This window comes from Silene latifolia, chromosome 1 (assembly GCF_048544455.1).
Source record: "Silene latifolia isolate original U9 population chromosome 1, ASM4854445v1, whole genome shotgun sequence".
NCBI lineage: Eukaryota > Viridiplantae > Streptophyta > Magnoliopsida > Caryophyllales > Caryophyllaceae > Silene > Silene latifolia.
In genome coordinates, this window is record NC_133526.1 from 116,277,880 (window position 1) to 116,349,968 (window position 72,089).

The window sequence follows — 72,089 nt, forward strand, 5'->3', positions numbered from 1 at the left end:
TTACAGTTAGTGCAAGGACTTATAAATCTCTAAAAGGATCAAAGGGTATACTTTTGTATCATAATCAGTTGGTCCACGTTTATCAATAACGGTTGGCTTGCTAGATAAGTTTGACGTTATTGTCATACAGATGGCGGTGATCAACTGGTCCCTAAAGGTCACACCTATAGGATACGTTTGAGAGATGTGACAGTATGAAAATACAGTCATGTAGATGCCAAATTTGACTAACCAGTTAGTCCGAGTTATTTGACTAGTAATTAGTCAAAAAATGTGATGTTGAGATATTTTATTTAATACGGATTAAATAAAAATGGCTAAGACGAATTAAACGATTAATTCGTAAAATTGAATATAAACGATTTATATTTGATTAATGTATATTGAATAAATTAATTATGCGATATTGTCTTTGTCGGACATGTATTAATAATTCAACTAACCCGTCTTATTAGTTGATGCTTTAATAACCGATAACCGATGACGATTTATAATTAGACCGTGTCATATACATTTAGTAATTTGGATTCGGACCACGAGTTTATATGAAGAGGAAATGGAAAAGCCCATGAGGCTCCCTCTCACTCGGTTTGGCCGAGCCAAACATAGACAAAAGGAGCCATCTCCTCTTTTGTTAACCTAAGCATTTTCATTTGTATGAAAACTAGGGTTTTGAGAAAAATTGCCTCTCAAAATTCGGATCTCACATCCAACCAAAACTCACAAAACAATCCTCTCTATATTGCAAGGCAATTAGAGGATTCATTCTAGCACAAGGGCATTTCTCGGACGATCTTGGGTGCAACAATTAGGAGGAGGTCTACTTTGATCTCTCATTGCCGAATTGCACTAGGACCGAAGGTTATTCCTTAATCTTTATCGTTTCATTGTTAATTTCGTTTATGACAATAAATTGCATATAAAATTTGCGTTATAATCCTATAAAGAAAGGGTTTTATACGGATATTACCCCACAAGTGGTATCAGAGCGAGGCCACGTAAATTTTCTATGTGTTTTTCATCAAACGAAATGGATCGATTAATTTTTTTTTATGCAAAATTCCACACGGCAGAATTTTTTTGATTGCACGATTGTTTTTTTTTTTTCTTTTTGAAAACCGTGTCCTTTTGTTTACACGGCTGATTTTCTTGGAATTCGTGCCATGTTCTTGTTTTTGTTGTCGATTTGATCTTTGCATATTATTTTGTAATCGATATTCATTGTAATATGTTAGAGATCTATCAATTGCTATTTCATTTCTATACGGATTAGGTGATATCGCAATTGGTTTTTATCAAATCGATAATTTTTGTATAAAATTTTTTGATAAACCGTGTGGCATGTTGGTCTCGGCATTTTTTTTTGTGCCACGGCCTGTTTTTGCATAGGAAACCGTGTCCAGTTTACACGGTTGTATCCTTGTCGATTTTCTGATTTGTATTCCTTTTGTTCTTTGCGAATTGTTGTTTTAAACGATAATTACAACAATATGTGAAGATCATGTCAATTGTAATTTTGTTTTAATCCGGATTAGATTAAATTGCAATTGAGTTTTTACAAGATCACTTGTTTGATCTCGTTTTGAGCGGTTGTTTTTTTTTTCCTTCTTTTTGCTCACGGCAATGAGCAATTTTATAAAAAAAAAAAAAAAAAAAAAAAAAAAAAAAATTTACGGGTACTGTTCACGCCCTACAGTAAAAGAAAAAAAAATTGTTTTGTTTTTTTTTCTCGGCCAATTTTGCATAATACGAATTATGCACTCGCTTGATAGTGAAACGGTTCACCCACGAACAATCAAATTACTTTAAAACGATTTAAAGTAACGGATTATCACGAATTAAAATTAAGTTGATGAAGCGTTTTTGTCACATAATTTTAATTATCTTTGGTGGTTTGGATAAATTTAACATAATTACGGAATTATGTCACGAATAAATTTATTTTTTTAGTTGATGCATTTTATTCATCGTTATTGTTAATTGTTTTGAATGCTTTTAATTACGTATTTATTTATTTTTGCAAACGGTTGTAACTTAGTGTGGCCTTAGTAGAACGTGTTACCGTAATGATGGAACACGGTCTTGGTTGTATTTTGAGATCTCGTATATCCCTTTATTTCTTTTAATTACAGTTTTTATTTAGAATGTAAATAGGTTTATATTTTGTAAATTTTAATTGTAATTTTGAGAAGACTAAAGAAGGAGACCGGATGCTCACTCCCGCTACATGGACAAAGATGGAACATCAAGACAAGCTTTTCGGGTCCAACGGTGGATTCCAAAGTTGTATTATGTTCTTTTTACTAGGATAGGCCACACTAGGAATTTTTATTTACGTATTGCATTCATTTATTTATTTTTTTTTCGTAACGATAATATGCATCATATTCCGCCTAAAAACCAAACCACCTAATTATTGCATGAAAACTGACACATATAGAGGTCACGAGTTAGTTTTCTTTGACATTCTTATGTCACATGATTTAAGCCATCACCCAAATTAATTCATTCACGCAGACGCTAGTTATTCGTTCACTTAATATGAATTATAATTTAGTTGATGGGATCTTCCTCGTATAAACAAAAATTGAGAATAGTCTTTATAGGTCAAACTCCAATGAGTCCCTTCTTCGTCAGTAGGCATAATATGACCCCTTCTACGTCGGGTAAGTTGGAACCGATTGACCTGTTTTATCTCAACACTATGGTCACTCGTACGATCCTGTGATCATGGTGGACTATAGATAGGATTTACGGAAATCTATCGACCAAGAGTTCTTACGGAAGAATTAGCTAAACAGTTGGCTTATCAATTTACGGAAATTGAGTCTTGGGATCACTTGTATTATTCTTGAGGGAGATCAATTATGCAAGTGCGAGAGTCTACACGTTAAAATAAATTTTTAAATAGACTTAAATCACCTCGATGAGTTGCTTATTTCGTTTTTGTTTTTCTTTCTTTTTCAGTGTAGATCACGAACTTTTAAACTGCTAATAACAAATGGCTGGTCACTTGAACGACCCAATGCCAAGTGCCACATTGGACCGTGAGTCCTGGCTTCGGATCTTCATGAATCAGATGAATCAGTCAACTCGACTGAAGAATGATGGATCAAACTTCATGGGGATCGGGAGGCAAGATTACGGAATGCTTTGCGCGCAGCTGACGGAAAGCTCAAATTTCTACTTGAGCCCATGCCGTCAAACCCAGGCCCCACGGCTGGAATTAACGAGATCGACAAGTATAACGATTTCGCCTTGGAAGCGGGTGCGATTAAAAACGTAATCATTTTTGCAATGGAACCCAAATTGCAGAAACGCTTCATAGCCCAAGGTGCAAACAAGATTTTCACCACGCTCACCAAGGAATTCTCGAAAGCACCGAGAATCGTGACCTATGAGCATACCACTCGCTTCTTTGATGCGAGACTCCAGAAGGGCCAACCGGTTAGCCCACACATTCTCAGCATGATTGAGAATGTCGAGAACCAGGAGACGCTTGATTGTAAAATCAGCGAGAACATCGTGATTGACCGCATGCTTCATTCACTCCACGATGGTTTTTCGCAATTTAGAGCGAATTACTATATGAATGATTTGAAGAAAAGTCCCCACGAACTGCACTCCCTTCTCGTACAGACCGAGAAGGACATGAAGTTCAGTGGGAGCATGAAACAAGATGTTCTCGTTGTGTCAAACAAGGGCAAGGGTAAGGGCAAGGTTCACCAGGCCTAGCGAGGCAAACCGAAGTTTAAGAAGTCGGGTTCGGGTAAGAGTGGGCCTGGTGAGTCGAGCACCTCATCAGGCGCGACAAAGAGCAAAACCGAAAACATGGAATGCCATCACCGCCACAAGATCGGGCATTGGAGGCGTACATGTCCTGTTTATCATGAGGACATAAAAGCGGGTCGCGTTAAACCTGTTGGTATGTCTTCTCTCTCTTCTACTTTAATTCATATGATTGAGATTAACCACGCAAGTTACGGAACTTGGGTACTAGATACTTGGTTGTGGTTCTCATCTGTGTAATCATGTGCGGGGCTCAAAACATCGAACCCCTCGTAAAGGGTGAGGTGGAACTGCGTGTTGGGAATGGAGCAAGAGTGGCTGCCATCTCAAAGGGGACATATGTGATCCAGACTTCCTAGCGGATTTGAGTTGTCATTATATGACTTGCTATTATGTACCCATCTTTCGAAAAACATTATTTCGGTTTACGCACTTGACAAACTTGGTTTTTCATTTGTAATAGAGAATAATACTTGCATTTTCTCTTTACACGATATGATTTATGGCAAGGCAATCTCCATGAACGGAATTTATGTTTTAGATCAGACCACCGAAATATTACACGTAATGAATAAAAAGTTAAAGGTTGGTGATAAAGATCAAACGTATCTATGGCACTCGCCGTATATGGGACACATTAATGAGAAACGCGTAAAACGACTCATTAAAAATGAAGCTATCTCGGCCTTTGATTTTCAATCATTTGGCACGTGTGAATCATGTCTCATCGGTAAGATGACTCGAATTTCCTTCAAAGGTGTTGGAATGCGCGGTGCTGACCTATTAGGACTCATACATACGGATGTGTGTGGACCTATGTCAATCACCGCACGAGAAGGCTATAGGTATTTCATCACTTTCACGGACGATTTAAGTAGATATGGCTATGTCTACTTAATGAAGCATAAAAGTGAATCCTTTGAGAAATTCAAAGAATACCGAATAGGGTACATGAACCTCTTGGGTAGAAAGATTAAAACACTGCGTTCGGATCGTGGTGGCGAGTATCTTTCTCACGAGTTTGATCAACACCTTAAAGACCGTGGGATTGCCTTACGCTTAACTCCACCGGAACACCTCAATTTGAATGGTGTGTTCGAACGGAGAAATCGAACACTACTTGATATGGTTCGATCCATGATGAGTCACACCGTGTTGCCCGACTCATTGTGGGGTTATGCTCTTTTGTCGGCCGCTCTAATACTTAACAAGTCCGTCTAAAGTCATGTTGACAAGACTCCATATGAACTATGGAAAGGAACGGTCCCTAACTTGTCCTTTATACGGGTTTGGGGCTGCGAGGCTTATGTCAAGTGGAGACACGAGGATAAGCTCGGCCCGCGATCGGTCAAGACATACTTTATAGGTTATCCTAAAGGAACACTTGGTCATTACTTTTATTCGCCAACCGAACAACGTGTTTTTGTTGCGGCTAGTGCGACATTCTTAGAGAAGGAATTTCTCGAGAATGCAAAGAGTGATAGAACCTTCGACCCGTCGGAGATTCCAGAACCAAATACCGAGCAACCATTGGAGGAACCAATTCCTTCAATCCCGGCTGCGGTGAATATTCCCGAGGAACCTAGGAGGTCGGGAAGAGTCTCTATTCCTCCGGACAGATACATTGGTATGGTCGAGGAACATGACATAGATGACATTCTACTCTTAACGAGTAGTGAACCCGCAACCTATAAAGGTGCCATGACTAGTTTCGACTCAAAGCTATGGCTTGAGGCCATGCAATCCGAGATGGACTCCATGTATGAGAACAACGTCTGGGATCTTGTTGACTTACCTGCTAAGGTTCGTCCCCTTCAATGCAAATGGCTTTACAAGATAAAGCATTCTGTGGAAGGTCAACAAGATATCTACAAAGCACGACTAGTTGCTAAAGGTTTCACCCAAGTGCCAGGTTTGCACTACGATGAAATTTTTGCACCCGTAGTCATCTTTGCGTTCCATTCGGATTATCTTAGCGATTGCCGCTTTTCATGACTATGAAATCTGGCAAATGGACGTGAAAACCGCCTTCTTAAACGGCTTTTTGGAGGAAGAGTTGTACATGGTACAACCTGAAGGTTTCATCGATCCAGAACATCCTAAGAAAGTGTGCAAGCTTAAGCGTTCCATTTATGGACTTAAGCAAGCATCAAGGAGTTGGAATCATCGCTTCGACCAAGTGATAAAAGAAAATGGATTTACTCGATCTGTCGAGGAACCATGTCTATATATCAAGTCGAGTGGGAGCAAGATTGTCTTCCTAATATTGTATGTAGACGACATACTCCTGATTGGGAATGACATACCTCTCTTAACTTCGGTGAAAGTATGGTTGAAAAACCATTTCCAGATGAAAGATCTGGGTGAGGCACAATGAATTCTAGGCATCCGTATCTATCGAGATAGATCACGACGGATGTTATCTCTCGATCGAGTCTTACATAGACAAAGTCCTAGAGAGATTCAGCATGACTAACTCCAAGAAGGGGTTTCTTCCTATGGCTCCAGGGGTGCATTTGAGCAAGTCTCGGTCACCGAGACACCGGAAGAGAAAGAGCGCATGACACGGATTCCTTATGCCTCGGCTATAGGATCAATCATGTATGCCATGATATGCACACGTCCGGACGTGGCATATGCATTGAGTATGACAAGTCGATTCCAACAAAGATCCGGAGAATCACATTGGATGGTCATCAAGAACATTCTTAAGTACCTACGGAGGACTAAAGATTGGGCTTTGACTTATGGAGGCGAACAAAAGCTATGCGCAACCGATTCTTCTGTGAGATGCTAGCTTCCAAACGGATCGAGATGACTCAAAATCTCGATCTGGATTTGTTTTTACTCTTAATGGCGCTGCAGATCACCGGGAAGAGTTCCAAACAAAGTGTTACAAAGAGATTCTACGACGAGTCCGAGTACTATGCCGCGTCCGAAGCTACAAAGGAAGCGATATGGATGCGTCAATTCTTACATGGGCTATCTGTAGTGCCTAGTTCGAATGACCCGATTACCATCTATTGCGACAATAATGGTGCCATCTTCCAAGCTAAGGAGCCTAAGTCTAGCAACAAGTCTAGACACGTACAACGGAAAGCTCATCTAATCCGAGATTACGTGGAGCAAAAGGAAGTAGTGATAGAAAAGATTGCTACAGATGATAACATAGCAGATCCTCTCACTAAACCATTACGACAAGATAAGCATGAAGGGCACGTTAATTCCATGGGAATTAAACGTGTTCCTAAGTTGTAGTACTCTTTTATGGATTAGATTCATTCTCCTTTGTACTCTATACGACATCATCGTTTTGATATTTATATATATTTTGTTTTTCATGTGGATTTGTACGACAAATTTTGAACACCACAAAGTGAACTGAACAAACATTATATTTTTGTCCTTAATTGCCCACATGAGCTGATAACTCTGGCAATTATTTTGTGACGTTGGTTGATGGTGGGTTCAACGAGCCATAAGTCAACCAGTTGACTGACCAATCACAGAGGCGATTTATACAGATATTTCGTAGGACACAATTGTGACATCGACGTGGAGTCCTAAATGTTTTATAACATTCGGTGCCCGGTCGTGGATAGGACTTCCATGGTGATCCTAAGAGTCGATTCTTTTGACTATCGACTGTCTCTTGAGACTAAGGCAGATTTTGGGTGACTTTGGTTTCTGTCTCACGGTCATCCGTAACAGGGGGCCAAGTAGATTTTTTCTGGATCATTTCATGCTGTGCTTAGATCGGAAGGAGTCGAGTTGAAGGAAATATTCAGCCTTTATCAGGTACTCGATATTTCTCAGGGCCACTCGAGGAGCTGTAACTGAAATGCATGGCCATGCTCGGATACGGATTCGTTTTACCAGTTAAGTTACTCTCTAGTCGGGGAAACCACTCTAGATACAGATCGCACATACACTTGTACGGACAAGTGGGAGTTTGTTGGAGCAGTGTCCTCCAGTTAGTGCGGATAACGTCATTGCACATACACTTGTACGGACAAGTGGGAGCTTGTTGGGGCTGGTGTCCTTTACAGTTAGTGCAAGGACTTATAAATCTCTAAAAGGATCAAAGGGTATACTTTTGTATCATAATCAGTTGGTCCACGTTTATCAATAACGGTTGGCTTGCTAGATAAGTTTGACGTTATTGTCATACAGATGGCGGTGATCAACTAGTCCCTAAAAGTCACACCTATAGGATACGTTTGAGAGATGTGACAGTATGAAAATACAGTCATGTAGATGCCAAATTTGACTAACCAGTTAGTCCGAGTTATTTGACTAGTAATTAGTCAAAAAATGTGATGTTGAGATATTTTATTTAATACGGATTAAATAAAAATGGCTAAGACGAATTAAACGATTAATTCGTAAAATTGAATATAAACGATTTATATTTGATTAATGTATATTGAATAAATTAATTATACGATATTGTCTTTGTCGGACATGTATTAATAATTCAACTAACCCGTCTTATTAGTTGATGCTTTAATAACCGATAACCGATGACGATTTATAATTAGACCGTGTCATATACATTTAGTAATTTAGATTCGGACCACGAGTTTATATGAAGAGGAAATGGAAAAGCCCATGAGGCTCCCTCTCACTCGGTTTGGCCGAGCCAAACATAGACAAAAGGAGCCATCTCCTCTTTTGTTAACCTAAGCATTTTCATTTGTATGAAAACTAGGGTTTTGAGAAAAATTGCCTCTCAAAATTCGGATCTCACATCCAACCAAAACTCACAAAACAATCCTCTCTATATTGCAAGGCAATTAGAGGATTCATTCTAGCACAAGGGCATTTCTCGGACAATCTTGGGTGCAACAATTAGGAGGAGGTCTACTTTGATCTCTCATTGCCGAATTGCACTAGGATCGAAGGTTATTCCTTAATCTTTATCGTTTCATTGTTAATTTCGTTTATGACAATAAATTGCATATAAAATTTGCGTTATAATCCTATAAAGAAAGGGTTTTATACGGATATTACCCCACACAGGTGGTGGTTGGCGTCGGGAGTCAAGCACTGTGGCTACCAGATCTGACTGTTGGTGTAGGGCGGCCGTCGACTGGGTGAGGGAGAGGATAGGCGATGTTTGGCGTCGGAAGGGGTGCGGGAAGGTGTTGTCAGCGCTGGGAGGGGGCGGGGGAGTGGTGGTCGGAGGGAAGGGTAAGGGTAGTCAGGAGTTGAAGATGATGGGATGGGGAATTGTTACAGGTTTTTTTTCTTTTTTTTTTTCTCTCTCTCTTATTGTGGGTGAAATGAAAGGGGTAAATTCGAGATAAGTGGGAAAAGTGTGCGGGATTAAGTAAAATTGTGTGCGGGATTTAGGTACGCAATTAAATTGACACAATTATGATTAACCATGATCCATAAAAGGGTCACAAAAATGACATAAAAAATAGAAACAACGGTCTCCTAATTCCCCTTATACTAAAAGAATAAAAGATCTCCTAAATTTTCCCGTTTAAATGAATTTGACTATAATTGAGATTTCACTATATCATATATGTAATTGAGCTTTTATTATATCATATCTGTAATTGGGCTTTCAATATATTATATCGACAAATGGATTATACTGAACTTTTCCTTTTCCACCGATTAATGCAAAATATTAATAATAATAAATTTTATAATTAAATTCCAAATTGACTTAAATATCAATTGTATAATTGTTATTTTCTTTAATATTCCTATCTAAATAACCTTGCATTCGCGCGGGATCTATACTAGTAAACTATTGAAAGACCTTTCTCCGAAATTTTTTGATTTTTTCCTTCACTGATGAAAAATACTTTAGCCCGTTCATGGGAATAATTTGTGAGTAAATTGAAATTACTTTCTTTTAAAATTCAGTTTTTTTTAAAACTGCTCCCTTATAAAAAAAATCTTAAATTACCCCTTAGTATATACATTAATCAAAACTTGTTTCAAAACTCAAACTTGACTTATTCCGTCTCTTTTTGAACTTATTCCGTTCGGCTTAACCAATTTCTACCTTGAAATGTATAACTATGTAGACAATGGAGGTAGAGTTTAAAAACAGACGAAATAAGTCACAGTATTTTGAAGAAATTTTGATTAAAGTATATCGTAAGGCACTAAATTTTTTTATAAAAAATATTATAAAAGAGTAGGAGCTACTACTAAGCAAGAGGATATGGATACTTTTATTGATTGCATGTCTGCTTGTGGTATGATGGATATTGCAGCTACTGGTGCCTATTTCACATGGACAAATAAACAAGAATTTGGCCATAGGAAGTACAGTAGATTGGATAGATTCCTAGTCAATAAAGAGTGGGTAGACGTGTTCCCTGATATGCACGCTCATTTTCATCCTGAGGGGCTAATGGATCACACTCCTTGCATTGTCAGAAATGTTAAATTGGATGGCAGGAGATCCAATAGCTTTAAATACTTTAATATGTGGAGTGATGCTCCTAATTTTCTTGATACTGTCAGGGGTGTTTGGAGTCAACAGATTGATGGAACAAAGATGTTTGGTGTGGTTAAGAAACTGAAAGCTCTAAAGGGAGGCCTTAAAAATCTTAACAAAGAATGTTTTTCAGATGTAGAGCTCAAAGCCAGCAAAGCCATTCTTACACTTGAGGAGATTCAGATGCAACTACAGGACAATTATGATAACCCTGATCTTATTGCTCTTGAGTTGCAGGCTCTTGATGAGGTGAGATTCTGGTCTAAAGCTAGGGACAGTTTCTTACAACAGAAAGCTAAGGCTCAATGGATAGATGAAGGGGATAGCAATACAGCTTATTTTCACAATGTTATTAAGAAAAGATGCCTGAGAAACAAGATAGTGCAGATTGAAGATCAGAATGGTAAACTTTGTACTGATACACTCAGTATTCAGGATGCCTTCCTGAAGTTTTATCAGGGATTGTTGGGTAGCAAGAAGTTGACTGAACAGGTGAGAATGGAGGTACTGCAAACTGGTTCCTTTTGCAGTGAGCAACATTGTACATCCTTATTATCTCCTGTCTCTAAAGATGAAATTAAAGGTGTAGTGTTCTCTATTCCTATGGACAAGGCTCTTGGGCCTGATGGATACTTCAGTGGATTCTTCAGGGACTCATGGGACATTGTTGGGGATGACGTATGCAGTGCTATTATGGACTTCTTTACTACTGGTTGTCTGCTCACCCAGATAAATGCAACTAATATCACTCTAATCCCTAAGTGTGACAGACCAACTGCTGTTAGCCACTTCAGACTTATAGCTTGTTGTAACCTGATTTACAAGGTGATTTCTAAATTGCTTTGTAATAGGCTGGTTACAGTTTTGCCCGATATCATTCATGAGAACCAAGGAGCTTTTATTAAAGGAAGGTCTATCATTGAAAATGTCCTTATTTGTTAGGACATCATTCATCTGTATTCCAGGAAAGCTGTCACTCCAAGATGCCTGTTCAAAATTGATTTGCAAAAAGCTTATGATACGGTTGAGTGGGATTTTGTTGAGCAAATGCTACATGGTCTCAATTTTCCACCTCACTTCAGCCAGTTAGTTATGCAATGTGTGAGGTCTACCTCATTTACCTTGTCATTGAATGGGAATAACTTTGGTTATTTTAAAGGACAAAGGGGACTGAGGCAGGGAGACCCTATTTCTCCTCTTCTTTTTACTATATGCATGGAGTACTTAACAAGACTGATTAAATTTGCTACAGATAGATGGCCTTTCCAATATCACCCCCTTTGCAAGAATTTGAAGCTCACACATCTCATGTTTGCTGATGATTTACTTCTTTTCTGCAAGGGTACGCCCCAATCCATATGGCTTCTCATGAGAGCTTTCTCCTCCTTTTCTAAGGCATCTGGTTTAGCCATGAACAATGCCAAGTCTGAAATTTTCTTCAATGGTGTTCCTGAGGACATTAGAGAGGGTATTAAACAGGTGACAGGTTTCAGGGAAGGCACCATGCCCTTTAGGTACCTGGGAGTGCCTATTAAAGCAGGTAGGCTCACCAAGAAGGAATGTTCTGCCTTAACTGAAAAGATGGTGGCTAGGATTAGAGGCCTGGGAGCCAAGAAACTTTCCTATGCTGGCATGGTGACTCTCATCAATGCTGTTCTCAACACTCTACAGAACTATTGGGCTCAAATGTTCATTATCCCTAAAAGCATCATTAACCATATTATGGCCATTTGCAGGAATTTTCTTTGGGATGGCTCCCCTGATTATCACAGAGTCCCCCTTGTAGCATGGGACAAGGTTACCTTGCCTAAAAAGGAGGGAGGTTTGGGGATTAAGAAAGCTGATGTCTGGAATATTGCCACTGTGGGTAAGCTGGTTAATTGGATCTACTGCAAAGCTGATAGGCTTTGGATTAAGTGGATCAATGATGTGTATATTAAAAATCAAGACTGGCATAGCTATTCTCCTCCTGCTGATGCAACCTGGGTTTGGAAAAATATCTGTAAAGTAAAAGAAAAGCTCAAAGATGGATTTCATGACAGCAAATGGACCATGAGCACTAAAGGTTACTCTATCAAGGGTGGGTATGCTTGGCTTGCTCCTAATCAAACCTCCCTGAATTGGACTGCTATTGTGTGGAATAATTGGAACATCCCTAAACACTCTTTGACTACCTGGCTGAGAATGCATGAAGGAATGAATGTGAAGAGTAAATTGTTCGAGTTTGGTCATTCATCTGAGATGATTGGTGTGTACTTGTGCGAGAGACAACCTGAAACAAAGTGGAGCATCTGTTTACGAGCCGTGTGTATTCTCGAGTCCGTGAGTCATCTGTTGCATTGGTTTGGAGGCACATTTCCAACTGTAGACAGATTGAGTGCAGATAACAGGAATACTATGCAGTGGAAGGTTAAGGTTGACATGTTCAATGCTTATCATTACTTCATCTGGTTTCAAAGAAACAATGCCAGGATCAATGACTGGCTGCAAAGACCTGAAGTAGTTGCTATTCGTATAGAGGATGATATTAAGAGGAGGGTTAAACAGAAATGTAGGGCTGTTGTAGATCAGTCTGATCTCCTTTGGCTGCAAAATGTGGTTTTAGTTTGATATGCTTGTAATAGGATTCGATCCTAGAACCTCGTGTAATTATCTTTTTTGATATGATATATAATATACTCACATTACACCAAAAAAAAAGAGTTATTTTAAAAACCGGTTTTAAGAGGAATAATTTCTGATTTACTCATAATTTTTTTCATTAGAAATAGAATATCCTTAATTTGACGTTTTGTTTACAATGAATTAGGAGGTGAACGTTTGTTTGATGGATGCAATCCTGTGATAGAAACTATACCGGCTTACATTAACTAGCCGAAACTCGGAAAGATAACAATTGGACGTTTATACGCTGGAGTATAATTTAATTTATACGGAGTATACAACAAACAATTCCTCATATTATCAATCATAATTGATACTATATCATATACTGTACTAGTTTAATAAATACTCTCTCATTCTTGTAACTTGCTTACCTCAGCATATCATACTCATTCCTATGACTTTCTTTAGAAAAGATGCCAGTAGAGAATAAATGATTTGATAAATAAAAACTTTGAATAATTCTACATGGTCATATTATTTGTGTAACACATGACAATATTATTATTAATACTACTACTACTCCGTAAATGATTGGGTTTAATTTAATTTAAAATAAATGTGAATGATTTATTTGATTTTTTTTTGGTACAAGAATGATTTATCTGATGGTGATATATATAAGAGCCACATTTTAATGGGTTAATATCAATCCTTCCATAAAACACATAATTCCACAGTAGAGAATGTCAGGAGGAGAAGGAGGAGAAGAAGAAAGTTTGGAGTTCACACCAACATGGGTTGTTGCAGCTGTTTGTTTTTTCATCATTGCTATTTCTTTTGCTGTAGAGAGATGCATTCATTATGGTGGAAAGGCATGAATATATTAACTAACCTCCTTTTTTTTCATTTTTACTGTTTACCCGCGGGTTATATCGAACATTTTTCTTAATTTTTGTATCTTAATTGGTTGAACAATTTTATGTTTTGGGATTTCACTCATTTCAGTTGTTGAAGAAGAAACATCAGAGGCCTTTGTTTGAGGCATTGCAGAAAGTTAAGGAAGGTAATAATCCAATAATGTTTCTAAATAGTCACCTTTTTAAATTTGTACGTAAAATAGAACAGTCCATATATTTTATAGTGTACGTAGAGTAGATTTCATTATGGCATAGTATTAGATCTTGTTTCAGTCACGGTCGCAGTATAAATCTTCGCGGCTTAATCTTGCTAACTTCTAAAACACAAAATCTTGTGACGGCACGTATCCGTCACTTTTGAGTGACGGATACCATTTTCCCTCACAAATGACCCAAATAAAGGAGAGAGGGAAGCACATGGGGGTGCCCCACCTTGTTCCCCCTATTCGTTTTGTGAGTGACATTATCCGTCACTTGCTCCGACCCGTCTTCAGCAAGACTAATTGTAAAACACGATGCGATAACATTATCCTCTAAAACATTTATGTGTCGGTATTGTCTATGGGTGTTGCAGTCAATATTTAAAACTATGTATATTATGGATCATTCGGAAATAAATTCTATGGAAAAACTACTTGGACAATCTACCTAGTATAAAAGCTAGGTTTTTTAGAGAGTTTTTATTGGTTCCTAATTTTTAGGAATTAAATTGTGTGTGTGAAGGCCCTACTCCCCACGTTCTTTGGTCTAATTAATTGTTCTCCAATTTAATTAGAGTTTGTTGTGCATTTCATCAAGCATACCTTATGTTAAATAAACAAGAATCTATTAGATACTAGAACTCTTATATTTACCAGTCCAGATCCTTTGTCCCATTATCGTGTATCATTTTGTGTCTCATTGCCTCAATATGTTGACACCCCATCCTTAGATAATATCTACATACTTATTTTTAATATTTATTGCTTATATGTCGAATGAAGAGATAAAGGAACACAAAATGGGATAGAGGATCCGAACTGTATATTTACCTACTTTGTTTTATAAATCTTCCATTCAACATCAAAAATTTACAACAAATTCCCTAAAAACAATACAACAAATTAAAATATTATAAATATTACAATTTTTTTTTAAAAAAAAATGAACTGAAAAAAATAAGGAGCTGAAAAAATTTAAAATAAAGAAGGAACTGGAAAAAAAAAAGCATTTTTTGTGTAAATTTCCGCTTTTTTTTTTTAACAATTTCACATTATTTACAAAGTGGAAACTTAAAAAATATGCTAAAAAAACCAACAATCGTAAAAATAAAAGAGAGAACAACAAAATAAACGGAGTAATGAATTTTTACAATTACCTATCGAAAACAATAAAATTTGACTTTATTTTGTGATTGCATGTGAATGAACACGATCACTACAGATGAAAAAAAACAAAAATTAGAAACATGTATTTTCTTCAAAAATTAAAAATATGCAAGATGTTAAATTTTTTGAAAAGGGGTTTTTATGTATTTTATGAGAAAGATGAAGTAGAAAGGTAAGATGTTGTAAATGAGAGTTGAGAGGAAGTGGTTTTTCATTTAGGGTTTATTGTTAGACATTAGGATGAGAGAATAAGGGTTATTAGGATTTTATAGATTAAGGTTGGGATTGGGCTTCTAAACTACTCCATTTATTTTCAGTTTTTCTTTTCAACTTGTCAAGTATTTTTTTTGGCTATGTAAATCAGCCAAGTGAGTTTATTGTTTTATAGAATAATTGTGAAATATTTATATAAATAACCTATTTTATTAGTTAAATATATATTATAACGTTTTAAGTAACAACTCCATACAATTTTACGCGGGTGTGAAAGGTAAATAACGTCATTTTAATTTAAATCTACACACTTTTACATAGGATAGTCCGCCCATATTATGCGATTATTTTACAACATAGTTACTCTACTTTTCTTTAGGCTTTTATTATTTACATTTTTTTTACCATTAATATTATAATAAAAATTACATATAGTTATTTCCTCCGGCTTGATCATTTGTTTACGGTTGCTTTAGGCCAAAAATTATTGTCTTTATCACTACTCATTTATATGCTCCTGTATTTAATGAAAGCGCCTATTATTACAACCCGTGCATTTTTTACATGGGTTTAAAACTAGTTCTGTTTTACATCCGACTCCCCCTCCCCGATTAACGTTTTTTGTTTTTCATCCGTGGATGCATGTTATGACAGGTTGAAATGCATGTGTTCCCGTTGAATTTAGTTTTAGTTTGACGGGTTCAAACTAAGTAAACAACGTTAGCAAGTAGCAAAATAATGTTAAGGTGATTGGTTGACAATTTGTCTTTAATTTCTTAATCCTTGCTTGTTTGCAATAAGGAAGTAGTATTCTATGTTAAAATTATTCTTATGACACCATAATTTCACACTAAATTAATTGGATGAATCCATAGAAATAGGATGAACGGATGAACTTGAGATCCAGATTATAGCCTTCTAGCAGACACACCCTCCTTGGGTTCTCTCTACCGATGAGATGTTTAAGAGTTTAGGTAAAAGTGTGCTTCCTGGACCATAACCCAGCTTATATATAGGAAGGGGATATAAACCTTATTACCCTATCAGCTGCCTTAGTCTGATACGCCCATCATGCATCAGTTAAAGCTCTAATGGGTATCTACACAATTAAGATATCCAGCCCATACTTTATAAGACGTATATAATTATGCCCGTATTATATTATCCCGATGGATCACTATATTGGGCTATACTTAAATGATAGCTAACAAATACAACCGGTTTAATAGTGTGTCCACGTAAATTATATTGGACCCAATATATTCTTACACTAGTTTAGGACCCGTGCAAAATGCACGGACATATATAAATAATATTAATAATTAATTTTAAAATTTTATAGTTGCACCATGGGATTAAATTTCATGTACAATTTCTAAAGTAAATGATTTATATTACTAAAAAACAACATAATTGAATTGTAAAAAATGGATTCAAAAGAACAACTTAACATTCAATCTTCTAGGGTAAAGGATTTTAATACTTAACTCCATCTATAATTGATATTTCAACTCAAGTGAGGACATCATGTACATAACTACCCATCCTTCTATATCAGATCATATTTTTTTATTACACAATGCAATAATGTGGAGTCAAAGGTAAAACCAAAAAAATTAGCAGCAATCCAACTACGGCAGGACTATATTTTAGACAAACCTTCTTACCAGCTTGTCATCTACAATCTGCCTCCAAAATTTCCGAAGTTTATCGTTAATCTCTAAACTCTGAAATAATGTAGGGCAACGAAAATAACCAACCAACCAACATCAATTAGAATCAAAAAGTTATGTTGTTTAGCGAAAAAGAAATTGGTGTGCTGCCATAGTCTACTACTCCAGCATTGACGGGAGACTAAAATCGTAAGGGATCATTAGTTCTATACAGTAGGATGTAATGATTGATCATGACTTTTATACGTGGAACAGGAAAACAATTAGTTAGCCACAAATCTAGATAAACAACTAAAATTACGGAAAAAGTGTTAGCTAAGGAGTTAAGGTGGAAGTGTAGGGGATAACGAGTTAAGATCACTTGTCCCATTTTTATGTCCCATCTTGTGTCCCATTACCTTAAGATCTTGACACATCACACTTCAAAGGATAAAAATGGCAATAATAAATAACAAAGTGTTTATGTGTCATCATTAGAAGTGATGGGACACAAGATGGGACACGAAATGGGACAAAGGATCTCATATTCAGTCCCCCGATATTATATTGTACTGCCTTTGTGGCTCATTTGACACCAAACAAAATGACACCTAAAATCAACCTTGGTTATACGGAGTATAATTTATCATTAATATGAACTAATGAAAAGCAAAATACCCAAATGTAAAGGTAGCAAAATACCTAAATTTCTCGATTTGGCCTTTGGGTACTGGTTCAATAGTACTCCGTATTACCTAAGATAATGAAGAGCTTTTAGTTAAGGAGGGTATAAAGAGTAGTAATAAGCTTTATAGTGGTTAAGACAACCCTCTTGAGAATTACATTACAACTAACTGGCATTGTCACATATAAAACCACACTAAAGATTTATCTAACAACATATAACTAGCTGTTGGAAGAGCTTATTTTTGGCTAGTTAAGAGAGAATCATCCGTCTGCTTTAGCACACCTAAAGGTTTTTTAAAGCTAAAGTTTTTGCTTACATAAAATGTTTGAAGAGACGATTTCAGTAAATCAAAATGGTACCTGTATAGATTGAGCACAAATTCTTATAGACAGACAAAATCCGTCACTTTGAAGAGACGTGAGACAAAGGGGCATGTGCGCGGGTGAGTGGGGAAGGGTTGTGAGATGTCTCTTCAAAGAGACCGTTGACGCTTTGTAGATTGAATTGTGCAGCCCAGTAGTCTCGTACTCGAGTATTCTCCGAAATCGCAAGTGTTCAAAATATCAATGCCCCTAAAAAGCCTAAAACATAAATTAATGTTACTACAACATGTCTGACAACCTTCTATTCAAGTCAACATTCTCGAAAGAAATATAATGCAACTACACCCAAATTAGGAGCACAATTCAACGAAATGGTTCAGCAAAATGCAATCGTCATCAATTGTAGTGAAACGATTGAATTTTATTGGTGTACACTTTTCTTATAATCCTTGTACAATAGAGTTGCGAATTTTTGGGTATCATCATAGATAACTTAAACCTGAATCTGAAATTTCAAAATCACATGATAAAGATGAATTTCAAAATTTACTTGAATTTAATCAAATCAAATACTACATGTCTACCCATAAACATCAAAAGAAAAACAACAAAAAATAAGGATAAGAATGAAAAATAATAATAATAATAATAATAATAATATGCTACCGCTTCAATGCTTGATGCTTCCTATACAAAGTAAGTCTCTGAGGAAGAAAATAGTGAAATACCAGACATGAATAATGGATTGATGGGCAAAAACGCCAACTCTATTCCATTTTAATAAGTATTCAGTTATTCACCAATGACTGGGAGTAACTGAGAAAATGAATTATAGGATGATGATGAGATTTATGAACACAAAACCAATCTTCAAGTCGATATGAGGTATCGAAAGGAGTAAAGGAGAAAGGAAATGACGGCTGCTGATGTAATTGTAGGATTAATTTGGATTTTTAGGTCTAATCTCATGTAGTATTGTAGCGCGCGGGAATAGAATGAAGGAGAATATGACACGTGTACAGTTTAGTGCAATAGTGGTTCTTGTATTATAGCTTTATATATATATATATATATATATATATATATATATATAGAATCAGGATCCTGTACGAACCAAATTATGGTGCGAACCGTACGAACTATTCAATAGAGCTCAGGTACAACTCGTAGTCACGCGCTAATTTATACTTCGTAAATGTCAACACTCAACAACTCAACAACTCAGCCACTCATCTTCTTTGTCCCAATTTTCTTTGTCCCTCATCCCTACCCACTGACTCCGTTCACGGGCGCCGAACTCCCATTCCACACTCCTTTACTGTTCTCTCTCCGCATCCTTTCCACTCATTAATCATAAAACCCCAGTGCCTCCCAACATCAATGGCGCCACAAACATCGACCACCAACTCTACCTTCTCCGGCGACAAAAACAAAGAAAAATTCCATTTTCCGGCTCCAAATTTCTCGATGACGGTGATGGCTCCTTTAGATTTTTGAAATTTTACTTCCTTTTTGGTAGATCTAACATTTAGATCGAATTCTAAAACGAAAAAAACCGAAAAAAATGAGATTTATGGTGGTTGTGGAGGCGCTTCACCGAGCAACCAGTGGTGCGGTTGCTGTTTGGCTGAGTTTTGGACGGTTGTGGAGTGAGGGGGCGTTAGTGCGGTGGTTTTGTGGTAGTCTTGCGACGACGTTGGAGAAGAGGTGATGGTGTATGGCTTCGAAATGGAGGGTGACTGGTGAGGGCTAGTGGTGTGTTCCGGCCATCGTGCGTGGCCCTCCCTCGTCGGCGTAAACTCCAGGTTAGTAGATCTGAACGATTAAAAATGACAAAGGAGAAGGATTTTGGTTTGTTGTGTAGTGTTGGAAGTGATTTACGAAGGTTGGTGGTTGGTTGTGTGGTGTTCGATGTGAATCAGTGTGGGTGGGGATGAATAGGTGGTGATCGGAGGAGAGTGATTATGGCAGTTTTGGATTGTGTTTTGTTGGTTAATCGGGTTTGCTATGATAATCGTAGGGTGGCTTGAGGGGTGGTTGAGTCAGTGGGTGTCTGCGGTGTTGGATAGGTAAACGGGTGGTGGTTGTGGCGCCGACAGTGGGTATGGGTAGGGGTGGTGCAGTTCTGGTCGTAGGTGGAGTGATGGCTGGGCGGTGTGGTGTTAGCTGGGATTAACATGGTGGTGGTGCAGGTGGTTGTGGCGGAGGCGGCGGTGGTGGTGGGGGGCAGTGGTGATGGTGGTAGTAAGGCGGTGTAATGTGTATGAATGGTCGTGAGTGGTGGTGGCGGTAGTGGTGATAGTGGCAGCGGTGGTGATGGTGGCGATATGGTGAGGTAGAGATGGTGGATACACAAATAACATGTCCAGATACGCACGCGAGTATGGTGAGATACATAAATGGATGCGTGTATCTGGAGTAGTGATAGATGTATCTAGGAGTAGTAATATAAAGTGTACCCGGTAAAAAGTGTATCCGCAAATAGTATGAAACGTATCTGCAAATAGTATAAAACGTATCCACAAATAATATAAAGTGTATCCGGAAATAATATAAAATGTATCCGCAAAATATAAGATATGTATCTGACTTAAATGACATGTGTATCCGCAAAAAAATTAGTGTTAAAAATGTGTAAAAGTGCATATAGAATTTTAGTGTCAAAAAAGTGTATCTAGTTATATAATAAAATGTATTGAAGAAGAAGTGTATATGGCAAGATAGTAAAATGTATATGGAAAAAAGAAAAAAAAAGGTCTAGATAAGCTAGTTCGTACGTTAAGGCAGTTCGTACCTGAACCCGCCCCTATATATATATATATATATATATATATATATATATATATATATATATATATATATATATATATATATATATATATATATATATATATATATAGGTTCGTGTAAGTCCACAAATTTGGTTGATTCCCTAAGTCTCATTCTTAGCCAATCATTTTCTTAATGTAACTTTATTACTTTATGAGTGTAACTTTAGTCATTTATTGATTCATGAGTGAAATTTTTGTCTTTAAGGTCATTTTGTATATGAAAATTTGAATTTATAAATTGGAATTTATGTAATTTTATCAAAAGTATATGTAACTTTATTTTTTTACGAGTATAACTTTAGTCGTTTTAGTTGTAACTTTAGTCGTTTTAGATGTAACTTTAGTCGTATGGTTGTTTCTATACTTTTACGGGTGTAATTTTACCCCTTTTAAGTGTAACTTTAGTCATTGGAGTCGTAACTTTAGTCATAATAGTGAATTGTATGTGAAAATTTGAATTAATATATTTTGTTATTGTAACTTTAGTCCTTTCAAGTGTAACTTTTGTCCTTCAAGACTGTAACTTTAGTCTGAAGGTGTAAGTTTAGTCAATAAAGGTGTAATTTTATTGACTAACGAGTGTAACTCTAGTCTGTAAATTTGTAACTTTAGTACTCAGAAGTGTAATTTTATGCTAACAACTCTTCTTTCACCATCACCACCATCCTACCACCTCCTACCCCAACCACCACAGCACCACCACCTCCAAACCGCAACAACCAACAACAACATCAACCACATATTATCTCAGATCTGAAAAAAAAAAAAAAAAAAGAGAGAAGGAGAAGGCGGCACCACGCACCACCAGCCCACTCCCTCCACCACCTCCAAACCGCAAAGACCAACAACACCACCATATAATTATTATCTCACATTTGAAAAAAAAAGGAGAAGGAGAGGGAGGCGGCCTACCACCACGCACCACGAACCGCAAAAATGCCACCACCGCCATTAAAATGCAACAACCAACAACAAGACCAAAAGCTTTTTATCTTAGATCTGAAAAAAAAAAGAATAGGACGTGGTGGTGGAGAGGAGGCTGGCGGGCGGCTCAGATCTGAAGGGAGGCGGTGGTGCTGCGTGGTGGTAAAGGCGGGAGGCTCAAATCTGAAAAGAAAAAAAATAAGACAGAAAGGAGAAGGGGATGAAGGCGGCAGATTGGTGGGCGTGCGGCCGTCGGACTGGTGGCAGCAGCGTGGTTGGCCGGAGGGTGATGGGAGGGAGAGAGAAGTTTAGAGGAAGAGAGATAAGTTAGATTGTTTGTTGTGACAGTGAAATGGGTAGGGGACTAGGGTTTTATTATGTTCTAATCTCAACCCTTCATTTTGCTCTAATCTTAGCCACTCATCTCTTAGATCTAAAGGTCCATATGAGGACTTAGGGACTCAACCAAAATAGGTGGACTTACATGATCCTTTCTCTCTCTCTCTCTTTCTCTCTCTCTCTCTCTCTCTCTCTATATATATATATATATATATATATATATATATATATATATATATATAGAGAGAGAGAGAGAGAGAGAGAGAGAGAGAGAGAGAGAGGTGAGTTCTTATGAGTCCACCATATGTTATTGAGTCCCTAAGGGCCATTGGATAAGAAAATGGATGGTTGAGATGGATGGAGAAGGGAGGGATTAAGGACTATTAAAAAGAAAAGGAAAAAAATGTGGATGGTTGGATTGAAATGCATGGTTGAGATTGAAATTAACAAAAAAATTATTTCACTAATCAAATTTCTATACACTAATTAATTTTTCTTTCTCTCTCTAGCCCCTAATTAATCAGTTTTGAGTTTCAGATTTCAGAAATGTAAATGTAATGTTGTATGAGTTTTACAAGTGTAAATGTGATGTTTTACGAGTGTAAATGTAACATTTTAAGAGTGTAAATTTGATTTTTTGTGACGGAAATTTTGAATTTACATAATTTTAACATTTTACAAGTGTAAATGTGATGTTTTACGAGTGTAAATGTAACATTTTAAGAGTGTAAATTTGATTTTTTGTGACGGAAATTTTGAATTTATATAATTTTAACATTTTACAAGTGTAAATTTGATGTTTTACGAGTGTAAATGTAACATTTTAAGAGTGTAAATTTGTTTTTTTGTGACGGAAATTTTGAATTTATATAATTTTAACATTTTACAAGTGTAAATGTGATGTTTTACGAGTGTAAATGTAACATTTTAAGAGTGTAAATTTGATTTTTTGTGACGGAAATTTTGAATTTATATAATTTTAATATATTACAAGTGTAAATTTGATGTTTTACGAGTGTAAATGTAATATTTTAATAGTGTAAATTTGATTTTTGGTGACGGAAATTTTGAATTTATATAATTTTAACATTTTACAAGTGTAAATCTAATATTTTACGAGTGTAAATGTAATATTTTAAGAATGTAAATTTAATTTTTTAGGCAATTTTCTATATCTAAATTTGAATTTATATAATTTTAACATGTTACCAAGTGTAAATGTGATGTTTTACGAGTGTAAATGTAGTGTTTTAAGTGTAAATTTGAAGGTCTGCAAGTGTAAATTTGAAGGTTTAAGAGTGTAACTTTGGTCCTTTGAGTGTAACTTTGGTCCTTTACAAGTGTAACTTTGGTCCTTTATGAGTAAAACTTTAGTCCGACTACCAACAAACACCACTAACGTCGTCCCCTCCACCAACTCATATCCACAAAAACTATGAGTGCAAATTTATATAATTTTAACGAGTGTAAATGTAAAGAGTGTAATTGTGAGGAAATCCAAGTGTAAATTTAAAGAAATATGAGTGTAAATGTGAGGAAATAAAAGTGTAAATTTAAATAAATATGAGTGTAAATGTGAGGAAATAAAAGTGTAAATTTAAAGAAATATGAGTGTAAATGTGAGGAAATAAAAGTGTAAATTTAAAGAAAAATATGAGTGTAAATGTGAGAAAATTCAAGTGTAAATTTAAAGAAATGTGAGTGTAAATGTAAAGAAATATGAGTGTAACTTTAATAAAATTTGAGTGTAAATCTGAAAAATGCGTGTAAATGTAAAGAAATATGAGTGTAAATGTTTTGAAGTACGATTGTAAATGTAAAAAAAATATGAGTATAACAAAGATATTTATTAGATCTAAGAATAAAAATCATCATAATACGATTTTTATTCCAAAAATGTATTATATCTTTATTAGAACTACCCAACAAACCATGGAAAAATGATTAGAAAACGAAATTAGAAAGGGTGGTAACAATAACACATTTCCCCATCAACAATAACACTACCACAACCTTCCAATTAAAAAAAAAAAGATCTGAAAATTTTAAAAACTAAAACCAAAAATCAAACATTGAAAAACAGTAAAAAAGGAAATCAGAAAAATTTCTTTTGGCCAACTCATAACCAGTGGTGGTGTAACAAAAACCAACTCACTCATATCCACAAAATATGAAAATTTTACTACGTGGATGGTGGTGTAAATAAGAAAAATCGAAATCAGAATGTTTGTGTGAGAAAATCTTTTGGCCAACGCATCTCGCTTTTGAATGTTTGTGTGAGAAAATCGAAATCAGATAAATAAAAAACATGGTGGATGGTGGTGTAAATAATCGAAATCAGAAAAAAAAAACAAAAAAAAAAACACAAAAACCATTTAAAACTCAGATCTGGAAAAAGGAGAGAGAGGAGGGTGATGTGCGTGGTGGTGTCGTCGAGGGCACGGCAAGGAGGGTGCTACCGTAGGTCGTGGGCCCAGATCTGGGCAAAAAAGAAGGGTGTCGGTTGGTATTGGTGTGGCCAAATAAGGAGGATTTGTGGGTCGTGGCGGTGGTGGGAATTTGTGGGTCGTCGTGCCGATAGAGAGGTCCGAGAGGGACGGTGGTGGTGGGAGGGTATTTGCGTGGTGGTCGGTTGGTGTTGGTGTCGGTTGTGGTGGTGCGTGGTAGTCGGGTTGTGGTGGTGCGTGGTAGTCGGGGTTGGGTGGTGGTGGGTGAGTGAGGATGAGAGGAGTGATTTTTTTTTTTTTTTTTTGATTTTTTTGGTTTTTGGAATTGTTTTGGTTTTTTGGGTTTTTAGAGAGATGAGAGGAATGATATTTGTGTGATAGGAGAGAGAAGTGAGTGGAAAAAGAAGGCTTATATAGTGAAATTAGGGGGTTGATTAGTGATAGTAGTGAGGGAAAGTGATTAATTAGTATCAATCCCCTCCATTTAGCATTAATCCCTCATTTTTTCCCTTCAATCTCAGCCTCCCATCTCATCTTTTCAATGTTCCTAAAGAGGACTTATGAACTCAATTATTTTTGGTGGACTCACTAGATCTCTTCTCTCTCTCTCTCTCTCTCTCTCTCTCTCTCTCTATATATATATATATATATATATATATATATATATATATATATATATATATATATATATATATATATATATATATATATATATATAGAACTAGGATCAAATGAGTCCACTTCCTTTAGGTGAGTCCGTAAGTCCAAATCTTTGCCCTTGGATCTTAAAAAATGAAAGGCTAAGATTAAAACAAAATAAAAGGGTGAGATATAAAAGAGAACTCAAAACCCTAATTTCTCATTTCAGTCATCACACAAATCTCTCAACTACTCTCTCTTCCCCCATCTCTCTCAAACACTAAAATATCTCTCTATCTGCCCACGACGCCACCACAACAACAACTTGCCGCCACCACCGACACTACCACCACCTATGCTGCCGCCGCTCTTTCCTGCTCTTTTTTCTTTTCTTTTTTTTTGAAAATCTCAGATCTACACACAAAAATGGTGTAGAAGTTTTACTTGGTTTTGGAAATTAATTAAAAATGACGAAAATGGCGACAGGACGGTGATGCGACGAAAATGCCACCACCTACGCTGCCACCACCTTCCCAGCCGTCACCTGCCGTCGACACCACCGCCTTCCTCAGTCTCCCTCTCTCCCCGACACCACCACCACCACGCGCCTCCCTTTGTCTTCAGATCTGCCGCCCCTCCTTCCCCTTTCTCTTTTTTTATTTTTTAGTTTATTTTGTGGCTGTGTGGTTGTGGTATGTTGCCTCCGTTGTCCCTATCAACCACCGATGCAAACTTATTTTTTTTCAGATCTGGAACCCTAGGGTTCGTGGCGTGTGGGCGGTGGTGTAGTCGGGTGGTGGGCAGCGTGAGGGGAAGAGACGGAGGTGGTAGTATACAAAAAAATTTTAGATTTTGTTTCCGATTTTTTTTTTCATTTTTTTTCTGATTGAAATTGTTGGGTGGGGATGTCATGTTGGTGGTTATGGCTCGGGTGAGGTAGGATTAACACGGTGGTGATGTTCTTGGAAGTGAAGGTGGTGGTTGATGGTGGAGGAGGTGAAAGTGGCGGTGGTTCATATAGGCCGTAGAAAACATGACTGTTAAAATTAAAGTTTTAAACATTTAGCATAAAAGTTTCAATTATATACCGTTAAAGTTACATAAAAATTTTATATATAAAATTACTCGTTAAGCAATAAAGTTACAAACGTATGCCATTAAAGTTTCACTCGTTTGACATTAAAGTTCCATTTACTCACTATAAATTAGTGAAATTCCAATATTTAAATTGAAAATGGCCTAAAAAAACTGTAAAGTCACTCGTTACCATTAAAATTTGACTCGTAAAACATTAAAGTTTTACTCAAGAAATGTTGAAATTACATAAATTTAATCAAAATTACGTTATTACCTAAATTCGAATATTTATATTGGACAATGACTTATAAAAATTAAAGTTTCATTTTTAAGCATTAAAGTTTCACTTGTAAAAAATTAAAGTTTTACTCTTAAATCAGTGAAATTACATAAATTTTAATAACAATTACATTAAAATATAAATTCAATTTTTTATAATTAAAAATCACCTAAAAAAATTAAAGTTTCACTTTTAAGTATTAAAGTTTCACTCGTAAATTATTAAAGTTTCTCTCTAAAATCAGTGAAATTATATAAATTTTAGTCATAATTACATTATTACATAAATTCAAATTTTTACATTGAAAAATGACCTAAAAAAACTAAAGTTTCACTTTTAAGCATTAAAATTTCACTCGTAAAACATTAAAGTTTCAGTCAAGAAATCAAATTTATATTTAAAATTACATTTTATAACATAAATTTAATTTTTTTTTTTTACAAAATTATTATAAGAGATTAAATTTACAATTATAAAGAATTAAAGTTACACTTACAGATTAAAGTTACAATTATAAAACACTAAAGTTTCATTTAAAAAGTTTTAAATCTCAACCATCAATCTTAGAAGATCAATGGCTTAGATTAGGACTTAAGGACTCACCATTTTAGGTGGACTCATTTGAACTTGACTATATATATATATATATATATATATATATATATATATATATATATATATATATATATATATATATATATATATATATATATATATATATAGAATAGATAGATAGATAGATATAGATTCTAGGCTAGTTGGCTGCATGTACATTCTAGGTTGTTCAATGGAATCTCCTCATTTTTGTAATTACTGTTTAATTAGCAAGGTTTATATTTTCTTTCTTTCCACTTTTTATTTTTTCGTTTTTGTAATTACTGTTTAATTTTGATGCATTGAAAAGAGTAGGAGAAAATTGATGAGTATATGTAAAATGAAAATTGGACAGAACTGATGCTGTTGGGGTTCATATCCCTAATGCTAACAGTACTACAAGGGACACTATCAAAAATGTGCATTTCTGAGAAATTTGTCACCAACATGCTTCCCTGTAGTATTAGTGATAAACATAAAGAAGAATCCGCCGGCAACAACACAGCGACCATGGAGCATCTTGGTGGTCTTCGTCGGCTTCTTTCCGAATCTGCTTTGTCTCAGACTGCTTACTGTGCCAGTAAGGTAATGTCCCAACTCCCATGTATTCATTACGTTGCATTTTATCGTGGCATGGCGGGTAAGTTGTGGATATAGCATGGTAACGGGTATCATGTATCAACAGTTTTTACCAGAAACTATAGGTATTGTATGTTGTAAGAAAATATTGGTCAAACTGGACATTGTTAACGGATAAATTGTACTCCTACTACGTACTTAGGTTTTTCTATTGAGAAATTCCTTGCTTGGTTCCTTGCTTGCTACTCCGTATTATTTTTCGATTTGTCCAGCATGCAAATATCTGTAGGTGACATATCCACGGTCGGATTATGTGGCAAGGAATATGAACAATATTCTTTGTTGAGTTGTTGCCGAATTATTATATTTGTTTGGAATTGTTGCTGCACTCAACATACGAATATTTCAAATCAAATAAATAGAATGATTTTAAAAATGATTCTAGTGGCCAATTTTGTCAAATATTTTTAATTATGATCTAAACTTCACTGATTTTTAATGATTGTTCTTAAATCATTGTTATCTGCCTTCTAACAATTTAGTTATCTATTTGTTGTTGTTTTGCAGAATAAAGTTCCTTTTTTATCCATTGAAGCGCTTCATCACCTTCATGTATTTATATTTGTATTGGCGGTCGTTCATGTCAGTTTTTCTGTTTTGACTGTTCTTTTTGGAGGAGCAAGAGTAAGTAAATGTTCTGTTAATTTCTTATAGAATCTCAGATTTACTATGCTATTCGGCTGCGTTTCAGTTTTGCTAATATGGCGCTTTTTATGTTATAGATACGCCAATGGAAGAAGTGGGAAGATGCTATTGTACAGCAAATTAACGATACAGATCCGTGTAAGATTTGTTTTCATTTCCATCAGGATTAAACTCATTATTTTTCCGCTTTAAAAAAACAACTAATAAAGCAAATTAACCAAATTGTTTGTGTGACTATGCTTCTTATATGAAGTTGCAGTAGGTTAATAAATTTTCATTATGGTTTTTTATATGGAAAGGATAAGACTGTGTAGGACCGTACATTTAACTTTATTAACCATTCCTTGCAGTCACTCCTTGGACTTAAGCTCTGTTCAAAGAAACAAAACCTAGTAACAATCTAAAGTGTTTTTGTTTTCTCTGCAACTTTAAGGCACTTTCGTCTTTCACAGCCTCATCTCAACAGTTGCTACATTCTTATGCAGCATTAGGACATGCAGTCACTCCGATTCATGACCATGCCTTCATCAAAGATCACTTTGGGGGTATTGGTGTACATTCTTCTATCCTCGCTTTGATGGTGAGCTAGTTTCTTCTCTAAGCTTCTTGGGATAGTGATTGCAATCTAACCTTCAAATAGATTTATATATATTCGACATACTCTTTTGTGACATCCTCATATTCGACATGATGAATGATCCTTTTGTCTAGTCATTTTCTTACTGTCCATCTACTACATTATGAACTTTGAACCAATATACTACTTGTTTTTGTCTTTCCAGCATTCTTTTTGCAAGCAGTTTTATGGAGCAGTGACAAAAGCAGATTATTTGGCATTGCGCTTAGGTTTCATTATGGTATGCATTTCTAGTGTGTAGGTTTCAGTCACAAAACAGTTGCAATTTTTTTTTGTTTCGAGATTTTATATATTGTGAAGCTGAAGTCAGTAACCTCTCAGTTACAAGGATGCGTGCATCCAACCCTCTTATCTCGCTATAAGCGGGAGCCTTTGAAACAGTGGGGTAATGCTGGTTATAATTGCATTTCAGACTCATTGTAAGAGCAATCCGAAGTTCAATTTTCACAAATACATGATGCGTGCTTTGGAAGATGATTTCAAACGGGTTGTTGGGATAAGGCAAGTGATTTTATTTAATGGTGTAAAATCTATTAGAACATTCTTTGCTAAAATCCTCTAAATTCATGTACTAAGGTTCTAATTTGTATTAATATATGATGCAGCTGGTATCTTTGGGTTTTTGTCATTGTCTTCTTGTTGGTGAATGTTAATGGTAAGAGCCGCCATTTATGTTAATGGTGGCTTGCTTGTATTATTTTAACTTGGCTTTGTGTTCACTATGTTTCTTATGTATATTTGTTTATCTTTGCAGGTTGGCATATATACTTCTATATGGCGTTTATTCCATTCATTGTGAGTACCCCTAATATACCGATATCAGTATTGAGCTGAGTGTCAGTCATCATAGCCTGATTACGGTCGTCCTATTATGACACGGAATATGCATTAGAATGCAACTTCTAAACTCTTTTCATTTCTTTTGTTACATTGGTATTAGTTGCTTCTTGCCATCGGAACAAAGTTGGAGCATATAATTTCTGAGCTAGCTCATGAAGTTGTTGAAAAACATGTAGCAATAGAAGGAGATCTGGTTGTTAAACCTTCTGATCAACACTTCTGGTTTAGTCGCCCTCAGTTTGCGCTTATCTTGATCCATTTCATCCTTTTCCAAAATGCGTTTGAGATTGGTTTTTTCTTCTGGATATGGGTGAGCTGGTTTTCCGGTTTTCATGCTCCCTATTAGTTTTACTTATTTTTTTTGCTTATAACTTATTTTGAACTTCATCTCTCTTTGAATAAAAACACTTCAGGTACAATACGGTTTTCACTCTTGTATTCTAGGAAAAGTCAAGTACATCTTACCTAGGCTCATCATCGGGTAAAGAACATTTATCTCCCGCCTTTTATCTTGAATCATTTCCTTCTTTTTTAATTCTGTTTACATTTTGATGCAGTGTTTTCGTCCAAGTACTGTGTAGTTACAGCACCCTACCTCTTTATGCAATTGTTACTCAGGTAATTTTGAATGCGAGTTTAGTTCTGGTAAGTTTATAACCTGTCATTGACGCTGTTATCTGACATTTTTGTTGGAAATATAATATCAAGATGGGAACCAATTTCAAGAAATCCATATTTGATGAGCATGTACAAGCCGGGATCCTCGGATGGCGGGCTAAGGTGAAAAAGAAGCATACACTGAAAGGATCATTAACCAAACCTGGTTCGTCATCTACTGACGGTTCAACTGTGAGAATTCAGCTTGGAGGCATTACTCAAAAGGACGCGGGTGAGATTCAACCGGTCCACGATTAAGGCGCCAAATCCAATAGTTGAGTCGACATTTATTTTTGCACTTTTGGGCAGTTTACCGATGTCCATAGCGCCTCCAAATGAGTCGGTATGAACATGTAAAGAGTGGGAATTCTGAAGAAATTTGTAATTGGAGGGGTGTAACTTGCTGCAACTTCTCTTAAAGCAAGAAATTTGTTACACAAAGTGTATAAACTCGCATTTGTGCAAAATCAATAAGAGAAGAGTGATAGTTCTCATATGTCTATGTTCATTCGCGTTGCAACAGACGTATCTGTTTATGTTTATGATATAGTTGTGTTGCAAAAGTGAGATCTCCTAGCGCTCAATGTAACAAAAATATTAAATTTAGGGTGCATGGACGGATTTTACTCATTCATGAACATAAATGACCAATTTACCCTTCTTACTCCAACACACATACATTTAATTTCAACTTACTCCCTCCATCCCTAAGCTCCTAACCACCTCTTGCCACCACCAGCCCACAACCCAACCACCACCCCTATCCCCGTCCACAACCTCCTCCTACGCGACCGGTGCCCGGCCAAAGCCACCCCTACCTCCACCCGCCTAGACCTGCCAAGAACCGTCCCTTCCCCCACCCATCACCGCCACGTCCTCCCTTCACCCGATCCCTACGCGACCACCATGATTGACCCAACACCGTCAACCATCATCGCACGACCGCATCTGTCCCCTGCAACTATCATCTTCCCACCACGACCTATCCCTCAACCACCCATGATTGAAAAAAAATCCAGGATTGGCGGAAAAAATCCTAATTGAAAAACAAATTAATTGATTCAATAGAAACAATAATTCATGTAATTTGTTCAACAAAATCGAATGTTGACTTATTTGATGAGTGGATTAATATTTTTCATTTGAGAATTTGGATCAATTTGATAGTTAAGTATGAGAGGAGAAAATAAAAAAGAGAGAATTTCTAGTTTATTTTTTTTGTTTTTTTTATGAAAAGGGGAATACATGGAAAAAAATATGGAAAAATGTCCATGATTGAGTAAAATCAGTTCATAAAAGAGCAACTAAGTCAAGGAAACTGGGCCTTATCTAAAATAAATAAGGCCAGTCAGACATTTTGGAATAAGAATGAAATACCAAAAAGTCAAGCATGAAGGAGGAATCAGGCATCAGCCCTTGGAAATAATGACAACTGACTATCAACAGTTCTTTAACCGGTCTCCATTAAGGAAGTAGTTACGAAGCAAGAACTCCTGTGAGGATGTTTGTAAAAAGAAGCACTCTTCCGTCTTCATGAAACAAACACACACAAACCTCAAACAACTACAACTTAGTTTATCCTTAGATTGTAGATCTTAGTTTATCTTAGCATACGGGGGGAACCTACATAGTAGCAAATGGTAGCACTCGCTACCCCCAAATTTCTAGAAAATGGTTAAGATTTTTGACTTTTGGTAGCCCAAGTTTTTTAAATATGCACCTTAACATAAGTATAAAACAACATCAGAAAAATTCGCTACCCCAAATTTTTTTTTCTAGATTCGCCCCTATTAGCATAGATTAGCACGGTGAACACTTCCTCCAATAGAGGTAATGAATAATTTATCCCTTAGTTTTGATCATTAAACAGAATGCCCAATTCTTGATTTATCTCTCTATATTACACACACAAACTCCATGCTTGATTATCAAAGCCATGCCTTCACTCACCACGTGTAACTACACATTTATTTTGATCCAAATATAAGTTTTATAGTCTAAAAGAACATGTTCTAGTCTCATAATGAACATGTATAAACTGAATGCGGAAGCGATAAGAGATCGATTACTTATCTCCAGCCATTGCTTGTAATAATTGATCTGTCTTAATGAATAACCCAAATTCTTATGTCCCAAATCTGACTTGGTTTCCAAACCCTCGGCCTCACAATTTAGATGGTGTATTTTCTTAATGAGGTAGGCTTGGTGAACCTTAATCAGAATAAATATGTTCCCCTTATATAGACTCTTGCCATAAAAGAGTCAACGGGACAGTTTCCTAAATTGTGAGTGGTAACTTATGGGAGACAATAGTGGAAACAAAATCCTAGGTAAATTCCACCATACAATGGACCAACTTAATTTCCATAAAATAACTTAATTAAATATTAATGTAATACTTATTTGCTTTATGGAAATATCTTACATTCTCCCACTTGGTCCATTTAACAAGAGACACAACATATGGATCATGGCGACGAATTCTCTTAGAGCAAGAATTAATCTTCCATGCATCACAATATATTAAGTCACTCACACCAACACATTTAACTTAATGAGTAAACCCCATGTTTACTCGAGATTCAAACAAAAATGATATTTCTCAACATAACTTTAATAAATATGCGCATATAAATCCAAAAGAGAAAATATCCAACTTAATAAAAGTTTCTTACAAAAACTTAATGAATGTACTACATAATGGAACCAAGTCCCATTCTCACTACATGATCTTTGAGAGTCTTAATTGGCATGCCTTCAGTCAAGGGATCTACAATCATCAACTCTGTGCTAATGTGTTCAATGATCACCTTCTTTTCCTGAACACGCTCTTTTATGGCTAGATACTTTATGTCGATGTGTTTACTTCGACTTCTACTTTTATTATTCTTAGCCATAAACACAACAGCTGAATTATCACAATACATTCTTAGCGGCCTACAAATAGTGTCAATAACTCTATGCCCAGATATGAAACTTTTCAACCAAACACCATGTGAGGTAGCCTCAAAACAAGATACGAACTCAGCCTCCATAGTAGAAGTAGCCGTCAAGGTTTGCTTCACACTCCTCCATGACACAGCTCCATCAGCTAGCATAAACACATATCCTGATGTGGATTTACGTGAATCTATGCAACCAGCGTAGTCAGAGTCGGAGTAACCTACTACTTCAAGATTCTCAGTCCGTCTAAACATAAGCGTGTAATCCTTAGTACCTTGAAGGTATCTCAACACTTTCTTTGTGGCCTTCCAGTGATCAAGTCATGGGTTACTCTGATATCTTCCTAACACTCCAACCGCATATGCAATGTTGGGTCTAGTACCGACCTGAGCATACATAATGCTAGCAACAGCTGAAGCATATGGAATATTCTTCATTTGTTCCTTTTCAATGTCATTCCTGGGGCACTGGTCCAAACAGAACCGGTCACCTTTCACAATTGGTACTACACTTGGTGAACATTCTTTCATCCTAAATCTTTCAAGTACTTTATTGATATAGGCCTCTTGAGACAACCCCAAAATGCCTTGAGATCTATCTCTATGGATCTTAATGCCAATGACATAAGATGCCTCACCCATATCCTTCATATCAAAATTACTTGAAAGAAATTGTTTCACCTCATGTAGCAACCCTTTATCATTGGTTGCTAACAAAATATCATCCACATACAACACTAGAAACAAACTTTACTCCCACTGACTTTAAGATATATACATTGATCCATTACATTTTCTTCGAAACCGAATGAAAAAATAACTTCATGGAATTTCTTATACCATTGGCGGGAAGCTTGTTTTAAACCGTATATGAACTTATTTAGCTTACAAACCAAATGCTCACCATCTTTAGAGAAGAATCCTTCAGGTTGTTTCATATAAACCTCTTCCTCTAAATCACCATTGAGAAATGTTTTTTTCACATCCATCTGATGTAACTCGTAATCAAAATGAGCTACTAATGCCGTGACAATTCGAAAAGAATCTTTCTTTGATACAGGAGAAAAGGTCTCTCTGTAGTCAATTCCTTCCCTTTGAGTGAATCCTTTAGCAACGAGTATTGCCTTATGTCTCTCGATGTTGCCAAGTGAATCCCTTTTAGTCTTATAAACCCACTTGCACCCAATAGGTTTTACACCATCAGGCAATACAACGAGATCCCAAACTCCATTAGATGCCATAGAATTAATCTCATCTTTCATAGCATTCAACTATAAGTTTGAATCTGTAGAACTTACGGCTTGTTAAAACGACATAGGATCATTATCAGCTCCAATATTACAATCCAATTCTTGTAGATATACTTTATAATCATCAGGAATAGCCGATCTCCTTTCACGAATAGATCTTCTTAATGGAACTTGTTCATCCTCATGGTGAACCTCTTCCTCATTATGATCTACCATATTTTGATCGACATCTTGTGGAATTTCTATCACTGGTTGTGTAACACTCGATTGAACTTGAGGAGTGTGAATGACAACCAATCTGTCACTTGAATCAGGAGGTGGAACTTCATGATGATATCTCTCCAGGACAATGTCCTGAATTAGGTCACTCCCACTAATCAAGTCATTCTCAAGAAATTTAGCATTTCTTGATTCAACAATTCTTGTACTATGAGATGGACAATAAAACCTATAACCCTTAGACTTTTTGTGACACCCTCATACTCCAAGTGCCTTACCAAGACCACTTAAGGTATGGAAACGTCACCATCTCGATTACCCGAGGCAATGATAATCATAAGACACTAACGAAAAATACTTAAAAGTAAATACGGTTTAAAGTGATTACATGTCACCTCCAAAACTGTTAAACTGAAATACAATGTACTCAAAACGGTCTACTGATAAAACTATCAAAACTACAAAACATCGTCTGACACGGCGGAAGACTTCTAACTGCCACGTGAAGACTCATCCCAGCTATCCCATACGCGTCATATCATACCTGCTCAATAACTGCTCACCATCCCCGAATGGATCACCACAGTTTTTAAAACAATTAACGGGGTCAGTACTAATTACACACAACCAATCCACAACGAAAACAAGTACACAAACAGCTCAACAACACAACAATCCTCCAAACTCCATAATCAATCTTCACACAACTCACTACACACTAAAGTGTGTAATCCTGCCAAAGTACCCATCGCAACAAGTACTCCACACCACCAGTGGGGGACCGCAGCCGTATCCACCAAATCCCCGCTCATCACCACTGAGCGATAAACCCAAGTTTCCTTAATGTACACATCCCCTCATGTGGCGGGTTCCACAGAGGGCGAACCAAGGGCGTGAAGCCACTACCGCAAGTGACTCCACTCAGCCAGGGACACGCTCCGAAGATCACAGACAGATACAAACCAATCAACAGTATGAAAACAACAACCGTCTAACAACTCAACAATACAATCAATCTTTAATCACAACAACCATCACCACACATTATGTAACTAATACTGAGTAGGGAAACCCTACCTGGAAAGCAAACACGGAATCAGGCGATCAAGCAGCTAAATCAGAATCTCTCCTTAACGAACCCTCCTCCTATACATACATACATATTATTACTACCGTATCATATAAACCACCAAATAACCCCCAAATTACCCAATTAGGGTTTAACCAACATTAACCAAATGATATAAAAATTATATGTAAGACTTACCCTCGACGCAAGGATCACGAATATGTAAAGAACGACGAAAACCGACACTCCTAGCTCCGGGATTTGCTAATAATGCGATGCGGATGAAGCAACGTAACTTTAATCTTCTCTTTGTGTGATTTAGGTTATGAAAAGTGTTTTAGGAAAAAGATGACGAAACATTATATATTAATCCGCATTATTAACAAAGTCGTCGCAAATCACCCGATAACCGACTTACTCGATCGAATAAGTCACTTACTCGATCGAGTGACCCTTACTCGATCGAGTGTCACACTTACTCGATCGAGTACCCATCAGGCAGACTACTATTTTGCGTAAAACCAAACTTACTCAACAGAGTAAGCCCCACTCGATAGAGTACCCCAAGACACATAAAACCGTAGTATTACACTTTTCGGCATACCCAATGAAATACCCACTAATAGTCCTTGGATCAAGTTTCTTTTCTTGTGGATTATACACTCTCACCTCCGACGGGCATCCCCAAATGCGTATATTTCTCAAACTCGGTTTTAATCCTTTAAATAACTCAAAAGGTGTCTTAGACACAGCCTTGGAAGGAACCTGATTTAATATATATGCTGCCCTCTTAAGAGCATCAACCCACAAAAATGAAGGAAGTTTAACATTACTTCTCATACAACGCACCATCTCAATTAATGTCCTATTTCTTCTTTCTGCTACACCATTCTGATCTGGAGAACCAGGCATAGTGTATTGGGCAACAATCCCATACTCTTGAATAAATTTAACAAATGGACCAGGTGCTTGGCCGTTCTCAGTGTATCTACCATAGTATTCACCACCTCTATCTGATCTCACAATCATAATGCGCTTACCGCATAGATTCTCTACTTCAGCCTTAAACAATTTAAATGTATCAAAAGCTTTATCCTTAGAACGAAGCAAGTAAAGATATATATAATGTGAGTAATCATCAATAAAGGTGATAAAATATTTTAGATAATTGGCGTTCATGTCCGGACAACAAATATCTGTATGTATGATTTCTAATAGGCTAGAACTTCTCTTTGCACCTTTTTTAGACATGTTAGTTTGCTTACCCTTAATGCAACTAACACAAGTATCAAAATCAGTAAAGTCTAAAGTATCAAGTATTCCATCCTTTACTAATCTTTTTACCCTCTCAATGGAGATATGTCCCAATCTCCGGTGCAAAATAGAGGAATTCTCACTCATAATACAACGTTTTAAACCAGCATTGAGATGCATAGAATTATGAGTGATATTATTTTGCAATTCAAGACGATATAAATTATCAGACAAAATACCATAACCAATAATTTCAGAATTTCTGAGAATACTGAATCCAGAGTCTGAAAAATTAAAGGTAAAATCCAAAGGTACAAGTCTTGATACTGAAATCAAATTTATAGAGAAATTCGGAACATAAAATGTCTTTTCCAAATGCAAAATAAAACCACTACTTAATATTAAGCTGCATGTCCCAATGGCCTCCACATGTGAACTAATCTGGTTTCCTGAATAGATTGAAAGTTCACTGCCCACTGGTTTCTTTAGGTTTGTCATACCCTGCAATGTATTCGAAACATGAATTGTAGTTCCAGAATCAATCCACCATGTATTATGATTAACACTAACCATATTAGATTCATAACAAACAAACGCATGAAAATTATCTTTCTTCTTTAGCCAAGCCTTAAACTTAATGCAGTCCATCTTCATGTGTCCCTTCTTTTTACAGAAGAAACACGTAGACTCCTTCTTAATGGCTGGCTCAACTGAAATCTTTCCCTTTCCCTTATCTTTAGTGTGACCCTTTTGCCTCTTTGAAGAAGAAGCAACAGTAAGGTTCATATTTTCACCTTCTTCCATTAACAATTTGCCCTCCTCTTGAACACACATGGCCATAAGTTCATTAATTGACCATTTATCCTTATGTGTGTTATAAGAGATCTTAAAAGGAGCATATTTTGGAGGAAGAGTGCATAAAATGAAGTGCACAAGGAAAGAGTCAGACATGGTAACTTCCAAAGTCTTAAGTTGGGCTGCAATATCCCTCATGCGCATGATATAATCACGCACACCTTTAGTCTCGGTGAGCCTCAAAGATGAAAACTGTATTATTAAGGTACTAGCAAGAGCTTTATCAGAAGTTGCAAACTGCTCATAGATGGCCTTAATTAAAGCTTTAACTTTAGTATGCTGATCAATAGAACCACGAATACTAGCACACATTCTGGTCTTTATGAACATAATGGAGAGACGATTAGATTTCTCCCACTTTTCATAAAGATCAATTGCTTCTTTAGTGCTTTCTTTAGTTACTTTAGGTGGTTCGTCTTTCCGAATAGCATAATCAATATCTAACCATCCCAACTGCAGTAGCATTCTCTCTTTCCGGACCTTATAGTTATCACCATTCAATTCAGGAATGTCAAATTTGACATCTGTAGAACTCCCAGGTAAAATGGCTGCAAATATAATAAATAAATAACATGCTTATTATAAAAAAATTGAGACTTAAAATTTATCATGTTTTATCAATGTAAATCATGCTCAAATATGCATCTAGAGACATAAAAACTTGCATGTGGACTAAAGTTCTACTCAATTAGATACATATTAATCTTTAACTTTATGACAATACTATCAAATCATATACATCTCTTAACTCCTGTGGGTAGATTAAGAAACAAGATTCAATATATCATCCTAATTAGTCATACAAATACATACAACAAGATTCCAGTGGGTAAGCCTCATTATATTACATACGACTAATCACAAATAATGTCTAGTTTCCACATGTGATTCCAAAATAAAATTTCAATTAATTGGAGATGCTGTGGCTAAACACTAACTAATAAAATTTTGAATCAGTTGACATTAAACATAAGTCTATATACTCAACTTAATGTATATAGAAAAAATATATGACCATAATAAAACTTAATTGGTCTAATTCTGTACGAAGTGAATAGAAATCACGCATGCAAAAATACAATAACAGATACTATCAAACTGAAAAATAAACTCAGAACTATAACAATCACTAATTCTCGTTTACAATATGATAGTCCATCAGTTAAACATGCATATTCGAATAGAACTAATAACTACCCAATTTCCCACAAAGCTTGCTTCGAATTTGTTCAGAAAATATTACAAAAAGCCAACTATACTCCACTGAGTTTGACAAAAAGCATAGCTTATCTAAATTTCATGAATCCACCGTTTAAACGAAAGTGGAGCAAACACCATCATATGCTTTTCTATTCTATACGAATACAAAGAAAACATGGCTCATAAAAACAAACTCAAGAAGAGTTAATTAACTCGCACGTAATTGGAAAAGCTCTGAACTTTCAACATAGATTACCATGCAAGTCAGATTCAAGATTCAATGAAAATTCTAATAAAGTTCCTCTTCGTAGCAAACAAGTTCGGGACGGAAACTTAATGTTTCATATTCAAGCAAGACAGAGGCGATTACTCGCTCTGATACCAACTGTAAGTTTTATAGTCTAAAATAACATGTTCTAGTCTCATAATGAACATGTATAAACTGAATGCGGAAGCGATAAGAGATCGATTAGTTAACTTCAGCCATTGCTTGTAATAATTGATCCGTCTTAATGTGGACATGTGCCACAAGCCGGTCTGCGAGCGCGATGCCGCCTTCCGGTCCATAGTCACAGGCCACCTGCACGCCAAGCCAAATTGTGGACATGTAGCGGTCTGAAAGCCACGCTCGGTGACGTAAAAATGCTTTCGACCGGATCGTTTTAGATCGGTCGGTTTCGTCTCGGTAAAGGTCTCGAAACGATGCAGAGATGTTCGGAGTCGCCACCAAGCATTTGTGGGACGCCTGTAACCCGTTCGAATCCACTTTATACCTAGGTCAATCAAGGCAAAAGCGGTGTTTGACATAGGTACTAAAGATAAGGACTCGTCCCCCTTTTAGCATTCTATGCCTAAAATGACTCTCGTGCGCCCTGGATAAGGCCATCCACTATCCAAAGGTTCTGAGTAAGGGGTGAGGGTACGTATTGGGAAGCCCTTTAATCGGACACCCAATCCCGTCCACGTTAGCGGCCTCTACTGATCGATCGTGGTTGTTTAAGTGGAAGAGTTGATAAAACGGTTAATGCATGGATGCACATCCAAAAGTTTAACCTAACATGTGAAAGTTTGCTAAGTCGGTTTGTTTATCCACATATCATGAAATTGATGTCCGAGTTGGATTTAGATTGATTTGCATGTGAAAACGGAAATTAAACATCCATTTACCAAATTTGGATTATGATGCTTAACACGATTTCATTGTTTAGAAAAAGGTGTCAAATGACAAAGTGTAAAAACATAAGCTTGTCAATCTAATCCGTCATGTATTCGGATTAACCGTAATCGGGATCATCGTAGACAAATGCTAAAATGAAACAGAACAGTGCCAGGCAGCCCCATTGGGGGGCGAGCCTATTGGCGGGGGAAAGGGCTCTGCCCAGGTTTTAAAATATGAAAACAGACGGCCTCTTAGGGCGCGAGCTATGGGTCGACCCAAGGGGTGTCTCCTGGTTGTTAAAAAAAGGTTGTTTAAAACCATATTTGTGATTAAATGATTTGCAAGTATTGTTTGCATGACTCAGAATAATCACTATTATGTTAGTAATATTCGTTGTCGGATTTGCAAGTTTGAAAAGCATAGTTTACAAATAAAAATGTAAAATGTTTGATTTGAACTAATTATGTTAAGTTCATTTCCTTAAAATTAGTCAAGTTTGTCATCATACTCGGATTAAACCGACATGGTATAAAGAACCAAGGATGATAATGAATTATGACTAATATATTTGCAAATGTAAATAAATGAGAAAGATGCTAAGTAAAATAAAAGGGGGTTAAAATACCCTTTAATTTGTAATTAACCAATAATATCATCGAGTCACGGAATAGACCGTCATGGTATAAAGAACCAAGGATGATTTTTGTAATGGTCAAAATATGTTTATCATAAAAATAAATTTAAATGGTAAATAAAAGAAAATAATTTCCTTTAAAATGTAACTTACCAATTATTATCACCGAGTCACGGATTAAACCGTCATGGTATATGGAACCAAGAGTGATTATGATTTATGGTTAAAAAGTTTGTCATAAAAATGATTTGGAACATTTGAAATGGTAAAAACCGATTGCAAATAAGAAATGAAATAAAGAGGAAGGACGAGAACAAACACAGTCGGATTAAGGCCTGAGAGGGCATTGAGGCGCGAGCCATGCTGCTATACAAGCAGCCCCTGTCTCAGGCCAAATTCCAGTTTTGGCTCGTCTAACCTATACTTGAATCGTGTTATGCATTGTTCATTCTTATAAACTCATAAAAATAGTAAAGACATGAAATAAATGAGTTGTTTACACCCTCAAACTTACGTATTATGATTTTTGCGACATAGACTATTTTAGAGACGGTTTTCTCGTAGCGACTACTCACGATCAAAGTAGTTTAAAAGAGTGAAAATAAGTTGAAAATATGTTGTTGAAAAACATGTTGATTAATGTTGAGTTGGTCGAATGGGTCGCTCGAATGCACAGCGACGGTACCAATCAATATGTGTAAGGCTTGTGTTTATGATCGGTAGGCCGTAAACATGTGTCGATTTTGTGACTTAGGAAGTCAGGTCTAGAAGTTTAAGAGAGAGGTGAGGGGGCGGACACTCGCGTAAGGATTGTGGTGTGTGATGGTGGGTATTTATAGAGAAATGTGGGATGTTAGGTCGGTTGAGTTTGCTTAGAGGCTAAGCAGACACCTGCTTTAGGCGCGAGCAACCTAGTGACTGAAAGGGGTGTACTGTCCCTTTCGCAAATTTGGATTTTCCATTTGTTCTAACCAATGTTTTGTTGGTTGTGATTTGTGGTCTTTGATGGTTGATTAGCCGTGTAAGCTTGATCTTGGGTGATATTTGGGGTAGGTATTTTGTGTCCTTGACTCGGGTTTGACCCGTGTGAGTCGGGATTTGAATTTCGAGTCGGTTTTTGGCCCGGTGTCGGTTTTGACTCTAATTAGGGCCATTTTGATGGAAATGACATGATAAAGAAATTCATGGCATTATTTTCGACATTCGAGATTTGGTTTGACTCGGGTTGACTCAGGTTGACTCAAGTTGCGGGTTTTTGAGTCGGTTTTGGGTCCGAAGACGGTTTTAACTCTAAATAGTGTTATTTTAATGCAAATGAAGTTAGAAAACCATTTATGAAATCATTTTTCATATCCGAGTAGTGCATTAAACCGTCTCATGTATATCCAATCCACGCACGCATATCAAAAACACGTTATAGTCAATCATCATCGGGTGGTTTTTGGAAGGTGCAGATACTGGGTATCTACAGAGCCCCCACTTTGACTGAGGCTTGGATAGGGCAAAAGTCAAAGTATAGCCTCCAGGTCAATCGAAGATTACAACTTGAAGCCAATTGCGACGTCGAGGCGACTCAAAAGGGTTTGAGCCAAGGACCTGCCGTCGGGAAGGGCGACGTCGAGGTGACTCGGGGATTCGAGTCAAGGACCTGCAGTCGGGAACATTTTAAAGTCTGTCGACTTCGATGCGGGTCGTTTAAAGTCCATTAGACTATGTATAAAGGCTCGCTAGCCATAAGAAGGAATCAAACCTGAGGCATCTTCGGGATACGTCCTTGAACTGTTTGCGCGCAAAGGCTCGCCAGCCGGTGTTGAAGGTGGTGCGTTTTGAGGCTCGCCACCCATGCTGAGGGTGGTGCGTTGTGAAGCTCGCCAGCCATATTGAAGGTGCGCTGTGAGGCTCGCCAGCCATGTTGAATGTGCGTTGTGAGGCTCGCCAGCCATGTTGATGGTCGAATGATTGACTGTGAGAAATAGCCTGAAACATCGGGCTTATTTCAAGATATTTTCCCATAATGACTTCCAACCAGGTTGACGTTGATAGGTTTGGCTAGGGAGCCATGATCTCCAACTTGTTGGGGTCCTAAATGAACTCCGTGGGGATAAATCATCTACGCGAGGCTCTCTGGAAAACCATTTAGGGAGAGCTCTGCGTCGGGATTATGAATGATGTTTTGGGGATCTTTGAAAGACCTGTGTAACTTCCATTTGATAATCGGCACTTGCTGGGGAGTTTGAAACTTCTCAGAACTCGCCGGGGATATGAGTTGCTGCTCGTTGGGAGGTAGCGTAAGCCATATAATCGACGCGGTTAAACCCCTTGGACTTGATGGGTCGGCGTTTGTTGGGAAGAACCCAATACTTAGCTGGATTGCGTTTGTCTTCTCAAGATTACCTGCATGGTTAGTGACCACACAAATCCGCAGTCGCATAGAAAAGCACATAGCATGCAAGCATATAAGCACGTAAGCACACAAGCATGTAAACAATTAGCACATAATATTTCGCGTGAGGGGAGATAAGAGTTTTGAAAGTTGTAAAGCTCAACATTGAGTCTTATTCCTTGTAGATCTGTGATTTGATAGATTGGAGACCCGTGACCGTTGGGACATCGACTCACTCGGACGCATACTGACAGACTGACAAACAGGCGGTCGTGAACGTGATGCAAAGTCGGTATCTACACGACATGGGGGTGATTCTGACAGGCTTTGCACATGTAAGTGCAACTCCTTAGCCAATAAAGGGTGACAATGTGTATCAGATCCCTGAGGTAGAAGGTCCGCTCGGTTGGGGAACACGAATTGATTATCTTCTCCAGACATCCTCGTCTTCCGTTTGCTCGTTTGAGATCCTTCCCTAAGGCATGATGATTCGGAGAGCGAAACCAAGACCTTGTCATCGTCTGAGTCGAGCACTAGACTATGGGCGGTTTTATTTTGGACTGTAGTTGAGACTCAAAAGATGTTTGAGGATAAAGGAGGGGTGGCGTCTCGAAAGAGAAGCCCCCAGAGTGAGAAGATAGGATTTTGGCAAAAGGAGGAATGGGCGACGTCTTAAAGAAGAAGCCCCCAGTAAAGAGGTACAAGATTAATTTTTACAGCTGGGTGGGCTGCTTTTGAGGATTGATGTTGATGGTTGAGTTTGAAATGGGTGCGCGGTTGTGTCCTTGTTGGGGGACTTCCTACATATTTGCGTATTTGTGAAATCAAACCAGATCGTAGTTCTGAGCTGGTTATTGAGGATTGAAAATTAGAAATATTGTGAAAGGAGTATGCGGTTGTGCCCTTGTAATAGGACTACCTACATATTCGTGTGTGTGCGAAATAAAACCAGATCGTAGTTCTGAGTGTGTGTGCAATGGGTTGCAAATTGAAGGTTTGAAAATTGAATGTATGTGGGGTGTGGTTGTGTCCTCATAATATGACTGCCTACGTATTCACGTGCTGTGAAATCAAACCAGATCATAGTTCTGAATGTGTGCCTAAGCGAGTTGTTAGGACCTTAAAATGTGAGGGCCACGACGGTAAATTCCATTTAGTGACTCGTCTGAATGTGTGCCTAAGCGAGTTGTTAGGACCTTAAAGTGTGAGGGTCACGACGGTAAACTCCATTTGGTGACTCGAGAAATTGATTTGAGATAATTCCTCCTTGATAGAATCGAAGAGGTGTAATTTGTGAAAATGTTCCTTATCATGTGAGCACACTAAAAAGTGGACCCTAAGGGTAGACTAGGTATGTCCCGTTCTCGGTAGTAAAGTATTCGAGGACTCCGTATCTGGGTCAGGATGAAAATGGCTTCGACATTATGGAATGTGGAGCTTGGTGATGATAGGTTAGTTTGACAGATAAAAATCTGGAGTTGAGGGTCACGACGGTGAATTCCGTTTGGTGACTTAAAGGTTGATTGGAGAGAAATCCCTCTTGATGATGAATCGAAGAGGCATAGTTTGAAAAGAGTTTCTTGTTATGTGAGCACACTAAAAAGTGGACTCTAAAATTGAAATGTGCATGTCCCGTTCCGGGGAGCAATGTTTTTTTGAAGACTGCGTATCTGGGTCAAGGTGGAAATGGCTTCGACATTATGAAATGTGGAACCTTGTAATAAAAGATTTGTTTGACAGATAAAAATCTGGAGCTTGTATTTATGGTGTTTAGGTCGATGGGTTACGGCTTGTAATGTGGTGCGGCATGGGGTCTCAGGCTTGATGTGGCCTGAGCACGAAATGGTTGGTAAACAATGTGGGATCAGAATCCCATGTCTGGACCTTAAAGGTTAAGGTGTGATATTATGAGCTTGAGGGGAATCCTCAGAATCCTAGATAGGACTCCCTATAACAGTCTCTAGAAGGACTTAGGGGTGAAGCAGTGTTGGTTAAGGTTTTTGTGTTTGGTGTTTTGGACTCATTGGTACGGGATTTTGTGTGTTGGACTCATGGGTCCTGGGCTTTGGACTTATTGGTCCTGGACTTGGTGTTTTTGGTTCATGGGTCCTGGATTTTGGACTTGTTGGTCCTGGACTTGGTGTTTTGGACTCATGGGTCCTGACTTTTGTATGTTGGACTCATGGGTCCTGGGCTTAGGACTTGTTGGTCCTGGACTTTGGTGTTTTGGACTCATGGGTCCTGGGCTTTGGACTTCTTGGTTCTGGACTTGGTATTTTGGTGTTGGACTCGTTGGTCCGAAGTTTGAAAAGTGACGGTTTTTTTTTAATTCCGTCATTTGAAATTGTGGGAAAATAACGAATTTGAATTTCGCTATTTCGTTTTTGTTTGAAAAGGACGATTTTTAAATCCGTCATTTGGAATTGTGGAAAATAACGAATTTTGAATTCCGTTATTTCATTTCTTGAGAAGTGACGGTTTCTAATTCCGTTGTTTGGAATTTGTGAAAATAGCAAATTTGAATTTCACTATTTTGTTTTTGTGATTTGAGAATGACGGTTTTTTATTCCGTCGTTTGAAATTTGTGAAAATAGCGAATTTGAATTTCACTATTTTGTGTTTGTGATTTGAAAATGACGGTTTTTTATTCCGTCGTTTGAAATAAGTGAAAATAGCGAATTTGAATTTCACTATTTTGTTTTTTTATTTGGCTTTAGCCTTGGCTTTCGCTTTGGCTTTGGTGTTCGCCTTTGTTTTGGCTTGGATCTATTGGTTCTTTGCCGTCCGTCGTTCGAGGAAGGTAAAGGTGCAGACGGGGATGTACCCGTTGGTGAAAGGTTAATACTTGGTGATGGGATATTTTTGTGGGGAATGGGCTTGCCTTCCGTCATTGATCAGGAACAAGGAGATGTTCTGGTTTGTTATCTGGGTTCGTCGTAGAATCCCTTTGATAAAAGCTCGGTCTAAATCGGGTGCTAATGAAAAGTTGCTATTGCCAGACATGGAATAGGTAAAGAGAATGGACACGGAGTTTCGGGTCCTTTGCTTACTCGGTACGGAACGTCACTCGAGTGTACTCACATTGAATTGGAACATGTTGTTTGTTTTAAATCAGTTCTCAAAGCAATTCTCGTTATCAACGGGAAATGGTAAAGGGGAGAATATATGATAATTGGAAATTGTGCTTTTATTTAGATAAATAAGATGTTAGCACAGACTCGATGAATACATGTGAATCATGGGGATAGCCCCCAGTTTGTCACTTAAGAATAAAAAGACAGACACTAGGATAAATATGAGAAAGCCTAAGGCTCGGACTCGGACTCAGACTCAATCGTAGATACGGACTCCTAGTCATCACTTTCCTCTTCGAAGGTCTCCTTCGCAGCATTCAGCGGCTTAAATGTCTAGTCTTGAGCATTGACCCACTTGAGCACTTCACTCTCATTGTTGGGAATTATATGAGGATAATAGTCCATGAGGCTTTCATCTCCTTGTAGAATGAGATGTTCATGAGGGTTGTTTTCATCACTGGGTTGGCCTAGGGATGAAGCTACCAATTCATGGTTGTCGATCATATTTTGAATAACATGTTTCAGTTTTAAGCATGTTTCAGTGTCATGACCTTTTCCTTGATGATATTGGCAATAGGCATTGCCATCCCAGAAACGGGTTTTCCTGCATTCAAGCGGGTCTGGAGTGGGCCCGATTGGTTGCAGTTTCCCTTCAGTCACAAGCTTTTGAAGAGCTGCGGCATAGGTTGTGTTGAGTCTAGTGAATGTCCTTTGGGAACGTTCAACCTTGCTGTTTGACTTGAGATATTCAGGAGGATTGTCTGGACTGAGAGGTGCAATTATAATTTTGCCAGCCTCGATCATATCTTGAATGGCGTTTTTGAGTTTGAAACAGGTTTCGGTGTCATGGCCCTTGCCTTGATGGTATTGGCAATAGGCATTACCATCCCAGGATCGGGCTCTTTTGTGTTCGGGTTTGTCCGGAGTCGGACCAATGGGTTGGAGCATTCCTTCTGAAGCAAGTATCTATAGAGCGGTGCCATATGTTATTCCCAGATCTGTGAATACCCTTTGATGTTTTCCCATGATTCCAACATTGGCGTTTTTTGGGATGTTTTTGTGAGTTTTGTTTTTGTTTTTGTTTTTGTCAATCCTGGGCGGAAACAGGATTTGGTCATTGTCAATGGACAGTTTTGGGGAAATTGCTTTGTATTTTGAAGGGGATTTTGGTGAGGAAATTTCATGTTCTTTGTTGGTGGGTTCATGGGTATGCGAACCATTGGATGACTCCTCACTTCCAACAGTTGTTGGTTGGTGAACCAAGGGTTGGTTTTCTCCTTGATGGTCAGGTTCATTTTCGGTATTACCCAACCTTTTCTCCAAGTTAGCTACCTGAGTGTTCAAAACATCAATAGCCACTTGCAGCTTTGAGAATATGTTGTTGATAGAGACGGAGAGCATCATTATAACGCTTTGTATGCCATCCTCGTCAATTGCATGAATCTTCTCATCGTCAGGAGAGATGAGGTGAGAGCAGTCTAGGAAAGATTCCTGACTGTGTTCAATAGGGTTTTCAGGATGGTTGTTCTTGTTGTTTGCTGAGGGAGGTAATGGTAACTCGCCCTTTTCGATCATATCAAGGATGGCGTCTTTTAGAGGGAGACACATTTCAGTGTCATGTCTGCGACCTTGGTGATATTGGCAAAAGAGGTTTCCATCCCATCTTCGACCTCGCTTGTTTGGTAGAGGGTCTGGAGTTGGACCGATTGGTTTGAGTTTTCCTTTGGAGATTAGCCTTTCCAAGGTTGTGGCATAAGGCATACCCAGATCATGGAAGGACCTATGAGGTCACCTGGTTTTGGTTGACGGAGCACCTAAGGAAGTGGCTTTAGTGGTTTTGGTAGCCTTCCTAGTAGGGTTGGTTTTGTCATTGGCAAGTAGTCGGCTTTCAAGGAACTTAACCCTTTGCTCAATATCAGAAGAGGGAAAATTCCCGGTTGTCATTTTGTCCTCAACTTGGGAGAGACGAGTGCTCAAGCATTCCACGGTAGCTAGGAGTCGAAGGACCACGTTGTTGGTTTCAGCAGAAGTCATGGTGGATGAAGGTGGGTCAGCTTCTTGAGTTTCTGCTTGGCAATCGATGGCACTCAAGGGATTCCTATATGACATAACGATAGGTGTTATAACTTGTCTTGGCAAGGGATTGCACAAACAAAGGCAAGTACGATACATATGTATAAAAGGCAGTTATGTCGTGAAGACACGACAGTGTGACTAGGTTATGAGTTCATTAAAGATCGTGAACGACCTCTTGTGTTTGAACTCTTGGTGCATGACTTTGAACTTAGACTCGAGTGTCAACTTTGGCATAGTGATGCCTAGACAGACGACTTCTGACTTAGTTTGGAGATTTGTCGATGGAGTGACGCCGTTGGACGAGACATGTACACATGCTTGACCTTTGACCCGTAATGTATGGGGCAAGATGGGTTCAATACCCTAGAGGTTTTGACTTTGCTAACGCCATTGAAGATGTCTCGACAATTAGGCAACACGACCTAGACCAGAAAGTAGGTACTGACTTTGGCAGAGACTCGACATTATCTAGACGACTTGACTTGAAATCGACTGGACTCCAATCGACTCGAGGCTGAATCAGAAAGGTGGACTGATGTTTTCGAAAATAGAAATTTTTAAAAAAGATTCATTTGTCGTTCTATGGACAAATTTCGAAGAGTAAGGATCTTCAAAAGGTCGGCCAGTTGAAAGGGTTGTCTTAGGTTTGTTTTCAAAAGACGGTTTGAGTTGAAGTTGCGGCGGCTCTGAAAACAATGTATTGTTTCCGAAGACGGTTTTTGAAACTCCGAATCACGGATTTGAATATCGAGAATTGAAGAATTTGGAATCGTCATCACAATGGCCATGAAAACGGTTAAATTTGTTTTCAAAGAATTGATTTTGAATTGAAATTTGAAAACGGTTGAATTTGTTTTCGAATGATTTGAAATTGGATTTGAAATCTGAAAACGGTTAAATTTGTTTTCAGAGATTTGAATTTGAAAACGGTCAAATTTGTTTTCAAAGATTTGATTTTGAATTAATATTTGAAAACGGTTGAATTTGTTTTCGAAGATCTGATTTTGAATTTGTAATTTGAATACGGTTGAATTTGTTTTCAAAGATTTGATTTTGAATTTGAAATTTGAAAACAGTTAAATTTGTTTTCGAATTGAAATTTGAAAACGGTTGAATTTGTTTTCGAATGGTTTGATATTGAATTGATATTTGAAAGCGGTTAAATTGGCTTTCAAATGATTTGATTTTTGATTGAAATTTGAAAGCGGTTAAATTGGCCTTCAAATGATTTGATTTTGAATTGGAATTTGAAAACAGTTAAATTTGTTTTCGATTGGTTTGATATTGAATTTGAAAATTTGAAAATGGTTAAATTCGTTTGCAATGATTTGAAATTATGAGGATTGAATTCGTCATTACGACGGGTTAGAAAACCGTTTTAACCTTTGAAAGACGGCATGCAAATCGAAAAGTGTAAGACTTGAAATCGTTATTACGATGACTTAGAAAAGCCAAATTTGATTTCGAAAACGAGATTTGAAATTTGGAAAGTTGCACGGGTTGAAATAGTCATTACGACGTTTTGAAAAACGTTTTTGTTTGAAAACTGATTTCGAATTTTGAAAATTCGAGGGTAGAATTCGTCATTACGAAGGCGTAAAAGGGCGCTTTGAGAATGCAACGGTTGGCGACAGACCGAGGTTTGAAACGACCATTATGACAACTTAAAAGGGTATTTTGAATTGGTTTGTGAAAACTGGATTTGAAAATCGTCATTACGACGGCGTGATAAATGTGCATTTGAAATGGTTATAACAACCGGGTTTTGAAACGGCCATTATAACGGCATAAAAAGGTGATTTGAAACGGTTGTAAATACCGAGTTTTAAAATAGTCATTACAACGGCCTAAAAAGGTGTTTTTGAAACGGTTGTGAAAACCGGATTTGAAAATCGTCATTACGACGGCCTAGAAAGGCGTGTTGAAATGGTTGTAGAAAACCGGATTTGAAAATCGTCATTACGACGGCCTAGAAAGGCGTGTTTTTTAGAATGCAACGGTCGGCGAAAGACCGAGGTTTGAAACGGCCATTATAACGGCGCAAAAGGGTGTTTTGAAAGTTTGAAATGACACGGAAGGACTTATGATCACATAATACATAAGCACTCACAGTTCATTATATTATGCATAATGCTGACACGGGTTTTGGCTTAAAGGTTGGGTTACACACCAAGCAATCAAACCCCGATTTGCGAGAGGGATACCAATCCAAACAAAATGTGTAAGGAGGGTGCCCTAGCCTCATGCTCGAAGGTGATGAAAGCTCTTTGACGAAACAGAAATGTGTAACGTCAATGGTATGCTTGACTCAATCGGGATTCGAAACGCGGGGATGAGAAAATTCACGCCGACGGGATGAGCCAATTGGTCGATAAAGGTTAGGTTATGGGTCCGGACAAGGAACCCGACTTATGACCGTAAAATCAATTAATGCACTTTAACCACGACCTCGTTCGAGTTTCACCTCTAAGAATGACAACGACACAAGTGTCCTAGTTTTCCCCAGCGGAGTCGCCAATCTGTGGACATGGGCCACAGGCCGGCCTGCAGGCGCGATGCCGCCTGCCGGTCCATAGTCACGGGCCACATGCACGCCAAGCCAAATTGTGGACATGCAGTGGTCTGAAAGCCACGCTCGGTGACGTAAAAATGCTTTCGACCAGATCGTTTTAGATCGGTCGGTTTCGTCTCGGTAAAGGTCTCGAAACGATGCAGAGATGTTCAGAGTCGCCACCAAGCATTTGTGGGATGCCTGTAACCCGTTCGAATCCACTTTATACCTAGGTCAATCAAGGCAAAAAGCGGTGTTTGACATAGGTACTAAAGATAAGGACTCGTCCCCCTTTTAGCATTCTATGCCTAAAATGACTCTCATGCGCCCTGGATAAGGCCATCCACTATCCAAAGGTTCTGAGTAAGGGGTGAGGGTATGTATTGGGAAGCCCTTTAATCGGACACCCAATGCCGCCCGCGTTAGCGGCCTTTACTGATCGATCGTGGTTGTTTAAGTGCAAGAGTTGATAAAACGGTTAATGCATGGATGCACATCCAAAAGTTTAACCTAACATGTGAAAGTTTGCTAAGTCGGTTTGTTTATCCACATAGCATGAAACTGATGTCCGAGTTGGATTTAGATTGATTTGCATGTGAAAACGGAAATTAAACATCCATTTACCAAATTCAGATTATGATGCTTAACACGATTCCATTGTTTAAAAAAAGGTGTCAAATGACAAAGTGTAAAAACATAAGCTTGTCAATCTAATCCGTCATGTATTTGGATTAACCGTAATCGGGATCGTCTTAGACAAATGCTAAAATGAAACAGAACAGTGCCAGGCAGCCCCATTGGGGGGCGAGCCTATTGGTGGGGGAAAGGGCTCTGCCCAGGTTTTAAAATATGAAAACAGACGGCTCTTGTGGCGCGAGCTATGAGTCGACCCAAGGGGCGTCTCCTGGTTGTTAAAAAAAGGTTGTTTAAAACTATATTTGTGATTAAATGATTTGCAAGTATTGTTTGCATGACTCGGAATAATCACTATTATGTTAGTAATATTCGTTGTCGGATTTGCAAGTTTGAAAAACATAGTTTACAAATAAAAATGTAAAATGTTTGATTTGAACTAATTATGTTAAGTTCATTTCCTTGTAATTAGCAAGTTTGTCATCATACTCGGATTAAACCGACTGGTATAAAGAACCAAGGATGATAATGAATTATGACTAATATATTTGCAAATGTAAATAAATGAGAAAGATGCTAAGTAAAATAAAAGGGGGTTAAAATACCCTTTAATTTGTAATTAACCAATAATATCATCGAGTCACGGAATAGACCGTCATGGTATAAAGAACCAAGGATGATTTTCGTAATGGTCAAAATATGTTTATCATAAAAATGAATTAAAATGGTAAATAAAAGAAAATAATTTCCTTTAAAATGTAACTAACCAATTAATATCACCGAGTCACGGATTAAACCGTCATGGTATATGGAACCAAGGGTGATTATGATTTATGGTTAAAAAGTTTGTCATAAAAATGATTTGGAACATTTGAAATGGTAAAAACCGATTGCAAATAAGAAATGAAATAAAGAGGAAGGACGAGAACAAAGACGGCCGGATTAAGGCCTGAGAGGGCATTGAGGCGCGAGCCATGCTGCTATACAAGCAGCCCCTGTCTCAGGCCAAATTCCAGTTTTGGCTCGTCTAACCTATACTTGAATCGTGTTATGCATTGTTCATTCTTATAAACTCATAAAAATAGTAAAGACATGAAATAAATGAGTTGTTTACACCCTCAAACTTACGTATTATGATGTTTGCGACGACGACTTTAGAGACGGTTTTCTCGTAGCGACTACTCACGATCAAAGAAGTTTAAAAGAGTGCCTTAAAAAAGGATTTTGTTTTGAAAATGAGTTGAAAATATGTTGTTGAAAAACATGTTGATTAATTTTGAGTTGGTCGAATGGGTCGGTCGAATGCACGGCGACGGTACCAAACAATATGTGTAAGGCTTGTGTTTACGATCGGTAGGTCGTAAACACGTGTCGATTTTGTGACTTAGGAAGTCGGGTCTAGAAGTTTAAGAGAGAGGTGAGGGGGCGGACACTCGCGTAAGGATTGTGGTGTGTGATGGTGGGTATTTATAGAGAAATGTGGGGTGTTAGGTCGGTTGAGTTTGCTTAAAGGCTAAGCAGACACCTGCTTTAGGCGCGAGCAACCTAGTGACTAAAAGGGGTGTACTGTCCCTTTCGCAAATTTGGATTTTTCCATTTGTTCTAACCAATTTTTTGTTGGTTGTGATTTGTGGTCTTTGATGGTTGCTTAGCCGTGTAAGCTTGATCTTGGGTGATATTTGGGGTAGGTATTTTGTGTCCTTGACTCGGGTTTGACCCGTGTGAGTCGGGAGTTGAATTTCGAGTCGGTTTTTGGCCCGGTGTCGGTTTTGACTCTAATTAGGGTCATTTTGATGGAAATGACATGATAAAGATATTCATGATATTATTTTCGACATTCGAGATTTGGTTTGACTCAGGTTGACTCGAGTTGCGGGTTTCTGAGTCGGTTTTGGGTCCGAAGACGGTTTTAACTCTAAATATTATTATTTTTAATGCAAATGAAGTTAGAAAACCATTTATGAAATCATTTTTCATATCCGAGTGGTGCATTAAACCGTCTCATGTATAGCCAATCCACGCACGCATATCAAAAACACGTTATAGTCCAATCATCATCGGGTGGTTTTTGGAAGGTGCAGATACTAGGTATCTACAGAGCCCCCACTTTGACTGAGGCTTGGACGGGGCGAAAGTCAAAGTATAGACTCCAGGTCAATCGAATATTACAACCTGAAGACCATTGCGACGTCGAGGCGACTTAAAAGGGTTTGAGCCAAGGACCTGCCGTCGGGAAGGGCGACGTCGAGGTGACTCGGGGATTCGAGTCAAGGAGCTGCCGTCGGGAACATTTTAAAGTCTGTCGACTTCGATGCGGGTCGCTTAAAGTCCATTAGACTATGTATAAAGGCTCGCCAGCCATAAGAAGGAATCATACCTGAGGCATCTTCGGGATACGTCCTTGAACTGTTTGCGCGCAATGGCTCGCCAGCCGTTGTTGAAGATGGTGCGTTTTGAGGTTCGCCACCCATGCTGAGGGTGGTGCATTGTGAGGCTCGCCAGCCATATTGAAGGTGCGTTGTGAGGCTCGCCAGCCATGTTGAATGTGCGTTGTGAGGCTCGCCAGCCATGTTGATGATCAAATGATTGACTGTGAGAAATAGCCTGAAACATCGGGCTTATTTCAAGATATTGTCCAATAATGACTTCCAACCAGGTTGACGGTGATAGGTTTGGCTAGGGAGCCATGATCTCCAACTTGTCGGGGTCCTAAATGAACTCCGTGGGGATAACTCATCTACGCGAGGCTCTTTGGAAAACCATTTAGGGAAAGCTCTACGTCGGGATTATGAATGATGTTGTGGGGATCTTTGAAAGACCTGTGTAACTTCCATTTGTTAATCGGCACTCGCTGGGGAGTTAGAAACTTCTCAGAACTCGCCGGGGATATGAGTTGCTGCTCGTTGGGAGGTAGCGTAAGCCATATAATCGACGCGGTTAAACCCCTTGGACTTAATGGGTCGGCGTTTGTTAGGAAGAACCTAATACTTAGCTGGATTGCATTTATCTTCTCAAGATTACCTGCATGGTTAGTGACCACACAAATCCGCAGTCGCATAGAAAAGCACATAGCATGCAAGCATATAAGCACGTAAGCACACAAGCATGTAAGCAATTAGCACATAATATTTTGCGTGAGGGGAGATAAGAGTTTTGAAAGTTGTAAAGCTCAACATTGAGTCTTATTGCTTGTAGATCTGTTATTTGATAGATTGAAGACACGTGACCATTGTGACATCGACTCACATGGACGCATATTGACAGACTGACAAACAGGCGGTCATGAACGTGATACAAAGTCGGTATGTACACGACACGGGGGTGATTCTGGTAGGCTTTGCACATGTAAGTACAACTCCTTAGCCAAGAAAAGGGTGACAACGCGCATCAGATCCCTGAGGTAGAAGTTCTGCTCGGTTGGGGAACACGAATTGATTATCTTCTCCAGACATCCTCGTCTTCCGTTTGCTCGTTTGAGATCCTTCCCTAAGGCATGATGATTCGGAGAGCGAAACTGCAGCAGGAGCCAGGGATCAGGGCAACACTGATCAGGCAGCAGACAGTAATTCAAATCATACTACCCTGTCAACAACCCCTGCCATGCCTGCCCTGGGAAGTCTCGAGTATCAGCACAAGCTCAACCACCAGCTACCACCCTGGCCAGCTGAAACCTTGACCAACTAAGATCAGAAAAGTCCTAAGGAGCCAGGCCAAATTCACTCTGCAATCAAGAGAAAATCCAACTGAAAGTCAAGCTGCTGAAAGGGACATAAAGCATAAAGTAAATTGCCATTTCTGGCTAAACAAAGAAGGAGCTGTTGCTGAAAAAACTTTTGTTTGTCTCTCCATATTTCAGATACCACCTCAAAGCCAAAGGCAAGACCTCCACTACACCCATTCGTCCTTACACTCCCAGCCAAAGCAACATTGCAGCCTAGGAAGCAGCATGTCACTATCAGTGCAGGACTTCTGTTGTTTTCTTGCAGTTTCTTTTAAATCATTTTGTCATCATTGTAAAATATTTCCAGTACTTTAATTATGTCCTAAGAACGAATCCTGGCCCTTGGATGAGATTACTAGGTTAAATTTTATACCAGATCTCCAAGAGGAAGGCCTATATAAGGACCTCTCCTCCAACTGCATTGAGGCAGCTTTTGATGAATATTAAACCTGAGTTTTCTCTTAATTTTAAATCTCTATAACTTGTGCTTAGTCTGTAGTTAAGAGTCAGGCCTGTTAACATCTTGTGCTTAGACTGTAGGTGTTGAACAAAGTCTGTTGGTAAGGTTCATTCAATCCTGTGCTCAGACTGTGGGTTGTGTGATCTTGCTGTTAACTTGAGTTGGTTATTATCTGTGCTAGGCTGTGATAATTTCCAAGTTAAGTTGTCCAAATTATTAGCTTGCTTCCCTGTGAGTATTCTGTGGGATTTAAGTTGATAATTGTATCCTTTGGTTCCCTCTCAGTCATCAAATAACAATCCTATGTCAAGCAGACTGATTCTTCCTGTCAGCCTGTCTTATTTATTCCACTAAAAATACTTAGAGTGTCTCAAAATTCCTGGAATTTTACTCAGAGTTAGTTTAATCAATTAACTAGCTTGTCACCAAAATTCATGATTTTTGCAGGCCTTTTGGTATTTTAATTACATTCTTAAGTCTGTTACATTCCTGAACAATTCAGGAAACTCTTATCTAGGCAAAGATTGAGTCTTTTGTGTCAGGCCTGGGGTTTGACACTGCAAGTTGGTAATCAGAGCAAGGTTTAACACAATTCCACCTTTGTGTTAGTCTTGGGTTGAGAGAAACTGTGAGTTCATTATCCCTACCTACAACAAAAACACAAAAACAACCATGAGTGAAGAGAGACTTGCTGGTATTGAGACCAGAATAGAAACTCTTGCAGGAAATGTGGACACACTACGCAATGTTGTTCATGTGGTGATGGAAAGGTTTCCAAAACATGATCCCAGGGGACAACCCCCTCCAAGAGGAAGAGGCAGAGGCAAAGGCTTCTTTATGGGAGCAGGGAGAGGACAACCACCACCTGGTTATGAGTCAGAGTCTGAGGAAAGTATCAGAACACAAGAGGAGGTTCCTGAGCACACAGACAAGCATTTAAAGGTAGAAATCCCTGAATTTTCTGGTAGCCTAAATCCTGATGATTTGTTAGAATGGATTAGGGATGTTGAGAAAATTTTTGAGTATAAAGGTTACACTGACGTTAAGGCCTTTAAAGTTGCTGTCTTGAAACTAAAGGGATATGCTTATCTTTGGTATGATAACCTGAAACACCAAAGGATTAGGGAAGGAAAAGAACCACTTAGGTCTTGGTCTAAGCTTAAGAAAAAGATGTTGAGTAAATTTGTCACTAAGGATTACACTCAAGATCTCTTTATTAAACTGTCCAAGCTTAGGCAAGACGAGAGACCAGTTGAGACCTACCTGAGGGAGTTTGAGCAGTTGACCCTACAATGTGAGATTAATGAAAAACCTGAGCAAAGGATTGCTAGGTTTCTGGAGGGTCTTGATAAGAATATTGCTACAAAGGTTAGGATGCAACCCCTGTGGTCTTATGATGATGTGGTTAACCTGTCTTTAAGAGTTGAAAAAATGGGAAAGGCTAAGCCTACAGTGCCTAAAACTACCACTAGACCTTCATTCAGGCCTTTTACTAGAGTCAGGATTGGTAGTACACCCAAACCAGCTGCACCACCTACACTAGACAAAGGGAAAGCCTCCATGAACCAGAAAACCAACCCACCAGTGACTGAGGGAAAGATCAAGTGCTTTCAATGTCAGGGATATGGCCATTTCAGGAAGGATTGTCCTTCTAAGAGGGCATTGACAGCAATGGAAGTAGAAGAGTGGGAAAGGGAAGGATTGGTTGAGTATGAGGAGGATGAGAGCCTAGTGTTGGAGGAAATGGAAGCTGAGGAGGAATCAGGCCAAGATCAGGTTGTAGCTCACCCTGACACAGGGCACAGCTGAGTCTTATGGAGAGTTAGGCATTCACAACAAGCACCCTTAGAAGCTGACCAGAGATCCCTGATCTTCAGGAGTAGATGCACAGTTCAGGGAAGGGTTTGTAACTTGATCATAGATGGAGGAAGCTGTACCAATGTGGCCTCCATCACCATGGTCAACAAGCTAAATCTGGTGACCCAGGATCACCCAAAATCCTTACAAACTCAGATGGTTAAACAAGGGAGCAGAGGTTAAGGTTGACAAACAATGCCTGGTCCCATTCTCTATTGGAAAGGTATACAAGGATGAGGTACTGTGTGATGTTGTACCCATGGATGCTTGCCACCTGATGTTAGGGAGGCCATGGGAATTTGACAGGAATACAACTCACCAGGGAAAGGAGAATGTTTACAGCTTCAAGCATGAAGGTAAGAAGGTCACCCTGACCCCCTTACCCCCAAATCAAAGAAACTATGGGAGCCCAAACATGCCAGAAGAGATCAGTGGTGTACTGTTCCTATCTGAGGCTGCCATGATTCAGGAAATGAAACAAGAACAATCTGTGTTCATCCTACTGTCCAAGGAAGTGACTGAAAGAGAAGGTTCAGAGTTGCCTGTAGAAATTGAACCTTTGATCCATAAGTTCAGGGATGTCTTTCCAAAAGAACTACCTAGTGGACTGCCACCCTTGAGGGGAATTGAGCACCATATTGATCTTGTACCAGGTACTGTACTGCATAATAGACCTGCTTACAGGAGTGATCCAACAGCCACCAAGGAGTTACAACACCAAATTGAGGAGCTTATGAACAAGGGCTTTGTCAGGGAGTCTCTAAGTCCTTGTGCAGTCCCTGCATTGCTTGTTCCTAAGAAAGATGGAACATGGAGAATGTGTACTTGACAAAGAGAGCCATCAACAATATTACTGTCAAGTATAGATTCCCAATTCCAAGGTTGGATGACATGCTTGATGAACTGAGTGGTGCCAGAATTTTTTCCAAGATTGATCTCAGGCAAGGATACCATCAGGTGAGAATCAGGGAGGGAGATGAATGGAAGACTGCCTTCAAAACAAAGCATGGGTTATATGAGTGGCTTGTGATGCCATTTGGCCTCTCAAATGCACCCAGCACTTTCATGAGGTTGATGACTGAAGTGTTGAGGCCATGCTTAGGCCAGTTTGCTGTAGATACTTTGATGACATACTAGTGTACAACAGCAGCAGAGGAGAACATCTCAAGCATCTTGAAGTGATTTTCAAGATTCTCAGGGAGCAGAAACTGTTTGGCAAGCTGGAAAAGTGCACCTTCATGGTTGAAGAGGTGACCTTTCTAGGATACATTGTCTCTGGAAGGGGTATATCAGTAGACCTGGAGAAAATCTCAGCAATCCAGTCCTGGCCAATCCCTAAAACAATCACAGAAGTTAGGAGATTCCATGGATTGTCTTTCTTTTATAGAAGATTCATTAAAAACTTCAGCTCAGTTGTAGCACCAATCACTGAGTGCATGAAGAAGGGAGAGTTTCAATGGACTGACAATGCTCAACAGTCCTTTGAAAGAATTAAGAAGTTGATGTGTGAAACCCCTATCCTGAAGCTGCCAGATTTTGATCAGTTGTTTGAAGTAGAATGTGATGCCAGTGGAGTTGGCATTGGAGCAGTTTTAATTCAGGCTTAGAAACCAGTAGCCTATTTCAGTGAGAAGCTAAATGGAGCTAAACTGAAATACTCTACCTATGACAAAGAGTTTTATGCTATCATCAGAGCCCTGATGCATTGGAATCATTACCTGAAGCCTAAACCATTTGTGTTGCATTCAGACCATGAGGCCCTGAAATATATGAATGGTCAACACAAACTGAGTCACAGGCATGCTAAGTGGGTGGAGTTCTTGCAATCCTTCACTTTCTCCAGCAAATACAAGGAGGGAAAACAAAATGTGGTAGCAGATGCTTTGTCAAGGAGACACACCTTACTATCAGTCATGGGAAACAAGGTCCTTGGGTTTGAATTTATGAAAGAGATGTACAAGGAAGACCCTGATTTTTCTGAAGAATGGATAACTCAGACTGAAGGACAAAGGGTTCCAGGGAGCAGGTATCTCTTGCAGGAAGGGTTCTTATTCCAGGGCAACAAGCTGTGTGTGCCTAGAGGATCTTACAGGGATCTACTAATAAGGGAAGTTCACTCAGGAGGCTTAGGAGGTCACTTTGGAGTCCAAAAGACCTTGGACATCCTTCAGGATCAGTTCTATTGGCCCAGGATGATGGGAGATGTCCAGATTATTCTCAGGAGGTGTTCAGTATGTCAGCAGGCCAAAAGCTCGTTCCAAGCTGGTCCTTACACTCCTCTACCAGTGCCTGATAAGCCATGGGAAGATGTAAGCATGGATTTTGTTGTTGCCTTACCCAGGACTCAGAGGGGCAAGGATTCTGTGATGGTAGTTGTTGATAGGTTCAGCAAGATGGCTCATTTTGTGGCATGTAACAAGACTGAGGATGCTTTGCCGCGTATTTGCTTTGAGCTCTATTTACAGGAAATTGTGAAGTTACATGGAGTGCCAAAGACCATAGTGTTTGACAGGGACACCAAGTTCATGAGTTATTTTTGGAAAACCCTGTGGAGGCTTCTGAAAACAAAGTTGTTGTTCAGTACATCTCACCACCCCCAGACTGATGGGCAAACTGAAGTCACCAACAAAACATTGGGCAGGATCCTGAGGTGCATAGTCAGTAAGTCCTTGAGAGATTGGGATTTGAAATTGTCACAAGCTGAGTTTGCATTCAACAGGGCACCATCGGCTGCAACTGGTCATAGTCCATTTGAGATAGTCTATGTGGTTAATCCACTCATGCCCTTAGATTTATCCAGTGTTCGAAGGAAGGAGATGAACCTTGATGCTAAGGCCAGAGCTGAACAAATGCTAAAACTTCATGAATCAGTCAAGAAACAAATTGAAAGAGCCAATGAAAGGTACAGGAAGCAGTCCAAGGTCCCTCAAAGGAAGAAAGAATTCATGCCAGGTGATCTGGTCTGGATTCATCTAAGGAAAGAAAGGTTCCCAGCCAGGAGAAAGAACAAGTTAATGCCAAGATCTGATGGCCCATTTGAAATTGTTGAAAAGATTGGATCAAATGCCTATAAGGTGGATTTACCAGGTGATTATGGGGTACATGGTACTTTTAATGTGGGAGATCTCAGTCCTTACTATGATTCAGATGATGAGGAGGCTACAGGCTTGAGGACAAGCCCTGCTCAACCAGGGGAGGCTGCAGCAGGAGCCAGGGATCAGGGCAACACTGATCAGGCAGCAGGCAGTAATTCCAATCATACTACCCTGTCAACAACCCCTGGCATACCTGCCCTGGGAAGTCTCGAGTATCAGCACAAGCTCAACCACCACCTGCCACCCTGGCCAGCTGAAACCTTGACCAACTAAGATCAGAAAAGTCCTAAGGAGCCAGGCCAAATTCACCCTGCAATCAAGAGAAAATCCAACTGAAAGTCAAGCTGCTGAAAGGGACATAAAGCATAAAGTAAATTGCCATTTCTGGCTAAACAAAGAAGGAGCTGTTGCTGAAAAAACTTTTGTTTGTCTCTCCATATTTCAGATACCACCTCAAAGCCAAAGTCAAGACCTCCACTACACCCATTCGTCCTTACACTCCCAGCCAAAGCAACACTGCAGCCTAGGAAGCAGCATGTCATTATCAGTGCAGGACTTCTGTTGTTTTCTTGCAGTTTCTTTTAAATCATTTTGTCATCATTGTAAAATATTTCCAGTACTTTAATTATGTCCTAAGAACGAATCCTGGCCCTTGGATGAGATTACTAGGTTAAACTTTGTACCAGATCTCCAAGAGGAAGGCCTATATAAGGACCTCTCCTCCAACTGCATTGAGGCAGCTTTTGATGAATATAAAACCTGAGTTTTCTCTCAATTTTAAATCTCTATAACTTGTGCTTAGTCTGTAGTTAAGAGTCAGGCCTGTTAACATCTTGTGCTTAGACTGTAGGTGTTGAACAAAGTCTGTTGGTAAGGTTCATTCAATCCTGTGCTCAGACTGAGGGTTGTGTGATCTTGCTGTTAACTTGAGTTGTTTATTATCTGTGTTAGGCTGTGATAATTTCCATGTTAAGTTGTCCAAATTGTTAGCTTGCTTCCCTGTGAGTATTCTGTGGGATTTAAGTTGATAATTATATCCTTTGGTTCCCTCTCAGTCATCAAATAACAATCCTGTGTCAAGCAGACTGATTCTTCCTGTCAGCCTGTCTTATTTATTCCACTAAAAATACTTAGAGTGTCTCAAAATTTCTGGAATTTTACTCAGAGTTAGTTTAATCAATTAACTAGCTTGTCACCAAAATTCATGATTTTTGCAGGCCTTTTGGTATTTTAATTACATTCTTAAGTCTGTTAAATTCCTGAACAATTCAGGAAACTCTTATCTAGGCAAAGATTGAGTCTTTTGTGTCAGGCCTGGGGTTTGACACTGCAGAAACCAAGACCTTGTCATCGTCTGAATCGAGCACTAGACTATGGGCAGTTTTATTTTGGACTGTAGTTGAGACTCAAAAGATGTATGAGGATAAATGAGGGGTGGCGTCTCGAAAGAGAAGCCCCTAGAGTGAGAAGATAGGATTTTGGCAAAAGGAGAAATGGGTGACGTCTTAAGGAAGAAGCCCCCAGTAAAGAGGTACAAGATTAATTTTTGCAGCTGGGTGGGCTGCTTTTGAGGATTGATGTTGATGGTTGAGATTGAAATGGGTGTGCGGTTGTGTCCTTGTTGGGGGACTGCCTACGTATTCGTGTGTTTGTGAAATCAAACCAGATCGTAGTTCGGAGTTGGTTATTGAGAATTGAAAATTAGAAATTTTGTGAAAGGAGTATGCGGTTGTGCCCTTATAATAGGACTACCTACGTATTCGTGTGTCTGCGAAATCAAACCAGATCGTAGTTCTGAGTATGTGTGCAATGGATGGCAAATTGAAGGTTTGAAAATTGAATGTATGCGGGGGTGTGGTTGTGTCCTCGTAATAGGACTGCCTACGTATTCACATGCTGTGAAATCAAACCAGATCATAGTTCTGAATGTGTGCCTAAGCGAGTTGTTAGGACCTTAAAATGTGAGGGTCACGACGGTAAATTCCGTTTAGTGACTCGTTTGAATGTGTGCCTAAGCGAGTTGTTAGGACCTTAAAGTGTGAGGGTCACGACGGTAAACTCCATTTGGTGACTCGAGAAATTGATTTGAGATAATTCCTCCTTGATCATGAATCGAAGAGGTGTAATTTGTGAAAATGTTCCTTATCATGTGAGCACAGTAAAAAGTGGACCTTAAGGGTAGACTAGGTATGTCCCATTCTCGGTAGTAAAGTATTCGAGGATTCCGTATCTGGGTCAGGATGAAAATGGCTTCGACATTATGGAATGTGGAGCTTGGTGATGATAGGTTAGTTTGATAGATAAAAATCTGGAGTTGAGGGTCACGACGGTGAATTCCGTTTGGTGACTTGAAGGTTGATTGGAGAGAAATCCCTCTTGATGATGAATCGAAAAGGCATAGTTTGAAAAGAGTTTCTTGTTATGTGAGCACACTAAAAAGTGGACTCTAAAAATGAAATGTGCATGTCTCGTTCCGAGGAGCAATGTTTTTTTGAAGACTGCGTATCTGGGTCAAGGTGGAAATGGCTTCGACATTATGAAATGTGGAGCCTTGTAATAAAAGGTTTGTTTGAAAGATAAAAATCTGGAGCTTGTATTTATGGTGTTTAGGTCGATGGGTTACGGCTTGTAATATGGTGCAGCATGGGGTCTCAGGCTTGATGTGGCCTGAGAATGAAATGGTTGGTAAACAATGTGGGATCAGAATCCCATGTCTGGACCTTAAAGGTTAAGGTGTGATATTACGATCTTGAGGGGAATCCTCAGAATCCTAGATAGGACTCCCTATAACAGTCTCTAGAAGGACTTAGGGGTGAAGCAGTGTTGGTTAAGGTTTTGGTGTTTGGTGTTTTGGACTCATCGGTCCGGGATTTTGTGTGTTAGACTCATGGGTCCTGGGCTTTCGACTTGTTGGTCCTGGACTTTGGTGTTTTGGACTCATGGGTCCTGGGCTTTGGACTTGTTGGTCCTGGACTTGGTATTTTGGTGTTGGACTCGTTGGTCCGAAGTTTGAAAAGTGACAGTTTTTTTTTTAATTCCGTCATTTGAAATTGTGGGAAAATAACGAATTTGAATTTCGCTATTTCGTTTTTGTTTGAAAAGGACGGTTTTTAAATCCGTCATTTGGAATTGTGGGAAAATAACGAGTTTAGAATTCTGTTATTTCATTTCTTGAGAAGCGACGGTTTCTAATTCCGTTGTTTGGAATTTGTGAAAATAGCAAATTTGAATTTCACTATTTTGTTTTTGTGATTTGAGAATGACGGTTTTTTATTCCGTCGTTTGAAATTTGTGAAAATAGCGAACTTGAATTTCACTATTTTGTGTTTGTGATTTGAAAATGACGGTTTTTTATTCCGTCGTTTGAAATTTGTGAAAATAGCGAATTTGAATTTCACTATTTTGTTTTTTGATTGGGCTTTCGCTTTGGCTTTGGTTTTCGCTTTGTTTTGGCTTGGATCTATTGGTTCTTTGCCGTCCGTCATTCGAGGAAGGTAAAGGTGCAGACGGGGATGTACCCGTTGGTGAAAGGTTAATAGTTGGTGATGGGATGTTTTTGTGGGGAATGGGCTTGCCTTCCGTCATTGATCAGGAACAAGGAGATGTTCTGGTTTATTATCTGGGTTCGTCGTAGAATCCCTTTCATAAAAGCCCGGTCTAAATCGGGTGCTAATGAAAAGTTTCTATTGCCAGACATAGAATAAGTAAAGAGAATGGACACGGAGTTTCGGGTCCTTTGCTTACTCGGTACGGAACGTCACTCGAGTGTACTCACATTGAATTGGAACATGTTGTTAGTTTTAAATCAATTCTCAAAGCAATTCTCGTTGTCAACGGGAAATGGTAAAGGGGAGAATATATGATAATTGGAAATTGTGCTTTTATTTAGATAAATAAGATGTTAGCACAGACTCGATGAATACATGTGAATCATGGGGATAGCCCCCAGTTTGTCACTTAAGAATAAAAGGACAGACACTAGGATAGATATGAGAAAGCCTAAGGCTCGGACTCGGACTACGACTCAATCGTAGATACGGACTCCTAGTCATCACTTTCCTCTTCGAAGATCTCCTTCGCAGCATCCGGCGGCTTAAATGTCTGGTCTTGAGCATTGACCCACTTGAGCACTTCACTCTCATTGTTGGGAATGATATGAGGATAATAGTCCATGAGGCTTTCATCTCCTTGTAGAATGAGATGTTCATGAGGGTTGTTTTCATCACTCGGTTGGCCTAGGGATGAAGCTACCAGTTCATGGTTGTCGATCATATTTTGAATAACATGTTTCAGTTTGTGTAGATACCTCATTTCTGCACCTCCCGCAAACCACCCGGTGATGATTGGGCCGCATGTTTGGTACGCGGAACGATTTGTGACAGTTCGTAAGTTTATCGTCAAGTGATTGCTCAAACACTGGTCCCTACCTCTTAATTGTCATCTACGCGCCGATACGGTCGTTTTGACAGTAATTAGAGTACATTTGGAGTCCGGGCCTAAGACCGTCTTCATTTTCTGATAACCGCTAAAATCCCGAGTCAGAATGTTCTGGAATATTCCGGATATTTCTATTCCATATTTCACAATCTTTTAATCTTTGGTAAAGAATTTCCCGTAATATTCATACAAAATATTAAGGAAAATAGGATTAATCCGTTATGCCATAAATTAAACACGGAAATCTTTCTTCCGCAGGAGGAAACCACTTGGGAACAGACGCAGCGATTCTTTGCGCTCTCTTCCAAGGACGCAGCGATCGCTACGCGCCTCTTACCAAGTCCTTTTCTGCGTATTTTTCGTATCTTTTCATATCTTTTCGAGATTCACTTCCAAAGTTTCTCCGAAAACCCTAATTCCTTCACGTGATTAGTATAAATAGGAGCCTTTGCTCCTCATATTTCTCACGCGAGTGTCCGCCCTTCTCTTCTCCCTTTGCATTCTAGACCACGTTCTTACTTTTTGGCGCCTACGTGCTTGAACTTTCGACCATGTAAGCTCGGATCTTTCTGAGTACCAGCCTCGTTTTGCATGACCGACCAATTTCACCAACTCCACCATAATCAACTTAATCAATCTTAATCGTTTTCCTCTTGCGAGGGCACTTTCGTTACATTCGAGTCGAGCATCACTAAAACGTAAAATTAGTTCATCTCGTTTCGTCAAACATGTAAGTCTGAGGTTGTAAATCCTTCTTTTATTTATTGTTATTTACCTTTTGTAATCATCATGTAAGATTTATCGAAAATACAATTAAAACCGATTTCTAAAACCCTTTGTTTAAATCCTTTTTTACGGATTAACAGAAGACAGACGTCGAGAAGGGACGCAACAACTACTGCGCCTCTTGGAAAGGACGCAGCACTTGCTGCGCCTCTTCCTGAGGTTGCCGCCGCTCCTGCTTCTCTTCTTCTTCCTTCGTCCTTTGTTAGTTTCGTTTTTTTGTTTTATTTCACCATTGTTTGCTCTTGTTTCGTTCACATAATAGTTTTGCATATTATTAATCACCGTTAGTATATAATTCATCGTTAAATCCCGACTTAAATCCCTTATAACCAATATTTGCGGGTTTTCGTCATTAAAATCAATCCGAGTTGTAGAGATTCGATTCATTCATATTGAGTCTCTGGAATTCGACCATCTTGTTTATCCGTCATTAGTTCTTCATTAATTCGTCATATTTAACCTAATTAGTTCACTCATGTCATTAATCAATCTTTCATTCATGTAATTAATTCGTTTACATTAGTTTCATCCATGTTTTATCGTTTTTATGACTCATTCACATGTAATTAATGTATTAAATCACTTTCATCCGAGTCGAATATCGTAATCAATCATTAAATTCACCCAAGAATACTAACGATTTGCAGTTCCGGCTTCACAGCCAGAACTCAGCCTTGGAACAGACGCAACAACTGTCGCGCCTCTTCCAGAGGGCGCAGTCCTGCTGCGCCTGTTCCAGGTTGATTTCTGTCTCTGAACTTCCGTTCTGCCTTGACCTAGTTTAATTAGTTTACATATTTAATTAATTGCCATTCGTATTATCGTTAATAATCTGTTCGTTTATTTGTTCTTTCTCAAATTCTCCGTTTTAAAAGTATTTTCGACATAAATTAATGAAACCGATGTAATTATTGTAATTTTCATTATTGTATTATTGTATTTCTTTTATCGCATTGTTTGTATGCCTTCACACGTAATTGAATCTAAATCCCTACTTCGACTCAATTGTATGTTAAATTAATTGTTCACCGACTTAGTCTAATTCTCACATGTTAGGATTAAAACTTGGATGTTGCATTGCATGCATATAATCGACAATATATCGAGTATAGATAATTTTCCTAATCATTAGTAGAGGCCGCTATCGAGGCGGGCGAGATTAGGTGTTCGATCAATAGAGCTTCCTAATACGTACCCTCACCCCTTACTCCAGATCTCTGTGAACATCCGTGTTCATTGGCATCCAAGAGAGTCATTCTAGACATAGAATGCTAAGGGTAACGAGTTCTTGGTGTTCATGTCACTACTTTGTGTCTTGACATGGCATGAGGTATTCGAACGGTTTCCAATTTTCCACAATAAATTGGTGGCGACTCCACAAATGCAAACGCTTGTTCCCAAGCGCCCCCGTGGGCCCATGTCCACAGTTTGAAGCATGTTTCAGTGTCATGCCTTTTCCTTGATGATATTGGCAATAGGCATTGTCGTCCCAGAAACGGGTTTTTCTGCATTCAAGCGAGTCCGAAGTGGGCCCAATTGGTTACAGTTTCCCTTCAGTCACAAGCTTTTGAAGAGATGCGGCATAGGTTGTGTTGAATCTAGTGAATGTCCTTTGAGAACGTTCAACCTTGCTGTTTGACTTGAGACATTCAGGAGGATTGTCTGGACTGAGAGGTGCAATTATAATTTTGCCAGCCTCGATCATATCTTGAATGGTGTTTTTGAGTTTGAAACAGGTTTCGGTGTCATGGCCCTTGCCTTGATGGTATTCGCAATAGGCATTACCATCCCAGGATCAGGCTCTTTTGTGTTCGGGTTTGTCCGGAGTCGGACCAATGGGTTGGAGCATTCCTTCTGAAGCAAGTATCTCCAGAGCGGTGCCATATGTTATTCCCAGATCTGTGAATACCCTTTGATGTTTTCCCATGTTTCCAACATTGGTGTTTTTTGGGATGTTTTTGTGAGTTTTGTTTTTGTTTTATTTTTTGTCAATCCTGGGCGGAAACATGATTTGGTCATTGTCAATGGACAGTTTTGGGGAAATTGCTTGGTATTTTGAAGGGGATTTTGGTGAGGAAATTTCATGTTCTTTGTTGGTGGGTTCATGGGTATGCGAACCATTGGATGACTCCTCACTTCCAACAGTTGTTGGTTGGTGAACCAAGGGTTGGTTTTCTCCTTGATGGTCAGGTTCATTTTCGGGATTACCCAACCTTTTCTCCAAGTTAGCTACCCGAGTGTTCAAATCAACGATAGCCACTTGCAGCTTTGAGAATATGTTGTTGATAGAGACGGAGAGCATCATTATAGCGCTTTGTATGCCATCCTCGTCAATTGCATGAATCTTCTCATCGTCAGGAGAGATGAGGTGAGAGCACTCTAGGAAAGATTCCTAACTGTGTTCAATAGGGTTTTCAGGATGGTTGTTCTTGTTGTTTGCTGAGGGAGGTAATGGTAACTCGCCCTTTTTGATCATATCAAGGATGGCGCCTTTTAGAGGGAGACACATTTCAGTGTCATGTCTGCGACCTTGTTGATATTGGCAAAAGAGGTTTCCATCCCATCTTCGACCTCGCTTGTTTGGTAGAGGGTCTGGAGTTGGACCGATTGGTTTGAGTTTTCCTTTGGAGATTAGCCTTTCCAAGGTTGTGGCATAAGGCATACCCAGATCAAGGAAGGACCTATGAGGTCGCCTGGTTTTGGTTGACGGAGCACCTAAGGAATTGGCTTCAGTGGTTTTGGTAGCCTTCCAAGTAGGGTTGGTTTTGTCGTTGGCAAGTAGTCGGCTTTCAAGAAGCTTAACCCTTTGCTCAATATCAGAAGAGGGAAAATTCCCGGTTGTCATTTTGTCCTCAACTTGGGAGAGACGAGTGCTCAAGCATTCCACGGTAGCTAGGAGTCGAAGGACCACGTTGTTGCTTTCAGCAGAAGTCATGGTGGATGAAGATGGGTCAGCTTCTTGAGTTTCTGCTTGGCGATCGATGGCACACAAGGGATTCCTATATGACATAACGATAGGTGTTATAACTTGTCTTGGCAAGGGATTGCATAAACAAAGGCAAGTACGACACATATGTATAAAAGGCAGTTATGTCGTGAAGACGCGACAGTGTGACTAGGTTATGAGTTCATTAAAGATCGTGAACGACCTATTGTGTTTGAACTCTTGGTGCATGACTTTGAACTTAGACTCGAGTGTCAACTTTGGCATAGTGATGCCTGGACAAACGACTTCTGACTTAGTTTGGAGATTTGTCAATGGAGTGACGCCGTTGGACGAGACATGTACACATGCTTGACCTTTGACCCGTAATGTATGGGGCAAGATGGGTTCAATACCCTAGAGGTTTTGACTTTGCTAACGCCATTGAAGATGTCTCGACAATTAGGCGACACGACCTAGACCAGAAAGTAGGTACTAACTTTGGCGGAGACTCGATGTTATCTAGACGACTTGACTTGAAATAGACTGGACTCTAATCGACTCGAAGCTGAATCAGAAAGGTGGACTGAAGTTTTCGAAAATAGAAATTTTCAAAAAAGATTCATTTGTCGTCCTATGAACGGCTTTCGAAGAGTAAGGCTCTTCAAAAGGTCGGCCAGTTGAAAGGGTTGTCTTAGGTTTGTTTTCAAAAGACGGTTTGAGTTGAAGTTGCGGCGGCTCTGAAAACAATGTGTTGTTTCCGAAGACGGTTCTGAAACTCCGAATCACGGATTTGAATATCGAGAATTGAAGAATTTGGAATCGTCATGACAATGGCCATGAAAACGGTTAAATTTGTTTTCAAATAATTGATTTTGAATTGAAATTTGAAAACGGTTGAATTTGTTTTCGAATGATTTGAAATTGGATTTGAAATCTGAAAACGGTTAAATTTGTTTTCAGAGATTTGAATTTGAAAACGGTCAAATTTGTTTTCAAAGATTTGATTTTGAATTAATATTTGAAAACGGTTGAATTTGTTTTCAAAGATTTGATTTTGAATTTGAAATTTGAAAACAGTTAAATTTGTTTTCGAATGGTTTGATTTTGAATTGAAATTTGAAAACGGTTGAATTTGTTTTCGAATGGTTTGATATTGAATTGATATTTGAAAATGGTTAAATTGGCTTTCAAATGATTTGATTTTTGATTGAAATTTGAAAGCGGTTAAATTGGCCTTCAAATGATTTGATTTTGAATTGGAATTTGAAAACGGTTAAATTTGTTTTCGAATGGTTTGATATTGAATTTGAAAATCTGAAAATGGTTAAATTCGTTTTCAATGATTTCAAATTATGAGGATTGAATTTGTCATTATGACGGGTTAGAAAACCGTTTTAACCTTTGAAAGATGGCATGGAAATCGAAAAGTGTGAGAATTGAAATCGTTATTACGATGGCTTAGAAAAGCCAATTTGATTTCGAAAACGAGATTTGAAATTTGGAAAGTTGCACGAGTTGAAATAGTCATTATGACGTTTTGAAAAACATTTTTGTTTGAAAACTGATTTCGAATTTTGAAAATTCGAGGGTAGAATTCGTCATTACGACGGCGTAAAAAGGCGCTTTGAGAATGCAAGGGTTGGCGATAAACCGAGGATTGATACGACCATTATGACAACGTAAAAGGGTATTTTGAAATGGTTTATGAAAACCGGGTTTGAAAATCATCATTACGACGGCGTGATAAATGTGCATTTGAAATGGTTATAACAACCGGGTTTTGAAATGGCTATTATAACGGCATAAAAAGGTAATTTAAAACGGTTGTAAATACCGAGTTTTAAAATAGTCATTACAACGGCCTAAAAAGGTGTTTTTGAAACGGTTGTGAAAACCGGATTTGAAAATCGTCATTACGACGGCCTAGAAAGGCGTGTTGAAATTGTTGTAGAAAACCGGATTTGAAAATCGTCATTACGACGGCCTACAAAGGCGTGTTTTTTGGAATGCAACGGTCGGCGAAAGACCGAGGTTTGAAACGGCCATTATAACGGCGCAAAAGGGTGTTTTGAAAGTTTGAAATGACACGGATAGACTTATGATCACATAACACATAAGCACTCACAGTTCATTATATTATGCATAATGCTGACACGGGTTTTGGCTTAAAGGGTGGGTTACACACCAAGCAATCAAACCCCGATTTGCGAGAGGGATACCAATCCAAACAAAATGTGTAAGGAGGGTGCCCTAGCCTCATGCTCGAAGATGATGAAAGCTCTTTGACGAAACAGAAATGTGTAACATCAATGGTATGCTTGACTCAATCGGGATTCGAAACGCGGGGATGAGAAAATTCACGCCGACGGGATGAGCCAATTGGTCGATAAAGGTTAGGTTATGGGTCCGGACAAGGAACCCGACTTATGACCGTAAAATCAATTAATGCACTTTAACCACGACCTCGTTCGAGTTTCACCTCTAAGGATGACAAAGACACAAGTGTCCTAGTTTTCCCCAGCGGAGTCGCCAATCTGTGGACATGGACCACAGGCCGGCCTGCAGGCGCGATGCCGCCTGCCGGTCCATAGTCACGGGCCACCTGCACGCCAAGCCAAATTGTGGACATGCAGTGGTCTGAAAGCCACGCTCGGTGACGTAAAAATGCTTTCGACCGGATCGTTTTAAATCAGTCGGTTTCGTCTCGGTAAAGGTCTCGAAACGATGCAGAGATGTTCGGAGTCGCCACCAAGCATTTATGAGATGCCTGTAACCCGTTCGAATCCACTTTATACCTAGGTCAGTCAAGGCAAAAAGCGGTGTTTGACATAGGTACTAAAGATAAGGACTCGTCCCCCTTTTAGCATTCTATGCCTAAAATGACTCTCGTGCGCCCTGGATAAGGCCATCCACTATCCAAAGGTTCTGAGTAAGGGG

General features: G+C 38.7%; 1 protein-coding gene and 1 long non-coding RNA gene across 3 annotated transcripts; one reads left to right on the top strand and one right to left on the bottom strand.

Annotated features, from left to right (window-relative positions):
- Positions 1–13,605: 13,605 nt before the first annotated feature.
- LOC141653619 (MLO-like protein 1) lies at positions 13,606–30,829 on the top strand. Its single transcript, XM_074461451.1, has 14 exons — positions 13,606–13,734; positions 13,868–13,925; positions 27,509–27,738; positions 28,300–28,416; positions 28,515–28,575; positions 28,923–29,017; positions 29,220–29,294; positions 29,487–29,575; positions 29,680–29,729; positions 29,829–29,869; positions 30,015–30,224; positions 30,328–30,395; positions 30,472–30,532; positions 30,623–30,829. Exons 1-14 carry the CDS (start codon positions 13,606–13,608, stop codon positions 30,827–30,829), a joined length of 1,491 nt encoding a protein of 496 aa, XP_074317552.1.
- On the bottom strand, positions 16,806–19,028 carry LOC141601297 (uncharacterized). Of its 2 annotated transcripts, none has more exons than XR_012524352.1 (4): positions 18,751–19,028; positions 18,059–18,280; positions 17,714–17,766; positions 16,806–17,044 (listed from the first exon to the last, which is right to left on the bottom strand). It is a non-coding gene; the product is annotated as an uncharacterized LOC141601297 (long non-coding RNA). The 2 variants fall into 2 exon arrangements; XR_012524353.1 differs by having other exon boundaries at positions 16,806–17,086.
- Positions 30,830–72,089: the final 41,260 nt, after the last annotated feature.

Excerpts from the sequence above, each read along its gene's own strand:
- LOC141653619 (XM_074461451.1), top strand. The coding sequence starts at position 13,606 with ATGTCAGGAGGAGAAGGAGGAGAAGAAGAAAGTTTGGAGTTCACACCA. Across the intron at positions 13,735-13,867 it reads GCATTCATTATGGTGGAAAG|TTGTTGAAGAAGAAACATCA; the intron begins GCATGAATATAT and ends CACTCATTTCAG. Across the intron at positions 27,739-28,299 it reads CTGCTTACTGTGCCAGTAAG|AATAAAGTTCCTTTTTTATC; the intron begins GTAATGTCCCAA and ends GTTGTTTTGCAG.